This window comes from Oryctolagus cuniculus, chromosome 11 (assembly GCF_051225735.1).
Source record: "Oryctolagus cuniculus isolate XC-2025 breed Fujian yellow rabbit chromosome 11, ASM5122573v1, whole genome shotgun sequence".
Lineage (NCBI taxonomy): Eukaryota > Metazoa > Chordata > Mammalia > Lagomorpha > Leporidae > Oryctolagus > Oryctolagus cuniculus.
This window is the reverse complement of record NC_142877.1, coordinates 4,351,625-4,420,333: the sequence shown is the minus strand read 5'-3', so window position 1 is coordinate 4,420,333 and position 68,709 is coordinate 4,351,625. Positions and strand designations below refer to the sequence as shown.

Genomic DNA, 68,709 nt, shown 5'->3' with positions numbered 1-68,709 from the left:
GGCACCCACCCCATGCCTGGGACAGCGTCAGGAAAACTGTACCCCAGCCCACGACAGGGAAAGAAAAGCCGGCAAAGTAGGCTCCAGCCCGCGACGGGCAGTTGTCTGGGAGGTGCACCGCTGAGGGGCCAATGTGAAGGGCTAGCTTCTCTCCCTTGTAGGATTTCTCTAAATAATGAACGTAGCTGTCACCAAAGATTAACAAGCCCTGAGGAAGAGAAGGATGCGGAGATGGAAAGATGGGCCCAGCTGTCCAGGGGCCCAGGATCACAGCAGGGGTCCTTAAGAGGCTCAGGAGGGTCCGAGCCAGAGGGAGCTGTGACCGCGAAGCAGCGAGGCTGGCACTGGGGTGCACTGGGGTGCACTGGGGTGCAGGTGCCGCCGACTTTGCAGATGGAGGCCGGGGCTGCAGAGTTAGAATTCAGAAGCTCTCCGAGCGGGACCCCCCTCGTGGGGAGAGGGACGTGGTTTCTCGTTGGGTTCTCAAGCCCGATGCTAGCCGCTGACTGGCAGGGCCAACGCAAGCACTCCCCAGCAAGGTGAACAGGACAGGTAAGGTGGACCACACCACAAGCACCCGTGAGTTCTGTCGGAGCAGGAACCACTTTACTGAAGAAGTGTGCAGGCTTAGAAAGCTTACAAAAGGCGTGCGCCGTAGGGGAGCCAATCAGCGAAAAGATCATGCAGGCGTGGGTGGACCACACACAGGGGCACCTTAAGCAAAGTATAGGGATCACGCACTGTCCATGTGTCCGGAATTAGAGCGGACCTGTCCCTGCCGGTGGTCTGATCTTAGGTAGCTTACCCGCAGCAGCCACAGACACGCCCCTCGAACATCCGCCAGGCGCCATATTGCAATGGAGGTTTTAGGCAATGCCCAACAGTTTGTGGCACAGCCCCTGCATTTTCCCTGACAACAGTATTGTCCCGATGCAGACACCACCTGGGCAGGTGACCTGCTGGGGAGGGGGCCCAGCCCAGACGCCAAGGGCAAAGCTCAAGGGCAAAGCTCAAGGGCAAAGCTCAAGGGCAAAGCTCAAGGCTCTGCGCTCGAAGCGGAAAGCCCTCCTTTCAGCTTTTGCCTTCTGTGGTTCTTGTGCTTGTGTTTGGAGACACTGGACGTGGAAGGAGGAGAGCAGACGGGAATGGGAGAGGAGAGGAGCAGTAGCACCGCAAAATGGCTGGAACAGGGCTTCAAGACGTGCCTTGTTTCTTATTAAGGATTTATTCATTTGAAAGAGTTACACAGACAGAGGAGAGGCAGAGAGAGAGCAAGAGAGAGAGAGAGAGAGAGGTCTTCCGTCCGCTGGTTCACTCCCCAGTTGGCCGCAATGGCTGGAGCTGCACTGATTTGAAGCCAGGAGCCAGGAGCTTCTTCTGGGTCTCCCATGTGGGTGCAGGGGCCCAGGACTTGGGCCATCCTCCACTGCTTTCCCAGGCAGTAGAAGGCCATTAGCAGAGAGCTGGATTGGAAGCGAAGCAGCTGGGACTCGAACTGGCACCCCTATGAGAATTTGGCACTGTATGTGGCGGCTTTACATGCTACACCACAGCACCGGCCCCAGGACGTGCCTTATTAACATTGCATCCAAATTATCAGGGAGCTCTGCTCACGCAAAGGCTTAGGGCGTGGTGTGTGTGTGCATGCGTGTGCGCGTGTGTATGTGTGTGTGCGCGATTGTGTGCCTGCGCGTATGTATGGTGTGCAGAAGCCAAGCCAAGGGCCTGGCTTACACATCTGCAGGGTTGAGCTGCTGGGGGTCGGGAGGGATTATCCCAGAGTTGGGAGCTTGGACAGCGTCTACTGTAAGAGTTTTGTTCATTTTCATTTTAGACTTTTCTCTTGGAAACAATGGTAGGTGCACAGTGAATGGTGGGTACTCTTTACCCAATTTGCCCCTAATGGGTGCAGCTTGTGTATCTACAGCACAGCAAAATCAGGAACTTGACATTGGCACAATCCAGAGAGTCCAGATTGCCCCCAGTTTTGGTGCACGTGTGTGTGTGTGTGTGTGTGTGTGTGTCACACATGTAGACGCCTGTTAACGCACCTTCGACACCTCAGGATCCCTCAGGCCACTTCTTGGCCGCCTGCCCCTCCCCCTAGCCCATCCCTTCCCCCAGAGGAACTTAAACTTCTTGGGAACTGGGAGAACTTCTGAAGGACGTTGACTCTTCCCCTGATTCGCACGGAGAACCAAGCCTATCTTATCTGGCTCCTGGGCCGTCCAGGTTATTGTACCGTAGCCCCGGGACTATGCTGATGCCGCGAGAAATGGCAGTGATCTTGATTCAAAACAGCTCAGGCTCCAAAGTCCTCGCATTTCACCAAGTCAGCGGGGCCCAGCTGCCTCTGCGGAGCGGCCAGTCCCTGACGAGAGACAGGCCAGCGATCGGGAGCTGTGGCGGGTGGCGGGTCCTCGAGGCGGGGCCGTCCACGCGGACGGGGACACGGGGGGCTTCAGGAAGGGGTGAGCTGGGCCTTGGATCAGGCTCATTCTCCTCGGCAGCTCCAAATCCGACTCGGGACACAGCGATCGCTTCAGTGAGGGACGAAGGAGATATTTTAAATTCCAGACAGAGGTTGCAGGGACCAGACAGGCAATGCCTCTGGCAACAGGCCCGGCCCCCGCCCTGGGGAGGGGCCTCGCAATCTTCTTATTTTCCAAGACATGCAGATCGGGGAGTGCGAGTGCATTTTCCCACTTTTTAAGCCAAAAAGCCCAGATCTCCTTGTCAACCCCAGACGTCGCAGGAGTGACCAGGACACGGCCCAGGCCAGCGAGCGCCTCTGCCCGAGCACTGCCTCCCAGGTTCTCCCGCTCTCTCTCTCTCTCTTTTTTGGTCCCAGAACAAGGCAACACAAGGATGGCGCTTGTGAGCACTTGGTTAACTTATCAGGCTCTCGCAGGGGAGCTCACAGTTATAATAATTAACATTTGTTTGGTGCACTCAGGCTTCCCAAGCTGAGCTTGTTGTCCACTCCCTCGATTTACCTCTGGGCAAGATGGGGGTGTGGACGGCTTTGTCCAAGGTCACAGCCCCGGGTGGGGGTGGGAGCTTTGGCACCTGCGTTCTACTCTGATCAGGCGTCCTTGGTGTGCAAAACCCTCCGGTGCCCGGCTCTCCCTTCCCTGGGCTTGCCCTCCCCACACGGAACGGCCCAATTTTCTTTGCCAGGCATTTCTGACCCCTCCCCCATCAGCCTGACCTGGAGGCATCGGTCCTCCACCCACCGACTGCAGAGGAGTGGGCACTGGGGGCGGAGCCAGCAGCTCGCCCTCAGGCGCTCTCCAGCCCATTCTCCATGCCTCAGCCTGAGGGTTCGCGTATCCCCGTATGCCGGTGGCCATGGGTTCTGGCCCTTGTCTTAGTTTGGCTGACCTGGAAGCAGAGCTCATAGTGGAAGACGTAGGTGCGGGTAGTTTGGAGGAGGTTCCAGAAGGAGGTGAGGGAGGGGGAGAGGGGAAAGCCAGCGTGGGGAGGGCCACAGGGGCCGCTGCCACAGCCCACGTGAGCTCCACTCCCCCGGGACCCCGAGAAGCTTCCAGAACGCTCCGGTATTGTCCACCCGACGGACCGTGGCTGCGGGAGTCCCTTGATGCTTCGCAGGGCTGAATGCCCCAGGGGCACCCCCCACCGGAGTTTCCATCAGCGCTGGGATCTGGGAGTACAACAGACGGTCACCACTGGGGTGTGCCAAATTGGGGTGGGGTCCCCAGGGCTCCTGCCAGGGGCTTCAGGTGCATGGCGGCGGCTGCAGGGGTGCTCACCGAAGAGGCGTGGTCTCCTCCACCGGGGAAGGACAGCTGGCTATGCTGGCCCTGCTGTGCCGTGAGGGGTTAAAGGCAACTCCCCGAGAGGCTGTCGTGTGGAATTTAGACTAAAGGTAGTTTTTGCAAAAGATTTATTTTGTTTATTAGAAAGGTAGAGTGGTGGAGAGCAAGGGAGCGACACAGAGAGGTCTCCACCCACTGCTTCACTCCCCAGATGGCCGCAGCGGCATCGCCTGCGCCAGACCAGAGCCAGAAGCCTGGAACGCCGTTCAGTCCCCCACGTGGGTGACGGCCCAAGCACGTGGGCCGGGTCCTGCTCCCTTCCCGCAGGCATTAGCGGGGAGCTGGGTCAGAGCAGCCAGGCTCCAGCCTGGGATACCGGTGTCGCAGGCGGTGGCTTAGCCGGCTGCTCCACTACCCAGCCCCCACATGCGGTTTTACCTGTGTGCAGGGCGTGCCCCAGCCCTCGCCACGGGCCGTCTCTCCTCACCACCTTCCAGGACCCCTGGTCAGAGCCATCTGCCCCCAACACGCAGACACAGGAACGCACACTCAGGCACACACATTCACTGACCACATGACAGGGCAAAAAACGTGGCCCAGTCTCACGTTCCACGTTTCTGTGCCTTGAAGCACACACACTCACACACCCTCACACACCCTCACACACACCCTCAGACACACCCTCACACACACTCACACACACACACCCTCACACACACCCTCACACACCCTCACACACACACACCCTCACACACACACACACACCCTCACACACACACCCTCACACACACACACCCTCACACACACACACCCTCACACACACACCCTCACACACTCTCTCACACACACCCTCATACACACACACTCATACACCCTCACACACACTCTCTCACACACACCCTCACACACCCTCACAACACCCTCACACACACCCTCACACACCCTCACAACACCCTCACACACACCCTCTCATACACACTCTCATACACACCCTCACAACCCCACACACACACTGTCACACACCCTCACACATACTCACCCTCACACACACCCTCATACACCCTCACACACACCCTCAGACACACCCACACACCCTCACACACACACACCCTCACACACACTCACAGACTCACACACCCTCACACACTCACACACACCATCACACACACACTCTCATACACACTCTCACACACCCTCACACACACACACACCCTCACACACTCTCACACACACCCCCATACACACACACTCATACACCCTCACACACACTCTCTCACACACACCCTCACACACTCTCTCACACACTCACACCCTCACACACCCTCACAGACTCTCACACACCCTCACAGACTCTCACACACACCCTCACATACACACACCCCACACCCTCATACACACTCACACACCCTCACACACTCTCACACACACCCTCATACACACACACTCATACACCCTCACACACACTCTCTCACACACACCCTCACACACTCTCTCACACACACCCTCACACACACTCTCTCACACACACCCTCACACACACATTCACCCTCACACACACACACACCCTCACACACTCTCACACACACCCTCATACACACACACTCATACACCCTCACACACACTCTCTCACACACACCCTCACACACTCTCTCACACACACCCTCACACACACATTCACCCTCACAACACTCACACACACCCTCACATACTCTCACACACCATCACACACACCCTCTCATACACACTCTCATACACACCCTCACAACCCCACACACACACTGTCACACACACTCACACATACTCACCCTCACACACTCACACTCATACACACTCACACACACACTCACATACACGCTCTCACACACAGTCTCATACACACACATGCTCTCACACACTCACACACATATTCATTTATACACAAACACACTCTTACACACTTTCACACACACTCTCACACATACACTCACACACTCACACAGTCTCACACACACAGCCTGGGCTGCAGCGGGGGGACCTGAGTCTTCAGTCGGTTGACCTTGAGAATTCGGTCCAGAAGGAGGCCCAGGCGCGGGCTCCTGGTGCTTGTCTGCCCCTGGCCCAACACCTTTGCGGCTCAGCTCCCACGGGCAGGTTCAGGCCTCCCTCCCCCTCCCCTTCCCCACCTCTGCTGCCCACCCTGCGGCCTCCCAGGCCCTGGCCCTCACCCTCACCCTCCCACGCAGGCCCAGCATGGCCATCGTCCCTTAGGCGTCAACGTGGCCCCAGCTCCCCCTTGAAGCTGCTCAAACACTAACGTGCCCCACCCCTCCCCCGCACAGCCTCGGCCAGGTCTCTCTCTGCGTGGTGCCTTGTGCATTATTGCTGGTTCCCCGGCTGGGCGCAGGCTCCAGGAGCACAGGTCTTCACCTCCCACAGAGCCTTGCACACTCACACACACACTGACACACGCACCTGCTGCAAGGGCTTCCCAGGCCCACACGTCAAGTGCGCTTTAAGACTGAAGCTTGGCTGCTCACGGGAGCCAAGTTACCGCTGAGGCTCTGATCTTGACAATGACAGGCACGCGTCAATAACTCACCAAGCACGGGCTTCTTAGTCCTTGGCCCTGTGCATGCACGTGGCCCTTGCAAACGCTCTCTCTGACACTGAGTGTTCCGGAAGTCGGGGCGCAGAAGGGGGTGGAAGCTTCTCTCCCCTCTGAGGTTCCTGTGTTCGCCCCCTCTACCCCCACCCCCGATTTCCTTTGGCACCGCACCGCTTGCCTCCATGCCGGGACGTTTCTCTGGCCTCTTTCCAGGAGGCTGTCAGGAAGTTACAGCCTAAGGCACCCTTCAGCAATTACACTGGACTGTGTTTGTTTTTGAAAGATGAATTTAGAGGTAATTTTGTAATTACCAGCAGTTGTCAAAGGAACGGAGACAAAAGCCTGCCGAATCCTTGCCCGGGCACAGACGGCTCTCTCCAGCAGGAGCTGGTCGCTGGGCCTCCATGATACATGCAGAGTCCGCAGCTCCAAAACCGATCAGCTTTCTGCCTCTTTTGCTAGTGCGGGAACAGTGCCGGCAGAGTCTGGCTGTTGGGAGTGGAGTTCAGACAGGGCCAGCCGGGGAAGTTAAGCTAGCAGAGCCGATGGAGGGAGCCGGCTTCAAGGACGTCTGCGCGCTTAGCAGTATCCAAACGTTCATCTTCGTTTGACGGAAGGCTTCTCAGGCTGCGCTGCCGGTCCGACGTGATAGATGTGCTGGCTGCTGGTGCGTGTGCTGGGTATAATGCAGAAGAGACCTCTGGGAGGTTTTCCAGAGGCCCCTCAGTCTGCAAGTGGAAGTTTTTCTGAACGGCTGCTCTCTGCGCAGACCTCAAGCTTGTGCATGGTGCTATTGGCACGGTGGCTTTTGCATTTCCCTGCGGTTGCTTATGGGGTGTTTTGCTTTGTTCGTGGCTGCCTTTTGTCGTGGGTTGAGGTTACAGAGCCACCAATGTCACAGAAGGGCCTGGGCATCAGCCTTGGAGGTCAAGAGACATGATTCTGCCAGGACTCCAGGGCAGGACCAGCCTCACTTGCAAGGCACGGATGTATCAACTGGAGGGCCAGTTTCTCAGTTTAGGACAAAAGCGGCCGGCGCCGCGGCTCACTAGGCTAATCCTCTGTCTTGCGGCGCCGGCACACCGGGTTCTAGTCCTGGTCGGGGCGCCGGATTCTGTCCCGGTTGCCCCTCTTCCAGGCCAGCTCTCTGCTGTGGCCCGGGAGTGCAGTAGAGGATGGCCCAAGTGCTTGGGCCCTGCACCCCATGGGAGACCAGGAGAAGCACCTGGCTCCTGCCATCGGATCAGCCTGGCTCCTGCCATTGGATCAGCGCCGTGCGCTGGCCGCGGCGGCCATTGGAGGGTGAACCAACGGCAAAGGAAAACCTTTCTCTCTGTCTCCCTCTCTCACTGTCCACTCTGCCTGTCAAAAATAAAAAATAAAAAAAAAGTTTAGGACAAAAGCACCAGTTTCCTAGGGAGATAGACCTCCAATCTGCCCCCAGGCTGCTCCTGCTCCTCGCACCTCCTGTCAGAGAGGGTCTCGATAGTTTAGGGATAACCGTGACCTTGGTGGAAGGCCGGTCCCAGCTCCGCCAGCTCTCTGGACAAGTGCAGACCTTTCTGTGCCTCAGTTTCCTTGTGTGTAGGCTGGAGTCCATGACTCCTGTGATCCTGGTTGTTGGAAAGATTAAAGGAGACTGGTGAGCCCAAGAACAACCACTGGACATTTCAAAAAATTTTTGAGTTGCAGAGAGAGAGAGACTCCCACCTCCCAGGCACTGGTTCACTCCCCCAGATCCCCACACCGGCTAGGGCTGGGCCTGCGGAAGCTGGAGCTGGGCTCTCAATGCAGGGCTCCCATGCGGTGTCAGGGACCAAGAGCTTGAACCATCACTGCTGCCTCCCAGGGCCACGCCAGCAGGAGGCAGAGCCGGGCACTGAAGCAGGTGCTCCAGGCTGGCATCGGGGCGTCTCACCTGCTAGGCTGAATGGCCACGCCAGCTCTGCACGACTGAGTGGGACAGAGGGATGCATTGGTTTATTTTATTTTTTCTTTCTTTTTCTTAAAGATTTATTTCATTTATTTGAAAGAGTTACACACAGAGAGAAAAGCTTTAAAAAAAAAAAAGACTTACAGCCAGACGGGCAGCTACCAAGTAAATGATGTGGTACTGCCCAGAGGAAGAGCCGTAGTCAAACCACGGACACAGCCCAAGTGCCCACCAGTGGAGGATGGACAAGCAAAATGCGGCGTGGCCAGGTCACGGGAGGCCGTGCAGTCATCAAAGGAATGAAGTCCTGGCGGCTGCCGCAGGGTGGGTGAACGCTGGCAGCAGAGCTCGGTGGGAAAAGGCTGCACGGCGCGAGAGGCCCTGGCGGGAAGCTCAGGGAGGCAAACCCCAGGGCAGAGCGCAGGCTGGGGGCCGCGGGGGCCGGAGGGAAGGTCGGCTGGGCGGGGCCGCTCACGGGACCGGGCGACAGGCTCTGCACGTGACAGCCGGGGCTGCCCTCAGAACCCGGCACTGTGAGTTTTAGGGGGTGGATTTTAGGGTACGTGGGTCACAGGTCAACAAAACTGGGGGAGGAGACAAACCCATGGACGAGGGGATGGAAATAAAAGAAAGGAAGCAAGAGAGAGCATCAGCTTAGGGGCAAAGAGGGGAGAAAAGTTCTTTCTTAGAAGATTGATTGTATTCACTTGGAAGGAAAATTTGCAGAGAGGAGAAGAGGAGGGGGGAGGAAGAGGGGGAGGAAGAGGAGGAGGAAGAGGAGGAGGAAGAGGAGGAGGAGGAGGAGGAGGAGGAGGAGGAGGAAGAGGAAGAGAAGGAGGAAGAGGGGGAGGAGGAGGAGGAAGAGGGGGAGGAAGAGGGGGAGGAAGAGGAAGAGGAGGAGGAGGAGGAGAGGAGGAGGAAGAGGAGGAGGAGAGGAGGAGGAAGAGGAGGAAGAAGAGGAAGAGGAAGAAGAAGAAGAAGAAGAAAGAGAGAGAGAGAGAAATCTTCCATCTTCTGCTTTACTCCCCAGATGGTCACAATGGCCAGGGCTGGGCCAGGCCAAAGCCAGGAGCCTGAAATATTCCATGCAGGTCTCCCATGCGGGTGCAGGGCCCCAGCACTTGCGCCATCCTCCACTGCTTTCCCAGGTGCATTAGCAGAGAGCTGGATCAGGAGTGGAGCAGCTGGGACTCAAACTGGCACTCCTATGGGATGCCGGCGTCACAGTGACTTAGTCAACCCGCTGTGCCATAACACCAGCCCTGACAAAAGGGCTTTAAATCAGGATTTCTCTTTTTTTGTTGTTTTTTAAAGATTTATTTATTTATTTATTTGAAAGGCAGAGTTACAGAGAGAGAGATGGAGAGGCAGAGAGAGAGAGAGGTCTTCCATCCGCTGGTTCACTCCCCAGTTGGCCGCAATGGCTGGAGCTGTGCTGATCCAAAGCCAGGAGCCAGGAGCTTCTTCTGGGTCTCCCACGTGGGTGCAGGGCCCAAGCACTTGGGCCATCTTCCACTGCTTTCCCAGGCCACAGCAGAGAGCTGGATCAGAAGTGGAGCAGTCGAGACTTGAACCGGCGCCCATGCAGGATGCCGGTACTGTAGGCGGCGGCTTTACCTGCTACACCACAGCGCGGGCCCCAGGATTTCTCTTAATGCAGATTCTGCTTCCAGGTGCTAAGTGTTTGCCACCATCAGGCTCTGTGCTAGCAGTTTCATGTCAGCTCTGATCCCCGATGAAAGGGGCAGCCCATCACTGGGAGGCGAGAGGAGCCGGCAGGGAGTGTGGCCGCCTGGCCTGTACGTGGCCAGCGTCTCTCCAGACGCGAGTGTGTGTCCACATCCCCTTGGGGCCTGGAGTCCCAGGTGGACACACACTTGCAGGCCAGCATGGAGATCGGCTCGAGTCCAGGGCGAGGCTCCCAACCCCGGCCTCTGCCTCCTCCTCCAGGTAGCACAGACTTGGGGCCAGCGAGTCGGGGTCCCCTTCCGATGGCAGCTCCTTCAACCCTGAGATTCCCTTCCGTCTTTTCCCCCAGCGTCTCCCCAGAGGAGACACCTGCCTGCCAGTCCTGACACGGGGAGAGCGTCCATGTCCTGTTATGGAATTCCGGCTGCTCCTTAGATTGATGTCCCGTTGAATGCATCAGCCTTCCGACAACATGTTCCTGACGCTCCCTAAACTGACCCATATGATTTTGAAAATACCCAGAAGCCCCAGGCCCGGGTCGTCTGCATCGTGACCGTTAACCCACATTTATATAATCCTCGGGTTACACAACCAGGCAGCGAAGTTCAGGCTCAAACCAAGAGCGTCTCGGCTTTTGTCCTGGGTCCAGGATCTGCCCATGGGACCAATTGATCACCTCATTTCCCTTTTTTTTTATTTGACAGGCAGAGTTAGACAGTGAGAGAGAGAGAGAGAGAAAGGTCTTCCTCCTGTTGATTCACCCCCCAAATGGCTGCTACTGCCGGCGCTGTGCCGATCCGAAACCAGGAGCCAGGTGCTTCCTCCTGGTCTCCCATGCGAGTGCAGGGCCCAAGCACTTGGGCCATCCTCCACTGCCCTCCCGGGCCACAGCAGAGCTGGACTGGAAGAGGAGCAACCAGGACAGAACCAGCGCCCCAACCGGGAATAGAACCCGGGGTGCTGGCGCCATAGGCGGAGGATTAGCCCAGTGAGCCGTGGCACCAGCCTTCGTTTCCCTTCTTAATCCTGTGTCTCTCTCCTGCCCTTATTTGAAGGACTTGAACACACTAAGTACTGCACTGGACTTGATTAGTTGGCCCTGGAAGACCTGTGGATCTGGATCCGTCTGCCTCCTGGTGGTGGCGGGGGTGGGGGCACCAGGCTTTCACAGATCAGACATCTGGGGGTTCAGGGTTAGGAGGCAGCAGAGGAGGGCAGCACGGAGGACGAAGGGGTCCAGTTACAGCTGGCAAGGGGCAGCAGTGGATCACGGATCAGGGTAGAAACCAAGCAGAGAAGTGACTGCGTGCCCGTGGGTTGCCAGCCAGACAGCACCGGGGAGAGTGGGCGAGCTGGAGCGATACAGAACGGGAGAAGGAAGCCGACACAGAGGGGGCGAGCAGAGGTGTCTGTCACTTTGTCTTAGGAGGAATTAGGAAGTCAGACAAATTATAAGTGTACAGCTATTGGAAACCTGATCAGACAGTCTGGGAGCGGCGCTCCCGGCGGGGGCGGCTGGCGTGGCGGGGTCCTGGGCGTGACTTGCTGCCTGTCGCTGAGGGGACGGCAGTCAGAACTTGCTGGGGTTTGCAGGTGTCGGTGGAGTGCAGGACTGAGGAGGCGTCTGGGGCTTGGCCGGGTCCCCTGGAGGCTCGTGCTGGGGAAGAGAGGCGCAGAGGGAGACGCCGGCATCCCCAAGGACGCTGGGCGCAGTGCACGGGGCTGATCCTTGTCCCTTGTTTGCAAACCAGGAAACTGAGGCCCTGGGCAGGGCTTGGCGCCTGACCTCCCTCCCTGCCCCACTCCCCGGCCTCATTCTGAAGCCTCCCTGCTCCTGGCTAACAGGAGGGGCCCAGGGGAGGGGTCTTCACAGACCACCTGCGCTTGGGTGGCTTGGCTGGCATTTGTCCTGTCACTGAGAGGGGACATTTTGTCCTCATTGGCATTTGGCTTTTTTTCTTTCTTTCCATTGGCAATGACTCCTCCAGGCTCTCAGTCAAAATAATGCGTTGCCCAAGCAGAGAGTGTGCCCGATGGGCCGTGGGAACACACTACACAGACAGCTCCGCCACGCTCAATCCCTGGCCACGCCTCCCAGCCTTGTGGAGCTGGCAGAGGCCCGAGGTTCAGAAGCGATTCGGGTTCTGGGGTCACGGCGAGGGGAGGGTCTGCTGGCCCCGGGTGTGCCCTGCAGCCTACGCTGAGTCATGGAGCACGCTGGGCCTTCCAGAAGGTTCACTCCGGTCTCAGCGGCCAAGACCAAGTGAAGACCAGAATGCGGCCTTGGAAACCAAGGCAAGCCTGGGGCCAGCACATTCAGTGTGTGCGTCTCCGGGCTTCCTGGCGCAGAGGACCAGCTCAGAGTCTGGCCCAAGCTCCAGTCTCCCCCGATGTCGGACTTCAGAGAGCGCCTGGGGCTGTAGCTGCTAGAGGAGGCACAATGTGCTTTCAGGTGTAATTTCACGAGGGGCCGCCTCGTGTTCCTGTGCGCCAGGGGGCGTGAGGTGTCCAGGCCCAGGGGCGGGGTGCACCCTCAGAGGTGCAGAGGGCTCTGGGAGGGCTCCGTGGCGCTCGGGACCGGACTGCGCTGTGGTCCCGCCCAGCTCTCTGCAGGACGCGTGGCACCTCTGACTCACCAGGGCCCCCGCACCTCTGTGACAACCAAAGCCCCCGCCCCCATTTGCAAAGGCAGCTCCGGCAGGCGGTGGTGAGGGCTCGGCCAGGTGGAGCGTGTGCTCAGAAGCTCGGGTTCACGGGCAAGGGCAGCTGCAGGTCCGTTCCTCCCCCTTCCCTGCGGTTGTCCAACGTAGTGCTGTGGTCACACTGCTGAGACACCGTTGGGAGGCAGGGACCTTGTCTTCTAAGTGGAGAAACGGCGAGAAGCGGGCATCTCAGCGAAGGGGAGAAGTGCAGCAGCCCGTGCAAGTCAAACCAGCGCCTTGGTGGTGACCTGTGCAGGTACAGGAGCAGCCAGGGGCCGCCCGGGCAAGGCCCCCGGGGCCGTCTCCCTGTCGGCTTTTTCACATCCCCAGCTGTGTGCTGTGAGCAGCCTGGGAGGAGGTGGCTCTCTGGGGTGGGCTCATCTTACCCACCCCTGTCCAGAGCCGTGCTGGCACAGGGAGCGCCCCTTCGCCCGGCACTGCACGGACTTCACAGGCCCCCGGTGCTCAGGAGCAGAGACGCCAGCCGGGTGTTCGCTGGTCCCTCACTCATTCAGCAAGTGAGCGAGCCCTCTGGTTGAGGGACAGGGCTGGAGGCGGAGCTGTGAGCCAGACAGACAAAGCCTCTGTCCGGCGCAGAGCTCAGGCCCTAAGGAGGGATTCTGGAATTCCCCACGTGGGCCAGTGAAGGATCTGACACCAAAGAGTAGCAAGTGTCGGGGAGCAACCACAGCAGGAGGCCCTTTGCGGACGCTGCGGGGAGAAGCTGAGCCAGGATGGCAAGAAGGCCCAGCCATGCCTACACCAGGGAGAGTGCTCCAGCAGGTGCCAAAGCCCTGAGGTCAGGACCGGGGTAGCTCAGGGGTGTGGCCAGGCGTAGCTCACAGAGCGATACTGACTGTGAAGCTCAGGGGATCCTTGTAGCTGTAAGACCTAACACACGGGGCCAGCGCTGTGAAGTAGCCGGTAAAGCTGCCGCCCGCGGTGCTGGTGTCCCAGGTGGGCAACGGTTCCAGTCTCAGCTGCTCCAGTTCAGATCCAGCTATCTGCTGTGGCCTGAGAAAGCAGCAGAAGATGGCCCAGGTCCTTGGGCCCCTGCACCCGTGTGGGAGACCTGGAAGAAGCTCCTGGCTCCTGGCTTCAGATCGGTGCAGCTCCGGCCATTGCAGCCAGTTGGGGAGTGAACCAGCAGATGGAAGACCTCTCTCTCTCTCTCTCTCTCTCTCTCTCTCTCTCTGCCTCTCCTTCTATCTCTGTGTAACTCTGACTTTCAATTAAATAAATAAATCTTTAAAAAAAAAAAGACCTAATGTAATCCAATGCAGAGGCTGGGGTCATCACTCAGAAATTAAAACAAAACAAAACAGAACAGAACTGAATTTCCAGGATCCTCCTGGTCTCTGTGCTTGCACGGCCATCTCAGCCCCAGGGCAGTCAGCACGGGCCTGGCCTTGTGCCCGCACTTAGCTACAAGGGTCTTTAAAAAGTTCATGGAAAATGCATACTATGAAAAAAAAGTACTTGAATTTTGAACCCTTTTCTTGCACCGAAATTAGCTTAACTTTTAGCTCCATTCTCTTCCAGAAACTTTTTGAAGTAGCCTCCTATCTTTTTTTTTTAAAGATTTATTTGAAAAGCAGTTACAGAGGGAGAGACAGAGAGAGGTATTCCATCTGCTGCTTCACTCCCCAAATGCCTGCAATGGCCAGGGCTGGGCCAGGCTGAAGCCAGGAGCCAGGAGCTTCTTCCAGGTCTCCCACGCTGGTGCAGGGGCCCAAGGACCTGGGCCATCTCCTGCTGCTTTCCCAGGCCATAGCAGAGGGCTGGATCGGTAGTGGAGCAGCCGGGACTCGAACCAGCGCCCATATGGGATGCCGGTGTCACGGGCGGCGGCTTCTGCAATGCCAGTGCCCTCTTATATCCTAATAAATGGCCCCAGCACTGCAGGAAGTGAAAAGAGGCAGCGGTGGGCAAACCCACAGCAAATAAGCCTACTGTGTCAGCAGGCTTGCGTCTACCATGTGGGCTCCGTGTTCACCACGTGTGGGCCTCGGTGTCGCGTGGAGCGGTCGGGCTCAGCTCCGAGTTAGACTTTCTCATTTTCCAAGGGACGACACGTGTCACCTAAAACCTTCTTTTGCTGTGACAACATCTAGAACAAGGAGGAGCACTGATCAGCGGAGGGCGCCTTGAGCGGGTGTTACCCACCATCAGCCCCTGCCAGCTGTCACCAGGGGGCGCTCCTGTTGGCAGGGGCCAAGAAACGTGTCCTCCGCTCGTCCCCATGCTGGCTGAGCGTCCACAAGCTCTGTGTTGAGCCGTGGCCAGTCACTCCGACACCAAAGCCCGAACGTTGCCCATCGCCGGGGCAGAGAGCGCGGGGGCACGGCCCGGGCACACCCGTCTGCGAGTGTCTGACAGGCTCGCCTTTAGGTCCTTGACAGCTCGCAAGATGCCGTCTGATGAATATCACATTCGATTGTTAAAAGCACCACAAAAGAAATCCAAGAAGTTTTTTTTTTCCCAAAGAATTCGTTATTAATAATTCACATGAGCTGCTTTTATGTGGTTGCCTACGGAGTGCAATTATTTAATATCTTTTTCTCCCTCCAAATGGGGGCTGTGAAGACACATTTTAATATAAAGGACTCCTGGGACTTTCAGCCCAAAGGGAAAAAACAAAGCCACAAATATATCTATAATTATCAGGTGTCAATCAAAAACGAAACGAGAAATTAAAACAATAATGGCTCTCAGAAGTACAAGAGCATTCTAAAAGGAATTATAAACCCAAACGATGTAAACTTAAGGTAAAAAGATCTTTCTTAAGGACTGCTAAAAGAAGCTTCGCACATTCAGTCTGTCTGCAGAAATGTCTAATAGAAGCACTTGGTGTGCGAGGTCCCTGGAAAAGTTCATGGAGAGATGGAATTAAGAGATAAGGTTGTTTTGACACAAAAAAGAATTGGAACTTCTTGAAAACCCCTTGGATGCATGGATTTCAAAAAATTTTTCTGCCAAAGCTTATCTTTTAATCTCATTTTCATGAATTTTTTGAAGAATATATTTTTTAAAAAGATTTATTTATTCATTTGAGAGGCAGAGTTAGAGATAGAGAGGGAGAGATAGAGATAGAGAGATGGTGATATATATATATATATAGAGAGAGAGAGAGACAGACAGACAGACAGAGAGAGAGACAGAGAGAGAGAGAGAGAGGTCTTCCGTCGCTGGTTCACTCCCCAAATGCCCCCAATGGCCAGAGTAAGACAAATCCGAAGTCAGGAGCCAGGAGCTTTCTTCTGGGTCTCCCACATGGGTGCAGGGGCCCAAGGACTTGGCCATCTTCTACTGCTTTCTCGGGCCACTGCAGAAAGCTGGACTGGAAGTGGAGCAGCCAGGACTCGAACCGGGACCCACGTGGAATGCTGGTACTGCAGGTGCTGGCTTCGCCCCCTACACCAGAGCGCTGGCTCCAAGGTATACATTTTTAAAACACGTTTGACCCAAAGCCCCTTTCTCTCTCTCTCTGCCTCTGCTTCTCTGTAACTCTGCCTTTCAAATAAATAAATCTTTAAAAAATAGAAAGTCTGTGCCTTTAATGCACCCATCAGCTGTGGTGCAGGCCCAGCCCCCCAGCTCCATGCCCTTTGCCTTCCAACCTTCGCCCCAGCCCTGGGACTTGGAGCGAGAAGCCGCACCTGTAACCCGAAGCCAGCCAGAGACCGGCTTTAACGCCTTGGACCCCACGGGGCATCTTCATCGTGGCTTCCTTGTGCCAGCCTTGGCTAGCTTTTGGCAAAAAACCATAGGACACAAATCAACCCAATTGAAGATTAAAGAATTGAAGATTAAAAAATTAAAGGATTGAAGATTAAAGAATCACCGAGTCCACTGTGTGCGTGAACGTGCAGGTGCCCCAGGGTCATGTCTGAAACAGCAGCTGTTTGGAAGGCAAATCCTCCCTGTGTCAGGCACTTGCTTTGGGAGTCTGTGTCCCGGCTCACCCTGCCTGGCTGCCTCTTCAAGGCCATGTGGGCTGGCTCGGGGAAGGGTGGTTCACTCCCCAGATGGCCACAACAACCAGGGCTGGGCCAGGCTGAAGCCAGGAGCCAGGCATTTCATGTATGGATGCATGGGTCAAGCGTTTGTGCCATCCTCCACAACGACCCCCAGCCAGGCACTTTAGCTGGGAGCTGGATTGGAAGTGGAGCAGCCGGGACTCGAACTGGCGCCCACGTGGGATGCCGGCTCTGCAGGCTGTGGGTTAACCCTCTGAGCCACAGTGCCAGCTCTGGTGTCTTTTCTGTGTGAAGACGGCACTAGCTTCCTTCTAGGGCAGGAGGACAGCAGTGCCAAGGGGCGGCTTGGAAAAGTCTCTGATTTCTACACTGGGTGGATGCCCCAGCCCCCGATGAGTGGAGCTGGCTGCAACCCAGCCTGGGTGATGTGTCCCCAAGCCTGAGCGGTGTGCCTCGGAGCCCCCTTGGTGGAGGAGCTGATGGGTGCGTTAGAGGCACGGACTTTCTAGTTTTTTAAAGATTTATTTATTTACTTATTTGAAAGGCAGAGTTACAGAGAAGCAGAGGCAGAGAGAGAGAGAGAGAGAGAGAGAGAGAGAGAGAAATCCTCCATCTGCTGGTTCACTCCCCAGATGGCTGCAACGGCCGGAGCTGCTCCAATCCGAAGCCAGGAGCCAGGAGCTTCTTCCGGGTCTCCCACACGGGTGCAGGGGCCCAAGGACTTGGGTCATCTTCCACTGCTTTCCCAGGCCATAGCAGAGAGCTGGATTGGAAGTGGAGCAGCTGGGGCTCGAACTGGCGCCCACATGGGATGCCAGCACTGCAGATGGCGGCTTTACCCGCTACGCCACAGCACCAGCCCGAGGCAGGGACTTTCAAGGATCACCCCCAGTGCAGAGCGGGAGGAACGCTTTAGATCCGAGCTGCTGCACTGTGGGCAGGTGGTGCCTCTGCCTCTGGCCAGCAGCTCCGGGAAGGGTCTTGTTCGGTTCCCAGGCAATTGCCGTCGTCTCCGGCAGCGTTGACGACGCGGCACCGTGGATCCATTCTCTCTCTGCAGACTGAGTGTGCTGGGTGGGTTGGGGGTGGCTATGCGATCCGTTCCTTCCCCCTGCCTCACCTGCAGCTGCTCTGCGCCCTGGGCGTGGTGTCCAGTGGCGAGTCCGTGCTCACTCTCCTTGCTGCCACGGACTTGCTCGCTCCGTGGCACCTGAAACCAAGGCCCCTGAGTCCCGAGGGCCGTCTGGGTGAGAGGGGAGGGAACCAAGACAGATGGGCGCTGCCTGGGGACTCTCAGTGCCCGGCGCCGTCTGTCTGCCCGTCATTCGGGAGTCACCTGCAGGTGGCACAAATACATGTCAACTCCGCACAGAGCCACGTGCATGGAGCCACGTGCACACCGAGAGGTGGGATAAAGGGGAGTGATGGGAAGTGTAGGTGAGGGTTGGCATGGGGGGTGCCCTCTAACACACACACACAGGGCAGCAGCGTGGACGCAAGCAAGGCGAGTCTGAGCTCCGAGTTTGGTTTTGTCTTCTAGTGACCTGTCTCTCTTCACCTAAGGCAGTGTGCGCCCGACTCGGCTGCTTAACTCTCACCCGCAGCATCGCAGCCAGGACCCCCTGCGCCTCCAACAGGGAGATGCTTGGCCGACTCCCTGACGCCTGTCGCTTGTCTCCCAAAACAGGTGGGAGGGGAGGAGGACCAAGCCCAGTGCGGCTTTAGGATCCTGGCAGGGAATGGGTCCAGGGACAAAGGGCGGGGTTTTACAGGTGGAAATGGCCTTGGAGGGCGTCTCAGCCACCTCTGCTCCACCAGGGGAGGAGAAGGAGGCCCGGACTGGGTCTGGGGGACCCGGAGGAAGAACCCAGGGCCTTGGGCAGGGTACTCTTAGCTGTAGACAAGATCCCCCACTTCAAAATGGCTTAAATGACGGGAGAGCTGCTATGTGGGCAATGCCAGAGCGGGGAAGACTCTGGGGAGACCCTGCCATCGCCCTGACCCCGGCCCCCTCCGAGCTCACTGTCAGCCCCATGCAGAGGTGAGGGGTGAGGCGGTTCAGGGGTCACAGGTGCCGTGTGGCCCCGTGCTCTGGCACGTGCACGGAACTCCTTGGGGTCTCTGTAGGCCCCCCAGAGAAGTCTCCAAGGAAAAGCAGCACACAGGCACGGGGGTGGCAGGGCGTCCAGAGGAAGCCGGTGGGGCTTCCTCCAGCCTCTCACCTGCTGGCAGCTTTATTCTCTGTCCCCAGAGCCCAGCTTTGCAGCAAACAAGTGGCTTCACCCGGGATCCGGCTTCGTTTCTTCATTACAGAAGGAAATGCAAGCTGGACAAGGCCACAGGCTCCTCAGGCCAGGGTTCCCGGCCTGACAGCAGGAGGCCCCGGGGCGGGTGGGGGGGGGCGTAGGTGGGTGTTGGAGCCCCACCTGCACCCCGGAGGGGCTTCAGCTACCACCCCATCACATGCGCCCCAACACCTGTTCCCCAATCTTCAAAATAAAAGACTGAACTAAACAAAGTTTTATTTAGAAACAGGAGTGAAATTCACCCAACATAAAATGAAGCATTTATACCATTTAGTGGCATTTGGTGCATTTGCAACATAGTGCGACCCCCTCATCCAGTCCCAAAGCATTTTTGTCACCCCCAAAGGAGACCTGGACCCCTTAAGCGGGAGGAATGCCATCTTTTAAGGATCCTTCGGGTTAGGATTCCAGGGCACCAAAATATGTGCTTGACTCATTCAACCCTGTGAGAACGCACTCCAACTTCAAAGTCATTGAGATGACCCCGTTACGTAGAACATCTAAATATTTGTCTCTAACAAACACGGCTGGGGTGGATGACCCGGCCCCCACGGCCGGCTCTGGGCGCAGCCGTACAGGGCCGGGCCGTGTTTTCCTGCGTGGAAGCTTCCACGTCAGAGCCAGCGAGTGCCCCTCCGCGGCAGCCCTGGCACTGGGGGCCCAGGGTTGATTTGCGCAAGTGCTGTTGGCTCCGCGACACGGGATGTGCACGGTGTGTTTGTTGCCGCTTTCTGGGAAACCACTGTGCCTTTTGTCTTTGCCAGGGCAGAGTCTTGCTTTCCCGCAAATTCCGAGTCCCGGGCGGAGGGGGGTCCCTGGGTCACCCCTGAGTGGGAGGGGCGCCCCCTGTCATCGGAGCTGGCGTCTGCCGTCACCGTGGAGCCCCGACCCACGCACTGGCCACATGGTGACTGGCCACGTACGGCCGCTTCCCCGCGGGACCACCGTGTGCCTCTGAGGATAATCCGAGCACTCCAGCCTTAGGGGGTGTCGCCAGCCCCATATGAGGTCCTTGAGGGCGCACTTCTCAACGTACATCCTCCTGGGACGAGTGGGATTTCTGGGGCCAAGAGCAGGGGGACAGTGCAGGGCCCTTGTCCAGAAAGAACGGGAGCGCCTCCCTTCCCCCACGGCCCCTCTGCCTGTCACGGCGTGGTCGGCATTAGCTATTTGTGCGGCACTCCTGTGGGCGTGGGGCCGCTCTGGGAGCCAGGGCAGACCCTCCCGGGCACGAGCCCCTGGCCCCACTTTCCAGCACTGGGCCCGCGTCTGGGCAGGGGTGGAGGGTGGCAGTGGTCACGGGCCAGGAGGGACCAAGGACCCCTCTCAGGGAGGCAGAGATGCGGCACCTGTAACCAAGACACCTGCCGTGCTGTCCCGTCTACTCCACTGCCCAGACGCCGAGATAACAGCGACCACAGCGCGTGGAACCCCAAGACAGTGGTCTCTCCCCAAGAGGGGCTCGTGGAGCCTGCCCTGCAAGTGAGTATACAGCAGGCGCCTGATGTGTGCTTGATGGCTAGATACTGGGTGTACACAGAGGAAAAGGAGCTCACGGGCGCATGGTTTGGTGACAAAGCTAGAGAAATGGGAAACATCCACAATAGCCGCTCACTCGGTGTTTGTTGAATGAATGAGTGTGATTCCTTTCTTTATTACAAAACTAGGAAAAATTAAAAAAAGGGCTGGCGCTGTGGTGTAGTGGGTAAAGCCGCCATCTGCAGTGCCAGCATCCCATATGGGTGCCAGTTCAAGTCCTGGCTGCTCCATTTCCGATCCAGCTCTCTGCTGTGGCCTGGGAAAGCAGTGGAAGATGGCCCATGTCCTTGGGCTCCTGCACCTATGTGGGAGACCTGGCAGAAGCTCCTGGCTCCTGGCTTCGGATCGGCTCAGCTCCAGCCATTGCGGCCACCAGGGGAGTGAAGCAGCAGATGGAACACCTTTCTCTCTCTCTCTTTCTCTCTCTCTGTGTGTGTGTGTGTAACTCAGCCTTTCAAATAAATAAATAAATAAATAAATATTTAAAATAAAAAAAAGAAAGATAATAAAAATACACGGGAGGAAACCATGAGATGCATTCGATTCCATCTCCACGAGGTGCAGGCAGAGAAAGCCCAATGTGAATATCACCCCCAGTGCCAGGGACACAGCTGGTGTGGCCACAGAAGGGGTGAAGGACCACCGCGGGGCTGAGCAACAGGGCGAGAGGCAGCCTCGGGGAAGAGAGGGAGGAAGTCACTTCCAGGGCCCGGCTCTCCTCTGGTCTTTCTCTCCCCCAGAGCATTCTGGAGTCCGGCTCAGCTCTGAGCCTGGGCAGCCGGGGAAAAGCCAGGTGTTCCCACGGGGCTTGCGGAGTGGAGCCACATCGCTCACCCACCGGGGTCCTGGCCACGCCGGCTCCAAGGGCAGGGGGAGGCTCGGGGGCAAGGGAGCCATGCCTGGCTTCGGATTCGCAGCTCGCGTTTCTGCCGCTGGCTTCTTACAGAGAACTCTGCACCTTGGGGCAAGTCTGGCCCGTGTTTGCCGGTTAACGTTTTGACGGGACGGTGCCCGCCTGCCACACCAAATGCGGGTGATTAAACAGCGGGATGAAGGTCGTGGTGGTGACTCACCGCTCCCATATCTCAGCCGAGCCGGCTGTTTCTCTCCCAGGAGCCTTGGCACAAGTAAACACCTTGCGTTTATGGGCAGAAGGTTCTGGTTCCTTCCGTTCGTTTTCAATCTACCTGCCCTTCCGGAGAATCAAACCTGTTACAGTTTTATCATCAGAGCGGGAGGCTCCACCGATGCGGCGAGCTAAGCTGCAGCGACACCAGCGAGTGTACCGATGTGTGCCAGTGCGTTCGGGGACTGCTGATTCCGTCAGTGTCGGGTGCTAAGAACCCCCCCCACACACACACCAGATGAGCACTGTGCCACTGCTGAGTGTAGCCACGACGAGTCTGCCTGTGGCTGCAGAGCCACAGACCATGAATTCCAGTGACCTGGAGAGAAAATAACTTGAAACCCAATGAAAGCACCCATATTATATTGCAAGAGCCAATAGTGGGATGGCCGGCGCCGCGGCTCACTAGGCTAATCCTCCGCCTACGGCACCAGCACTCTGGGTTCTCGTCCCAGTCAGGGCGCTGGATTCTGTCCTGGTTTCCCCTCTTCCAGTCCAGCTCTCTGCTGTGGCCAGGGAGTGCAGTGGAGGATGGCCCAAGTGCTTGGGCCCTGCACCCCATGGGAGACCAGGAGAAGTACCTGGCTCCTGGCTTTGGATCCACGCTGTGCGCTGGCCATGGCTGCCATTTGGGGGGTGAACCAAGGGAAGGAAGACCTTTATCTCTGTCTCTCTCTCTCTCTCTCTCTCTCTTTTTTTTTTTTTTTTTTGACAGGCAGAGTGGACAGTGAGAGAGAGAGACAGAGAGAAAGGTCTTCCTTTGCCGTTGGTTCACCCTCCAATGGCTGCCGCGGCCGGCGCACTGCGCTGATCTGAAGCCAGGAGCCAGGTGCTTCTCCTGGTCTCCCATGGGGTGCAGAGCCCAAGCACTTGGGCCATCCTCCACTGCACTCCCGGGCCACAGCAGAGAGCTGGCCTGGAAGAGGGGCAACCGGGACAGAATCCGGCGCCCCGACCGGGACTAGAACCCGGTGTGCCGGCGCCGCAAGGTGGAGGATTAGCCTAGTGAGTCGCGGCACTGGCCTCTCTCACTTTCTAACTCTGCCTGTCAAAAAATAAAAATAAAAAAGACCCAATAGTGGGGGCGGGTGCTGTGGCATAGTGGGTAAAGCTGCTGCCTGCAGTGCTGGCATCCCATATGGGCGCCGGCTCAAGTCCCCGCTGCTCCACTTCCTATCCAGCTCTCTGCTGTAGCCTGGGGAAGCAGTGGAGGATGGCCTAACTCCTTGGGGCCCTGCACCCACGTGGGAGACGTGGAAGGAGCTCCTGGCTCCTGGCTTCAGATCGGTGCAGCTCTAGTCGTTGCGGCCACTTAGGAAGTGAACTAGCGGATAGAAGACCTCTCTCTCTCATCTCTCCCTCTCTCTGTCTGTAACTCTATCTCCCAAATAAATAAAAATAAAATCTTAAAAAAAAAAGAAAAAAAAAAGGCCCAATGGTGGACTGAAAGCCTGGTTAAATGGAGCGGAGCAATGGTGTTTGTTTTGGAGGGAGATGCAGACCTAGTGTCCCAGTGCAGCCCTAGCACTCCGGGCCAGGCCACCGAAGGCCCTGGGTGGGCCATGGCATTCACAGTGCCTGGCATTTGCCCAGCGCCTCGCAGCTCGGCAGGGTGGCACTCAGCTCAGCAGGGAGGTAGGCCGAGTCCCCGCCAGGCCCCTTCTGGGGTTGCAGGGCTCTCGCGGCTGTGGGGAGCCGAGGCCTGGCCAGTCCTCCTAGCTTCTCACCCAGTGCCCTCCGACCTCTGGCCAGCAGCACGGATGATCTCTCAGACTGGGCCAAAGGGCTGAAGGCTGGCCGAGCGAATTCTTTACAACTATTATAAAGGTCTTATTGCTTAAGAGCGATCTAGAAAAACAGCCAAGCCCCCTCTACTCCCCAAGCTCTCAGACTTGCAAAGAAAGACGGAAGTGTCCCGGCAGCTCTGGGAATAACTGTGCTAAGCCCAGGCCTAGGCAGGGAAGCCATGGAAGCTTCTAGAACTGGCAATGGTCCCTCACAAGGGATGGCATGGTGTCCGGAGCCCAGGTCGCTCATGCTCAGATCGACACTCTGCCGCCCACCAGCCAGCTGGGAGTAGCGACGCCGTCTCTCTGCCTGTTGCCCTGTGGGTGCGTGGGGTTCTACGGAGCCTCTGCCTCAGGAGAGACTTGACACTGGGCAGTGATCTGTGTGTGCAGCCACTGTTGCCATGTGCCACTCCCTGTAGGCACAGGCACGAGCCAGCCAGGCGGGAAGCCCTGACCCGCACAGGGGCTGACTCTGGGGCGGCGGGGGGTGGGGGGCACACAGCAGACTCTCAGCTAGTTCTCCACTGGGGGGTTGCAGGTCCCTGCCGACGAGCCATGCGTTCGCCCCAGGGAGGGCCCATCCTCACCCGAGCTTTGAGCGGCGGTGTTTCGCCAGCCAGCAGCGTTTGGCACACCAAGTGCGCTGCCAACAGCCCTTGAGGCCAGAAGGCATTTGGCCAACCCTGTTCTCCGCTCCACCTGCCTGTCAAGGAAAGGGTGTGTGTTTTGCATCAGCAGGAAACTGGATCAAAGTTTAATCAATGGACAGTTGTGTAAGGATCCGCTGTGGTTGGTCTGAGGGCCCGAGACGGCCCAGCACTCATTAACAGCTGTCCGTTCGATGGTTATCTCCCTGAAGTTTATGGCGGGGCCTCGGTCCAAAGCATAACTGACTGTGGCCGCGCGCCAGAGGCCTGCCCCTGACGTCACAGGCGAGCCTCCTGGGTACAGGCAAGGGGCAAGGCCATCCCTCACCGTATTTAAGGCCGGAGACTCTGCCCAAGGCATGGCCTTCCCACTGGGAGCCCGCACTCTCCGGCGGGAAGAACCCGGAAGGACACCCTTGGCCCTTGGCTCCAGACCTTCTTAAGAGAGCACAGGTGAGCTGTTTGATGCACGTCTCCGGAAATGGCAGCGTGAACGCGAGCTTCCTTTCTTTAGGGCGATCGCTCTCCCAGGACTGGAACCCGAAAGGCGTGCGTGCAATGGGCTTGCGGGTGTCGCTCAGGAAGCCTGCGTTTTCTCTTCCAGGTGCCCTCGGCAGCTTAGCCCTCAGCACCGCCTGCAGAGATGCCTCCCCAGCTGCAAAACGGCCTGACCCTCACAGCCAAGGTCGTCCAGGGCGCCCTGGACAGCCTGCCCCGGGCCGTGAGGGAGTTTGTGGAGAGCAGCGCCAAGCTCTGCCAGCCCGAGAGCCTGCACATCTGCGATGGCTCCGAGGAGGAGAACAGGCGCCTGCTGGCCTCCATGGAGGAGCAGGGCCTGATCCGGAAGCTGAGCAAGTACGACAACTGGTAAGCTCCGCCCGGCCCCTGCGCCCGCTCGGCGTCAGCGGGGGGAGCTGACCCAAGCCCTCCCGGGAGGTGCAGGCTCTTGAACAACTTGGTTGCATGGTCAGAGCCACAAGTCTTTCATTTGAGTGGCATGAGGGGAGCCAATAGAGTCCCGGATGCGAGGGCACACACGCAAGCTCTTTGCATACGAGGCCGAGAGGCAGTCCATAGCAGAGAGCTGGATCGGAAGTGGAGCAGCCGGGACTCGAACCGGCGTCCATATGGGATGCTGGCACTGTCCTAAGGACCTGCTCACAGCCCAGCAGGTGCCACCCTGCCCCTCCCCAGTGGGTGAGCCATGCAGGTTTCCGGGATGGCATCTGTGCTGGCCCTTGGTGTCTCGTGCAAGGCAGGGCAAGGTGTGATCGTAAGACCGGTCCTTTCCCCATCTCGCCTGGCTGAAGGCCGCCCCTGACTTTTGCAGCTGGTTGGCTCTCACGGACCCCAGGGATGTGGCCAGGATCGAAAGCAAGACAGTGATCGTCACCCAGGAGCAGAGAGACACGGTGCCCACCCCCAAAACTGGCCTCAGCCAGCTGGGTCGCTGGATGTCGGAGGAAGACTTTGAGAAGGCGTTCAACGCCAGGTTCCCAGGGTGCATGAAAGGTGAGTGGGGCATTTATTCCAGGGGGCAGAGGAGCAGCAAAGCTGGTGGTACTGCTGCCTGTCCCCCAGGGGCGGGTAAAGCAGTGGTGGGGTCTCCCACGGCCTCAGACAGCTCCCGGCTCTGCGTGTGACGATGCACACGTCCGGGTCGGTTCTGGCCTCACAGACTCCGATTGCATTGAAACCGGCTGGGTGGGCCCTGAGGGCACCTTCCAGGGGACTCCACCGGGGGGCTGGCGACCAACGGGAGGGGTGACATCACTGGGAGACCTTGAGAGCAGGTGCCCCTGGAAACCGAGACCCCCGGGGCTTGCGGGTCTGAGGTCACCTCTCGCCGGTTCTCGCCCACCTGCAGGCCGCACCATGTACGTCATCCCCTTCAGCATGGGGCCGCTGGGCTCGCCTCTGTCGAAGACAGGCGTCGAGCTGACCGACTCGCCCTACGTGGTGGCCAGCATGCGGATCATGACACGCATGGGGACGGCCGTCCTGGAGGCCCTGGGGGACGGGGAGTTTGTCAAATGCCTGCATTCCGTGGGGTGCCCGCTGCCTCTGAGCAGTAAGTACATGCCTTCAAGACCCCAAAGGCTACAATCAAACATTCTGCGCCACCATACACCCTGGGGCCTGTGCCGCAGAGGGCGCCCCGGGCAGGGCTGGGGCACGCTCACAGGGCCACGTCCTTGTCCACAGAGCCCCTGGTCAACAACTGGGCCTGTAACCCGGAGCTGACGCTCATCGCCCACCTGCCCGACCGCAGGGAGATCATCTCCTTCGGAAGTGGGTACGGCGGGAACTCACTGCTCGGAAAGAAGTGCTTCGCTCTCAGGATGGCCAGCCGGCTGGCCAAGGAGGAAGGGTGGCTGGCCGAGCACATGCTGGTGAGCAGGGCGGGGGCCCGCGGGCGGCCGGGGACAGGGTGCTGGCACATTCGGAGGGTCCTGGACAGGCTGGGACGTCCCATCGGCACCCTTGGAGCTCGGACAGGACAGGGCCCCCAGAGACCCCGTGCCCTGCAGGTGTGTGCAGATGCCGGGTCGCACCGAGACGGAGAAGCGGATGTCAAGAGCCCACCTGTTGGGGGCTCCCAGGCACATTCCCCCAAGACTCAAGCCGAGGGACAAAGGAACAACGATTTTTTTTTAAATATTTTTTTCTTGATTTGTGGCAGAGAGACAGACACAGATGAGAAAGAGGTATAAGTGATACATATATAGGCAGATCAAAGAGATAAATGATAGATTTAGATTAGAGATATATCAATGATAGATATGGGTATAGACAGATTACACACACACACACACACACACAGAGAGAGAGAGAGAGAGAGCTCCAGCCACTGGCTCATGCCTCAAATGCCCACAATGGCCAGGGCAGGGCAGGGGCTGAGTCTGAGTGGTGGGAACTCCCTCCAGGTCTCTCTTGCTTGGAGAGCAGAGACCCCGTCACTGGAACCATCACTGCTGGCCCCCTGGGTGTACACTAGCCAGAGCTGGGTGGGACTCGAACCCAGGCACTATGATGTAAGATGTGGCCATCTTAACCACGAGGCCACACACCTGCCCCCAGGAGCCAAGATGGTAACGAAGACTCTCGTATCAACAGATTCTTGGTATCACCAACCCCGCTGGGGAGAAGAAGTACCTGGCCGCTGCCTTTCCCAGTGCCTGTGGGAAGACCAACCTGGCCATGATGAACCCCACCCTGCCAGGGTGGAAGATCGAGTGTGTGGGGGATGACATCGCCTGGATGAAATTTGATGACCAAGGTGACTCTTCGGGGTCCCACTGTGGAGGATCACTGGGCGTCCACACACGCCCGGGCTCCTAAAGCCACAGACTGGGCATGTTTTGGTTCTGCTACTGCAGAGTTTGCAAAGCCTTACGAGTGTGTAAGCAGTGAGCATTCTTCAATTCTGTGTTCAGTCTGGCTTGGAACGGAGCCATGTGCTGTTGTGTGCGTGCAGACAGGAATCTGCTAAGACAGGACGGATGGAAAACTGAAGGGGGAGAAAGACTTGTAAAGTCTCCAAGTAGAATACAGTACTTGGATGGAAAAGGCTGGATGCATGTTCAAGGCAGGGGAAAGCAGTTGTGAGAATTTGGTGCAAAAAATGAATGTGAGGAGACACAAGAATACGTGCTATGCTGTTTGGCATTCATGGTTCTTTCTCTGGTTTCAAATCGTCCAGGAAACTTAAGGGCCATCAACCCAGAAAACGGATTCTTCGGTGTCGCTCCGGGAACCTCTGTGAAGACAAACCCCAACGCCATCAAAACCATCCAGAAGAATACCATCTTCACCAACGTGGCCGAGACCAGCGACGGCGGCGTCTACTGGGAGGGCATCGACGAGCCGCTGGCCCCCGGCGTGAAGATCACTTCCTGGAAGAACGAGCCGTGGCGCCCCGAGGACGGTGAGCCCCCCCCCCCCCCGAGGCCACAGTGCTCGGGCCGCGGGCGCCAGGTGCTTGGGGCCGATGCTGAGCGGGTTCTCATTCTGGTTGCAGGGGAACCGTGTGCCCACCCCAACTCGCGGTTCTGCACCCCTGCCAGCCAGTGCCCCATCATCGATGCCGCCTGGGAGTCCCCGGAAGGCGTGCCCATCGAGGGCATCATCTTCGGGGGCCGCAGACCTACCGGTGAGGCTTGCCTTCGTGGGTGCGGTGGGGGGGTCCCGGTGTTGGCCCGGAAGCGCGTCCCTGCAGCCTCTTCTTTTCCACGACCTCGTCAGACGGTGCCCAAACCCCTGCGCTTCCTTTCCATGCCCCAGGGTAGCAGGCCAGTCAGAGGCAGAGCCGGCCTCCTGCTCCCTGAGCCTCTCTGGACACTTGCCTTTTGGCTTCACGGGTCGGCAGCGTGGCTGGGACTTGGCTTCCATCCGGCCTTGCACGGCGGCTGCACAGTGTGAGCGCCAAGGCCTTGAAGGCGTCCTTTCTTCCGGCCACAGGTGTCCCTCTCGTCTACGAGGCTCTCAGCTGGCAGCACGGGGTGTTCGTGGGGGCAGCCATGCGATCGGAGGCCACTGCGGCTGCAGAACACAAAGGTAAGTCAAGGGCAAAGCTGGAAACCAGAGAAGAGTGAGCGATGTGCTCTCAGAGGGGCGGGAGCAGGCCGGGGACGCCACGCACGCGTATGTCAATGGTAACCGGTGGCCAGCGCTGCCTCGGGGCTGTTTCCACGTCGGGCCCCCTCTGCTTCGCAGGCAAAGTCATCATGCACGACCCCTTTGCCATGCGGCCCTTCTTTGGCTACAACTTCGGCAAATACCTGGCCCACTGGCTGAGCATGGCCCACCGCCCGGCAGCCAAGCTGCCCAAGATCTTCCACGTGAACTGGTTCCGGAAGGACAAGGAAGGCAAGTTCCTGTGGCCGGGCTTCGGCGAGAACTCCAGGGTCCTGGAGTGGATGTTCAACCGGATCAATGGCGAGGACAGCGCCCGGCTCACGCCCGTCGGCTACGTCCCTAAGGAGGACGCCCTGAACCTGAAAGGCTTGGGGAACGTCAATGTGAAGGAGCTCTTCGACCTCTCCAAGGAGTTCTGGGAGAAGGAGGTGGCCGACATCGAGCAGTACCTGGAGGATCAGGTCAACGCGGACCTGCCCTACGAGATCGAGAGGGAGGTGCTGGCGCTGAAGCAGAGAGTCAGCCAGATGTGAGCCAGCGCGGGCCGCCCCGGAGCCGCCCGCTCCCACCCGCGAGATGGGAAGGCAGGGGAGTGCGGCGAGCGTGGCCACGCCCACGCCCACGTCCACGCGAGGGTCTGACAGACACAAAGACACACTTCCGTGTTTCAGACAGGAACCCCAGAGAACAGGCTGGTAGCCAAGGAGAACGGGGAGTGAAATGTTAGCACGTCTCTAAACCTCGCTTCTGCTGTGTTTGGTTCAACTGTAAGGTCACGCAGGCGTTTAGATTTCTAGTTGTTCACTGAAGCGATGTTGGTTAGCTAGGACGCAGAGAATACACTTGAGCTGTATATACTTGAGCTGTGTGCGTGTGCGCATGTGGGGGGGGAGGGGGTACTGGCGCGTGTGGATCTGTGTATGTACTGTTATCCAAAATATATTTAAACCCTTTGGGAAAACTCTTGGGCAAGATTAGCTGCTAGCTGTTTCTAGAAAGCAATGTGGCTTTGTTATGACTACGTGTGTTAAATTATTTTTATATACCACCATTCCTCACCTCTACATAACTGGATCTGTCCCCTGACCACTAGGGGGGAAAATCATGAAATAAACTTTTATAGAAAAGGTGGATTTGTTTTGCTTTGCCTTTTCTTCCCCGAACCACTGAGAAGAGAGGACTGATGAAGCAATGTTAGCCCAAGGAGGTGGGGGCTCTCAGAGACCCCTGGGGGAGGGGTGGGTCTGCTGGGTGGGCGCCTGGACAGAGCAGAGGGTGGGAGCGCCCAGAAACAGCTCTGAGCTTTGGGGCTGCTGAACCAACCAAAGCCACTAGTTGGCGCCCTCGTGCAGCGTCCCAGGCCCCCTGGAGCGCGCTTTCCCGGAGCCTTGGTGGGCGCTTTTTAACAAAACTGAGGTCTGGGGGCTCAGCCTCCCACGGGAAGTGCATTGTGGAAGTCTCATGGGCTTTTTGCTTTTTAACTCTTTTCCCAGCTGCTATCCACACGGGGGGAGGGGGCGTGGAGGGAAGCGTCCCTCAGGTGGAAAAGCCAAAAGGGGCTGCGTTGTGCGTGCACTGACCAGGCCCCTCTCCCCCTGAGCCTCGTGCCCGCCCCCGGCTGCCCCACGAAGGGAAGGCGTGGCCTGGCCCCAGCTCTCCCCACGTCCTCATCCGGCTCCCTCTGCCCGCTCTGCTCCAGAACAATCCAAGCAAACCATAAACTTTATATGGCACATTCGTTGTGTCCATAAGTTGATTCTTCCTTTCTGGACACTGACAGTGAACTTGGCTTCACCCTCGGCCACGCCCCGGTGAGCAGGCCCCGTTCTCCAGCAGTCACAGGCCCTCGGCTTTCTCCTTTCCAGAACTGGGAGCCTGGGGAAACTGAGGCCGGGAGGGTCCACGGGGCCGGGAAGTTGTCAGCATTCCCAACCCCCTGGAGGCGCAGAGGACTTGGCCCAGCTCTGCACAACTTGGCACATTCTGGTAGCAAAGGCATAGAGGGAGAAAGCCACATCACGGACCCCAGTGCTGCCAGCTGCTTGGTTAAGTCAGTGACAGGGCTGGCGCTGTGGCACAGCAGGTAAAGCCCCAGCCTTTGTGGCCAGCATCCCATATGGGTGCCAGTTCGAGTCCTGGCTGCTCCACTTTCGATCCAGCTCTCTGCTGTGGCCTGGGAAAGCAGTAGAAGATGGCCCATGTCCTTGGGCCCCTGCACCCACATGGGAGACCCGGAAGAAGCTCCTGGTTCCTGACTTTGGATCTACCCAGCTCTGGCCAGTTCAGCCATTTGGGGAGTGAAGCAGTGGATGGAAGACCTCTCTCTCTCTCTCTCTCTCTCTCTCTCTCTCTCTCAGATTTATTTATTTGAAAGTCAGTTATACAGAGGGAGAAGGAGAAGCAGAGAGAGACAGAGACAGAGACAGAGACAGAGACAGAGAGAGGTGTCTTCCATCTGCTGGTTCACTCCCCAATTGGCCACAAGGGCCAGAGCTGTGTTGATCCAGGAGCCAGGAGTTTCTTCTGGGTCTCCCACATGGGTGCAGGGGCTCAAGGACTTGGGCCACCTTCCATGGCTTTCCCAGGCCATAGCAGAGAGCTGGATCAGAAGTGGAGCAGCCAGGACTCGAACCGGTACTCATATGGGATGCTGGCACTGGAGGCGGTGGCTTTACCAGCTATGCCACAGTATTGTCCTCTCTCTCTCTCTCTCTCTCTCTCTCTCTCTCTCTCTCTCTCTCGTTGTAACTACCTCTCAAATAAATAAATAAGTCTTTAAAAAATGTGCATCTGGTGTCCTGGGCCTTGGTTCTCTCCACTGCCTGGGCACATGAGGCAGCCGTCTCGGGATTGCTGAAACTGCTGCACGGTGTCACCCCTAACAGGCAACCTGTGCGTGACCAGGGAGCCACCAGGCCCTGGAGGCTGGGGCCAGCCCAGAGGAGGTGCCTTCCACGGAGTCACAGCTTTCAGGGGGCACAGAGGACTCCACACTTGTCACCGGCTCAGCCCAGTTTCTCCCAACCGTGCCTCTGCGCACACCACCTGTCGCCGAGGGCTGGTCCGAGCCCGCAGTAACCCGGGCACTGTGACCTTACCCACCCATTGACCTTGCTGTGCCTTTAGATAGGAAGACAAACATGGCTAAGCCTGTGTGTGTGTGTGTGTGTGTGTGTGCTGGGGGTGGGGCTCCCAAGGGGTGAGCAGTCCATCACCCGGGGTGGGGTTGGGCTGGGGGTGAAAGTGCAGACTCCTGATTCAACCACGTGACCCCTAAGCCGACACCAGGACTGCCGTCTTCTATGGGAGCCACGTCCTGACCTGGAGTGCACAGACACGTTGCATTCTGGGTGGAAGACCAGGCTGCACTGAGCTCACACAAACCCTGACCCGGGCCTCCCAGCAAGGCACTGTCACCTCGGGCCCTCCCAGGCCCAGAGCCCCCAGACGGCTCCGTCACCCTCTGGGGCCGCGCAGCAGGTGCCTTCCCAAGGGCAGCTCTTGGCAGTCACAGTGACGGACCCAAGCGAGCACACCCACGTCGGAAAGAGCTGCCGCTGGTTTCCGTGGAAAAGGGGGCCGCCTGGGCCACGCCACACCCTGCCTGGGCTCATCCCAGACCTGCCCCCCTGTCTGCGCTGTGCCACCGCCCCTGCAGGGGCCACGCGAGGATGGAGCGAGGTCGCCCGGCTCCGCGCAGACCCTGGCTTCTGTCCCCAGGGCCCGGGTGCGGCTCAGGGCTTCACTCACAAACCCTGAGCCTCGGTTCCCTTCGCCACAATTTCTCGGGGGATTGTGGGAAAGATCAAATGAGAAGCCAAAAGCAAGGGGCTTGGTGCCCAGTGACTGCTGGGGCCACGTCAGGGTCAGAGCGCATTGCTTCCCGTGGCCGCCGTCCCACCGGGGACCTGCTCCCTCTCAGGAGCGGGAACCCACACAGCCGCCACCTCTGCAGGTTCAGGAGACGGCGCCTGGGAGCACAGCCAATCCGGCCTTTTCCTCCCCGTGCAGCAAGCCCCACCCCCAGGGTCCCCTCTGCCCCGGGACCCTGTCCCTATCACAGCAAAGTCTCGGTTTGTGTCAACCGTCCATGCTCGGGCAGTGTGTCCCCGTGAGACGTCACGGGTTTAGCTGCAAGGATGCTCACATTTGTTTGTCACAGCTGCAAACCAGGACCCGGTCTCACTCCCCAACCCCCGGGGTCAGGTGTCGTGGTCCCCCAGGCAGCCGGTTAGAATGGCTCTGCTGGCCGGTGCTGCGGCTCACTAGGCTAATCCTCCGCCTAGCGGCACCGGCACACCAGGTTCTAGTCCCGGTCGGGGCGCCGGGTTCTGTCCCGGTTGCCCCTCTTCCAGGCCAGCTCTCTGCTGTGGCCAGGGAGTGCAGTGGAGGATGGCCCAAGTCCTTGGGCCCTGCACCCCATGGGAGACCAGGAGAGGTACCTGGCTCCTGCCATTGGATCAGCACGGTGCGCTGGCTGCAGTGCGCCAGCCGCGGCGGCCATTGGAGGGTGAACCAACGGCAAAGGAAGACCTTTCTCTCTGTCTCTCTCTCACTGTCCACTCTGCCTGTTAAAAAAAAAAAAAAAAAAGAATGGCTCTGCAGACGACCACTTACGGACAGGTGATGTTTGCCACCTGGTGTCCACGTGAAGGTGCATGATGCAAGTGTGTTGAGTGTTCATGCGTCCATGCCTAGGGAAAAAAACTGAAAAAGTACACCAGCAAATGGAACCCAGGCGATTTAGCAATTCCCCTTTGGCTCCGCACACTTCTGAGTAGGCTGGGCTGGGGGAGTGTGTCAGCATCACCCATATTGTCACCGTGCAGATCCATACACGCCCTCCTGAGGGGCCCATTCAGTGCCCGGTGTGACGGAGGGAGGCAGGGGACCGAGCCAGGAAGGGGGGTGGTGACAGCAAAGGGGCAGAGGTAAGGACCTGAACAGACCTCAGGTGAGGACAAGCATAAGCAGCCGCCAAGTTCAAGGTGAGAGGTGACCAGGCCTCCCAGCCCCGCGTGGACCCAGCACTCCGAGGGGCAGGGCTGGAGGCCACGGGGTGGAAGTGCCCCACCTCGGCAGGGGAGGCGCTGCTGGCCCAGCCCCCAGCTGACCTCCTCGTCACCCATCCCACGTCCTCGCTGGGGGCCCAGGCTTCCACACAGCAGAGGGGCTCCCGACCTTGACTGGGGGCTCTGAGCCGTCGCCACCTCCACCGGCTGCTGGAGCATTCGCACGTGACCCCCCTCCGCCCCCACCCGCGTGCCTCAGTGCTTTGCAAGCTCCCCCTCACAGTTCTGCTGCAAACCAGGGGGGCTGGCAGGGCGGGGGCTGCGCCCTTGATTGAGAAGACGCTGAGCCAATGAGGTGAACCTGAGGGTTGCTTTGGGGAATGAAAGGGGGGCTCGGGACAGACGACCTGCAAGTGGGATGAAATCCTGCAGATGGCTGTCTCCTGCTTCCCTGAGGTCCTGCCTTGAGTTCTGGGGTCCCTGTTCACATGGGAAGCTCAGCCCAGCGAGGCCCTCGGGGCAGGGGCAAGCCGCAGCCTCGTGGTCCAAAGGCCTCCCAGGACCCCGGCCCAGGTTGCAGGAAGCGCGACCGGCCACGATCATTGCGGCTCTGACTGGCAGAACCGTCGTGTCTCTGCCACCTGTGCCCTCGGGGCACCAGCCCAGAGCTGAGGTTTTCTCGGATGCCGCCTGCTGGGGGCTCGGGCTGCCGCCGAGGCGCCAAGGACGTCATTCTGGCCACAGGAGCGCCAGAGGGGGGCCAGGAGCACACTCGCCTTGCTGACACCTGCCAGCCTCTTCGCACCGCCGCTTCCTCCCACGGCTGCCGGGCCCACGCGCCCGCCCGCTGGGAGCCCGTGGTGATGGATATGTAAACGTGTGCGTGTTTGTCAGCCTGGATGGGGCACTTCTCCAGGCAAAGCAATTTGTAGCAAAACACGCTGTAAATATTTGTTCAGCCAGGAAAATGACTTTAATTGCATAATTAAGCTAGCTGTAGACGCTGCTTCCGGACAAAATGACTGGGGAGAAGGGCTGAGCCCACAGCTGGCCCTCGGAGCTGTTGCTGGAGGGAGGGACTGCAGGTTGTTTGCAAAGACTTTGCTCTGGCCTTGTCGTCGCAGGTGCGAAGGCTCCGCTGAGAGGGGCCACGGAGGGCGGAGGAGGCGGCCGGGTGGAGCACTGCGAAGCCCCGGAACCGGAGCTGCCGGGCGGCTCCTCCGGCTGATTTCCCAACGCCTTGCGCACGGTGCACCTGCCCCCCGCCCCCCACCCCGACAAGTGGTAACTTAACCGGAAAAAATGTTAGTGAACTGAAGGCACCGGCTGCTAATTGAACAAAACACCCAGCACATCCCGGCTAGAAATCGAAACTCAGCCTTCTTTGCTAAGGCAACGGTGTAAACACACACCTAAGAGAGTGCAGACCACGATGTTGTGTGATTCGTGGGTTTGCTAGGAAAGGCCGGAATCAGCAGCCTCGGAGCTGGAAAGTGGATTCCGGCTGCCCGGGGCCCAGGGATGAGGCCGGGGGAGCAACTGCTAACGGGTGCCGGGTTCCTCTCGGGATGAGACGAAGTTCCCGTGTTAGATGTGGGGGAGAGGCCACGACGCTGTGGATACGAGGAAGCCACCGGCTGTGCGTTGTACACGGGTGAGGCTTCCAGCAGGCGCGTTACAGCTCCACAGGCGACTTAGGGAAGAGACCGCAGCAGAAACTACAGCATCCCCTGCTCCCGGCAGGCGCCATCACCTGCCACAGGCTTGAGAGAGGGACCAGGAAGGACGGGGTCCGTGCACCCCCCAGGTCCTTTCCTGGGGTGACCAAGCGGACTCGGAGACCAGGGGAGACACACGGACAGGCGCTGTCTCGGTGCTGGCTGTGTCATTCAGCGCTGGGCCGGGAACATCCTAAGATCGACAATGTGCGGGGAGACAGGCCCCAGAGGACGGAGCCCTGGGACAGCCAGGCCAGCAGGTGGCACAGCTGAGTACCAGGAGCCCCAGAGCCCACGCTGGTCACATTGGCCTTGTGCCCTTGTCCGTGACCCCGAGCCTGTTCCCATTCAGCGGAAGGAGAACTCCAGAATCAGGAGACCAGGAACCTCAGCCCGCCAGGAAACCCACACAAAGCGGCTTAAACGGCTGTGGGGGGCGTGCCTGGTGTCTGCATAGAGCAGGTGTCCACAGAGGGCTGGGCCCTGGGCCCAGGGCCCCCAGCAAAGGCAGGGAGGGAGGGGCTTTTCCTTCTCCCTCCTCCCCAGACACGGAAGCACTCACGCCAGTCACTCAAACCCCCTGTGGCTCTCCGAGCCTGTCTCCCCAGCCTGCAAGACCTCCGCCTTGTGCCCTGGATCTTTTCCTGCCAAGAGGCTGCACACATGGCTGTTTGGTGGGACCCTTGGAACTGGGATTTCATGAGCTGGGGTCCAGGCGCGGGAGTGAACAGGCAGAGACTGGGCCGACGGGAAGCCCAACCCCTCCCCCCACAGGGTCCCCCAGCAGGCCAGCGTGCCTGAAATTGCACCCCTGGGGCTGCCTCCCACCGCCCGATCACCAGCTCCAGGACACCCTCGGCCCCTCCTACAGCGCTCTGCAGTCCCAGAACCCAGGAAAGGCAGGTGGGGAGCACCTGCACCCCAGCCCCCAACCTGCTGTGGGTTGCACCGTCCTCAGGGGCGTGGGGGCGCTGTAGAGCTCCGGCCGTGGACAGCTGTGTGGAAGCTGGCTTTAACATCTCTTGGGGAGGCAGCAGGGGCCCTGCTCAGGGATCCCAGAGGGCAGCACGGGGGCCATGCCAACCAGCGTCCAGAAGACCTTGGCTGCTCTGCCAGTTGCCAGACTCCGAGGGTTCAAGGCTACTTTTCAGGGCTGGATGGAGACAGCTCCCTGCACCCAGCAGAGGCCAAGCCTGGATCGTTGGGAAACTCTGTCAAGGCCAAGACTCCCCAGTCTGGGTGAACGGATGCACGAGCCTGGGCTGCCCAGGGCTGGGGCACAGCTGGAACCTCCTGGGCTGAGCTTGGCCCTTGGGGTTGGCATTGACCCTGCCCCACGTGCCCCGGGTCGACAGCGCATCCTGCCCTCGGAGGCGAACTCAGGTCTGGCCTCCTAGAGGGTGGGGGCTGCCGGCGGCTGCAGCGAAGCCTTCATGGCCACTGGGGAGCCGGAGCCCCGGTGACTCCCACGGCAGCTGCTGCCCGGTTATGCAGAGCGAGCTCAGAGCCGTCAGCCATAGGAGATGAAATTTACATTTTGAATTAAGTCGGATCATCAGAATGCGTCTTCTCCACCCAAGGAAATTAAACGTGAAGTCGGAGGGGGCTGCAGGCAGCAGGGCGGCACAGCCAGGCCCGCCCGATCGGCTGCTGCTGTTCACCCTCTTCAGCAGACCGCGGCAAAGGGGACCAGGGCACACGGCTGCAGCAGCCGGGGGGTGCCAGGGGGCGGCCGAGACGCTCTGTCCCCAATTCTCCACGGGCAGAGCACAGTCAGTCTGCGTGGCGGAAGTGAATCCTGATCTGTCCGGCTGCCTGCATCTCGCCCGCCCCTAATGATTGTTATTTATTGAGCACTTATTATGTGAAACACTTCACGGACAGGGCAGGAGTGAATCAGTCTTTCCCCCCTCTCCTTCCTCCCCCCCCCGCTGGGGAGGGAGTCGGCTGGGAGAAGCAGAGACGGTTTTATAAACAGCACAATGCTCTGAGTCACGGTAGAGCTTCATCGGTCTTTTCCCTGCAGCCCTCGGAAAACTGAGGCCCCAGAGCCACCCTGACTGTGGCACGCAGTGATCCCGGGGTCCTGTCCACCAACCCTGGCCACGGTCCACGCAGCTGTCTGGGTCGGGGTGGCCTGGCAGGAAAGGTGTAGGCGTTTGCATGCCTGCTTGTAATGGACTCCTAGGGAGTCACTCTCCCGGGAGGGGACAGGTCTGGGCACCCCAGCTTTGTGTAGCCCCTCCTCTCCACTGCAGTGACCCCCAGGGCCCTCCTGGCCGAGTGGACAGACTCTCAGTGGTGAGGTTAGAGCTCGGGTGGTGTCGCGTTGACTTTGGTGCAACCTCACGCCTGCACCGCCTGCACAGATGGTCAGTGGTGCCTCAGCCCCCTTGCTCTGTGGCTGTGGGATCTGCAAGAGAGGCGCGGTCCCTGGGACCCCGCCAATGTGGGGCGACAGTGCGGCAGCCTGGGGGCCGTGCTGGAAACAGCTCTGCGGAGGGAGACGTCCGCTGTCCCCAGCTGCCCGGCGCGTCCTTACGATGGCAGGTCTCCAAGAGCCATCCATCACTTTCCAATGAATAGTTATGGAGCGTCCTCCGACTGCCTGGCACTGAGAGGCAGCCCTAGTGCTCCGCTGAGCTGATCTGGGCTGCCTTTCTTAATGAATCGGTCCTGTAGGAGGCCCCGTCCTTCTCGCGGGGTCACTGAAAACCTTCAAGTCTGGAGAAACCAGGAGCAGCATTTCCTGAGAATAGGAAGAAACAGGTTCACTTTCCTGCTTCATGTAGCACTGCCTGGTGCCCCGCCTCCGGGTTTCACCCCTGTCTGGGCAGCTTGGAGAAGCCCTCCCTCCCCCGCTCCCTCCCACCATGCGTCCCTTTGATCATCCATCCTTTATCCACTGGTCCAGTCCTGTACGCTCCCAGGTAAATCCACTCTTACATCTTCCAATCATCTCTACATCCGTTCAACGGGCCGGCACCCTCCGTTCATCTGCTCTCCGCGCGGTTGACCAACCGAAACCTGCGCCCAGCTTCAGCCCCTGTGTCTATCTCATCAGCAAGGCCACACAGAGACAAAGCGGAGAGCTGGAGTTTGAATGAGCTCCACCTGACTTTTTGCTTTGCTCTCCGGCCACGGATAATCGCTAACTCAGAGGGGCTAACTCCAGTGTCCTCGGAGGTGCAGACGGACGGAGAGAGACTCGGAAGAAGGGAAGGGCCGTGAGGGGCGGCTCCCGGGTGAAGTCGCATTTGAACGGTGCCCGTCACAAGCTGGCACGTGCGGGCGGGCGACAGGCGGGCGGCGGGGTGCGGGTGAGGCTCAGGGCAGACCTCGGTGGGGTGAGAGCGATGGAGAGCGGGGAGGCGGATGCTGTGCAGGCAGTCGGAGGTGGAAGGTGGAAGGCTTGGTCGGGTGTGGGCAGAGGGAGAGCCTGTGCCAATTCTGAGAGGCCAGGCCGTGGGCCAGGGCTGGGGTCTGTTCTGTTAGACGGGCGGGGCGAAGCTCGCTGACACTGGGAACATCCAACAAGAGACGCCTCGCCTCAGATCGCGTGCCCCGGGTTTGTGAGCAGTGGTCAGGGCCCTCCTGGTCAGCGCGGGGACCCCGAGCCGGCACGGCCACTGAATGCGGCTTGGACCGCTGAGGGCCCCTGGTCTGCCACGGTCAGGTCCTCCCAGAACCGCAGCCCATCGGGACCTGGAACGACCCGAGGCCAGAAGACAAGCTGTCGCCGGAAGTTTGACCACAGCTAGAAAGAGCCCTCCAGGGCCACTTCCTCATGGCCACTCGGGAGCACATCCCAGGGTCCTGGCCCTGGCAGAGGGACACAGGATCTCTGCCGGCGTCGGGGGCGGGCGGGGGGGCAGCTCCCATTTCCGGCCTCTGAAAGATCCAAGCTAATTTCCAGGGAAAATTAGATGAGAAGTGGCTTTTAAAGCACGTAGAACCTTGTGTTTAAAAACTCGGTTGCCAGGGAAACCTGTTCCTCAATACCTCCTTGCCACCGCATTGTACATTAAGCCCGAACTGAAGGGTGATTTAGGTAATTGGTGGCTCTGCGGCAGAGAGAAGGCACGTGGCAAGGCAGGTGGGGGGAGGGGCCCCACTCTTCAGAGCACCCCCCCCTTAGCCTTGGAACTGCTGGGGGTGGGGGCTTGAAGACACCTTCGGAGAGCAAGCGAGGCAGCAGGCAGCTGCAACCGTGCTCCGCGAGGGGCCGAGGCACTGTCCGAAGGAATCCTACAAGTCACGTGGCTGCCTGTCGCCAGGGCACGGGTGACGCCCGCGTGTCCATCAGCGAGCGCGTTGGGCAGGCTGCAGCGCTGTGGCCCCCGTGGCCAGGCTCCCGTCCGCGGTACCAGGCAGGGGTGGAAGCTGCTGTGGGCCGCCTTCTGGAAGGAAGCAATCCAGCGCCATTGTCCCGGCCCCACTGTCCCCCTGCCTGTCCGTCTCTCCGTCTGCCTCCACCCGGCTCCCATCACAGAGCTACCCCCAGGCCAGCCATCTGTCTGTCCATTTGTTCATTCACCCGCCTGTGTGCGCATCTGTTCATCTCCCTGACCCCCACTCCCTCAACACACGCGGTTGGACGGATGGGCCTGGGGATGGATGTGTGCATAGTGGAAAACTGGACGAACAGATAACGGAGGAATGAAAGTCTAGTGTCTTCCCACCCGCCCACCTCCATTCACCTGTCTAGGCATCCACTTACATACCCATCCACCACGCACCACCCACCACCCACCCATCCATCCATCATCCACCCGTCCGTCCATCCATCCATCCACCTACCTACTGATCCCTCCACACATCACCCATACATCCATCCACCTACACATCAGTCCACCAGTCCATCCACCCTCCTGTCCGTCCACCCACCCACCCACCCACCCGTCCACCCGTCCACCCGTCCTGCCTGTCCTCTATCCCCCGTCTGTCCCGTCGCAGGTGTTCCTTGAGCACGCATGATGACAACCACAGCTCCTCTCACAGGGCACTTCCTTCACGCAAGGACGTCCCTGACGTCACCCCTTCCGCTCCCCCCTCAGTCCGGGGCGCGGGGGTCCCACGCTACAGACGCAGCACACAGTCCCACGCTACAGACGCAGCACACAGGAGTTCTCCCGCTGCCAAGGCAGAGGGCGTGGTCGTCACCTCTGTCTGCACCTGACAGGGAAACCCCTAGGAAGTCAGGGGTGGCTGCTCCGTCTGTCGGAGTTTCAGCCCTGAGCGCCTGACTTGGAGGAGGCCGGCGGCAGGGAGCAGGGGGGACCGCCCAGAGACCACTGCCCACGGCCGCAGGAGTCTGACTGCCCCGGTCCGACCTGCTGCCCCAGTGCCCGCGGTGCCTGCCGGTACCCAGCCCCTCCTGTTCCTGCAGTGTGGACACTGCCAGCGTGCTCGGGAGGCTGGTGCCAGGGTCAGAGTCCGGGGGGGTCAGAAACCTTACGCTGTTCCCAGGGGCTGTGACCTTTGCCCCGGTGAACCTTGGCCTCTTTCCTCCACCCCTTTTCAGGAAGTGCTCAGTTGGCAAACAGGTGCACCCCAGCTTCACACCCGTCACTCCCTCCGGCTCCCCCAACCCAGACTGGTGGTGGGCGGACTCCCCGGTGCCCCAGCCCCGCCTGCGGTCCCCATCAGAGCCGGGAGGGGGAGCTAGTCTGCTTGCTGAGCACTGTGCTGGGGCTCTCCGCACCGGACGGTCCGCATCCCAGCCCGGGCCGGGCCGCACTGTGCTGGTATCACACAGGACACCGAGGTTCAGAGTGGCGGGGTGGCTCCCCCCTCCACCCCCGGTCACGGCTGGCTCCAAGCAGCCGAGTCTCATCCTGAACCCTGACTCCAGCGAGCTGTGACTGAGGCCAGGCTACTGCGGGTGTGCGGCTGAGTGTGAGAGCTCCGTCTTCTGGGCTGTGTGACCTTGTGCCAGTCACTCACCCTCTCTGAGCCTCAGCTCCCTCTTGAACCAAGGGCAATGATGATAGACCCTTTTTATTAAAAAAAAAAATCACGTCCAGTGCTCTGATTTCTCTGGGTGCAAGGCAGGTGCTCCGTGAAGTGGGCCGAGCGTGACGAGGGCCCTGTGTGCCGGATTCCTGCAGAACAGTCCCCGCGGCAGGCGGCCGAGGAGGGAGAGAGGCGAGGGCCGCCAGCCTGCTGACGCGGAGATCCGGGTGGACGCTGAGGGCCGGCAGCTCCCAGGGGAGGAGCTGCCACGTGGCAGAGGGGCTGGTGAGAGGCGGGAACCTGGGGAGGGGGCTCCCTGGGCACGCCCTTCACAGCACCTCTGGGATTGGGTGCTGGGCTTCTGGGAGCTGATTCCCCCCACCCAGAGCCCAACGTGGTGCCAGGACCCAGAGGACACTCAAGGGGCTGGCCCGCCCCACCCAGGGGGCTCCCGGGTGCTGGAGGAGAAGCCCCAGCCCCCGGTCTGAGGCAGCCAGGGCCCCGGGGTCCTGCTTACAGGGCCCGGGGCATCTGAGCGACTGGACAAGGTCACGGGGACAAGAGGGGGCAGAGTGGGCTTTGACGGCAGTGCGTGGGAGCCCGGCGGCGCCGCCCCCAGCACCCGCCTCTGAACCGCCTCTGAACACGCAGGCCGCGTGCAGCGCCCGGCGTTGTGCAGCCGACTTGGTCCGCAGCGACGCGGCGGCTGCTGGCTGAGCCCTGAGCCGGCGCGGTGACCCTGCCCCATCCCGGGAGGAGCCACAGCGCCTCCTCCCGGCCTAGGGCAGCCCCTCCCCCATCTCCCCGGAAAGGCTCGCGTCTTGCATCCCGGTCTGTGCCTGGGGAAGCCCGGGGGAGTGGGCCGTGAGCACCCAGCCTTTCTCCCCTCCAGCACCTGCAGGTCGAATGACACCAGCACCCTGAGTTCACGCAGGCGCCCGCAGCCCCACCCGGGGAAGCAGGGGGAGGCGGTGCCGCGTCTCCTCTTACAGCTGGGGAAACTGAGGCTCGGGGCTGGGGAGGGGCAGGGCGGAGGCAGCCCCGTTTCCGCTGTGCGGACCGTCCGGTGGGGTCGTCCAAGGTCGCCGGCGCTCTGCCTCCTGCTGTGGTCTTCTTCCAGCACGACGCGCCGAGCAGGGGAGGGGGCGCGCGTGGGGGCCGCCGGGCGCCTCCTTAATGCGAGAGTTACTGGCAGAGGCACGAGCCCGGGGCAGGTGGATGGCCGGCTGCGGGGAGTGGTGGGCGGACTCAGAAAGCTGTAAATCGCATGAATATTCAAGGCTCCGCCTCGGGAGCCGTCCCCGCTCCGCGATAACAAGATGGATGCGGGCGGGAAGGCGGCGCGGCGGCCTCAGACGCCCTCGCGCTCAGGCTCCCGCGTCCGCCTGCAGCCCCGGGTGGCCGAGAGCGGGCGGTGGGCCCAGGCCCCGTCCCGGGGTGGCCTAGAGTGGGCGTGGCCGAGAGCGGGCGGTGGGCTCCAGGCCCCGCCCCGGGGTGGCCGAGAGTGGGTGGTGGGCTCCAGGCCCCGCCCCGGGGTGGCCGAGAGCGGGCGGTGGGCTCCAGGCCCCGCCCCGGCGTGGCCGACCGAGGCACCAGGAACGTGCAGGCAGAGCAGGGATTTTAAAGAGAACAGGGGAGGAGTTTGGGGACCCGTGTGCAAGATCTGGAATGTTCCACCAGCACCCTAGAGTCCCCCTCTGGATCCCCATGCTGCTCCCCCCGGAGCTCTGTGGCCTTCCGTGGTAGACGTGGACGTGTGGCTTTGTGCTCTGTGGGGTCCTGTTCTCGGGAAGACCCCCGGTCACCCCCGCCACCACGGCAGGAGTCGCCCCTCTGCCTGGCACCCGGGCTCCTTCCAGTCTTGGCTGGAGAATTCGCACGGGGGTCTTTCTGGGCACTGTGTCCTGGGCGGACACCTGCGGGGACCTGCTGGGTCAGAGCGCAGGCGGACAGCCTCACAGGGGCAGGTTTCCCTCGCACCCCATCTTGTCTCCTGGGACCCCCGGCTGACTCGGGAGGTCCCCGGCCCCCGAGGGCGGCGGCCTTTCCCTCTTCCCAGCCTTTGGGTTGAGTTCAGGGGCTGGGTCCCCAGGGTCTGTTTTTGAAACGAGGCTTCGGAGGCTGAGACACGAGCCCTCCTACCCTCTCCTAGCCCCCTGCCCTGTTGGGGCGCGATCCACACTCCTCCCTCTGGCCCCAGGGCCCCGTGCAATCCAGCGCGGGCCGCCTCTCTGCCCTCACCTGGGTCTGTGGTTCCCCCTCCCCAAGCTGTGCCCTGCTTTCCTAGCCTGGAGTCAGGTTCTACCTCAGGACCTTTGCACTGGCTGTTGATGCTGCCTGCATCCCGCCTCCCATCCTACTTGCTGGCAGGTGCCTGTCCTTCACAGTGACCATGGTGGTCGCGCCTCGAACCTCACCTTGCAGACCGGGGAACTGGGGGGAACAGCAAAGTCGGGGCCGGAAAGGAGACCTGCTCCAGTGTCCTGGCGTGGAAACCGTGGGTGGTCTGGCTTTGCCTCTGGGAAGGGGCACAGACTCCACTTTTCGGTCTCCGCCTTGGCCTCGCCTCCTCCCAGGGGCGCAGGGGGGAGGCTGCCGACAGCTTCCCTTCCAGAAGCTTCTCCCCTGTGCGCAGCTCAGAAATGGAGCCTCTTGCCCGATGCTGGGGCCTGCTGCTTCCCGGGCACCGCCGGCCCTGGGGAGTGGACATTCCAGGGGACTGGAGCCTTGAGAAGTCGAGGAGAGGCGTCTCCCCCCACACCCCCCCACCCGTGCAGGTGCAAGGCCCCAGGACTCGGCAACCGTCCAGCGGTCAAGGCCGCCAGGTGGGAGGACACAAAGCAGGCACTGCCCGGAGGAGCTGCGCCCCTGTTCGCACGGCAGCCCCGTCTTCCCTTCCGGAGCCAGGGGCACTGGCCGCCCCCAGCCCCGGGCCACCTCTCGGGGGTCCTGCCAGCACCCCTGGTCGCTGTCACAACACTGGTGCCTTCCCAGCCCCTCAGATCAACTCCCCCCACAGCAGCCCCCTCCGATTCTCCCCTTGGGGGGAAAAGTTTCTCCTTCTCAACTTCTCAAAGCCCAGAGCAGACCCTTAGCAACCCAGGCACGTCCGGTGGCAGACGCGTGCGTCACAGCCGCCGAGCGGGCCCGTGGTTGGGCCGCGTCTGCCGTGGAGCCAAGTCCCGGGGCGGCTGACAAACGGCATAATGTATTCCTGTCTGCAGCCCGAGCGCGCGCTCATTCTGTGTCCTGTGTTTCTATTTCCTGAGGATTAATAAGTGTGGAGGGACTTGGGCTTCGTGCCGAATATTTATTTAGTCAATAGGCACATCAATTTAGCAAATTAGAGATTGCAAGCCATTTCTAAGCAATGCTGTAAAAGTAATCGCAGTACTTTAAACTGGGGATGGATTTGGGCGTGCGGGGGGCGGGTGGACGGCTGCTTCGTGCCTGGCACTTTCTGAGCCCGGAGAAGTTTAGTTCTCCCTAAACCTCAGTGAAAATCCTGCTCCCTTGCGGGTGTTTGTCAGGGAAGCTGACGTCCGGCTGCTCTCGCCCACCTGCGGGGCCGGCGGCCGCGGGGGGAGGGGCTGCGGGGGCAGTGACCTTGGCCCTGCAGGGCGGACGCGTGGGCCGGGCGCCTCTGGGCTGCGGGGCCGCTCTGGGCACAGCAAGCCGATGAGCGGTTCCCGGGGCTCCGCCCACTGGACCCCAGGCGCAGCAGCCGCGAGGGGCACAGTGTTGGGGTGAGCCCTCCTCCACCAGGTTCCTGGGAGCGGGGGTTCACGTCCGCTCTGGCGGAACGGGCGCAGGGAGGGGCCGTGGCCCGCAGGGGTGCACCCCGGGCCTGGGCGCGCTCTCCCCATCGCTGCCGGGCTGCCCTAAGGACTGGGCCGGCCGGGGCGCAGCCATGTGGGCGAGTGCGTGCGCGGGCGTGCGCGGGCGTGCGCGGGCTCTGGCTGCGCCCCCTCCCAAGGGGGCTGTTCCGACCTTGCCCCGGTGGTCTCCCTGCTCCCTGGGACACATCCAGGGGCTCATTCGCAGGGCTCCCGAGAACTGCTGCTGGAATACAGAGCGCCCCCGGCCGCATGGACGTGTGACTGAGCGCTGGCCGACGGTATGAGCGTGTGTAGGCTTCCAGGAGGTGTCTCCTACGGGGAGGAGAAGGCCACTCCTACCCCTCTCTCTTTTCCGATGCCTGGGGTGCGGACACGATGCAGGGAGCGCTAGCAGCAACCTTGGGCCATTGAGGAGGCCAATAAAGCGCAAGGGACCCGGTCCTCGGTGACGTTTGGGAGACGCCGGGTGCACCTGGGCTTCCTGCTTCCGCCACGCAAGGTGAAGCACCTTCTGCTGCTTCCGCCGTCTCTGTTCCACGCGCCACACGGAATCCGTCACTGTCCGAGGCGTCTGGGAGTGGCCAGCGTGGAGGAGGGGCCGGATGCCAGCTCCGCCTCGGCCGTTTTCAGATCAGGGGTCCCAGGGGGCTGCTGCGGTCTACACAGCCAGGCCACTCAGCCCAGCTCCCGAGTCGGGGCATTGTCTGCGGTCCCGCGTGACGGCGCGGGTGGGGCACGGGCTGGGCCTCTCGCCCCAGGCGTCCGTTCCTCCGCCAGTGTCCACTCTAGGCCTGCTGAGAGGCTGGGCGCGCTGCGTTTGGGTTTCCAGCTGAGGACTCCCGGGGGGGGGGCAGGCCGCGAGCCAGCCAGTGGGGACACGGCACGGGGACCATGGAGTGGGGGCGGGGGCGGGGTCATGCCACCGAGCAGGTGGCCCTGGGTGGACACAGGAAGTGGAGCGAGGGTGGGTCCGGATCCGGGGAGGAGGGGCCGGGAACCGGGCTGCGGGCGGAGGGGTCAGGTGGCGCGAGGCCCTCACGGGGACCAGGCCACGCGGGCCTTGTCGGGGACCAGAAGGGCTGGGTCCACGCCGGCTCCGCCCGGCCCTCTGCGGGCGGCAGGGGTGCGTGTGGTGTCCGCGGCCTCCCGTGGCGACCGCCATGGGCATCTGGGACCCCCCCCCCCCCGTCAGGGCGCCCTGGGCCCCTGTGCGCTCTTCCCGCACACCTGCAGGGGGCAGGGGGCATGCCCGGCTTCCAGCAGCCTTCAGCCCCTGAATGGCCCCTCCTCCCTCACCCCTCCTCCCTCACCTCCTCCTCCCTCCCTCCTTCTCCTCACCTCCTCCTCCCTCCCTCCTTCTCCTCACCTCCTCCTCCCTCACCCCTCCTCCCTCCCTCCTCCTCACCCCCTCCTCCCTCACCCCTCCTCCCTCCCTCCTTCTCCTCACCTCCTCCTCCCTCCCTCCTTCTCCTCACCTCCTCCTCCCTCCCTCCTTCTCCTCACCCCCTCCTCCCTCACCTCCTCCACCCTCCCTCCTTCTCCTCACCTCCTCCTCCCTCCCTCCTCCTCCCTCCCTCCTTCTCCTCACCTCCTCCTCCCTCATCTCCTTCTCCTCACCTCCTCCTCCCTCCCTCCTCCTCCCTCACCCCTCCTCCCTCACCCCTCCTCCCTCACCTCCAGCTGGAACTGCCTTGACCTCGAAGTCTCTGGTTTCCAGGGCTCCCCCTGGGGGATGGAGACACGGGACAGCCTGGGTCAGCCCCTCCCCCCCCGTCTCGCGTCCCCTGCAGAGGAGGTGCTGTCCTCGCTCCCAGGAGAAAACCTGATTGGGGACGGAGACGCCGAGGCATCTGCCCTGGGTGCCGGGCCTGGCAGAGCCCGACTCGCCGCAAGCAGCCTGGCCCCCGAGCCGTGCGCCCGGTGCCTGGCTCTGATCTTGGCTGAAGTCGGTGCAGGGCTCGGTGCAGGCTCGTGGGCCTCACGGGGGCAGCACCTGGGCACCTCCAGGGAGAGCGAGGCGGCACCTCCCTCGCCTGCCAGGCCCACCTGTGGGGCAGGTCCCGGGAGAGGCTGGGTGCCTGCTGGAGCCTGAGAACCACGTGTGTGGGGGCGAGATGTCCACACCACTCGGCCCGCCTTGAGAGGAGCCCGCGTGTGGAGTGGAGGCCACAGAGGCCTTGGGAGAGCCGGGGCAGTGGCGTCAGATTTGGTCACACCGCAGGGCCGAGCCCGCAGTCCTGGAGTTGGCCAGGACATCCGGGCAAGGGGCCCAGGTGAGCCCACCCCGGTGAGCTCAGGGTGGAGGGCCCTGGGTGGAGCTGGCTGGGCGTGGAGCCACCTCTCACAGGGCCTCACCGCCAACCCTGCGTCTTCCGGAACCAAGGCTCTGTCCGGGGACCTGCCCCCTGGCTGAGCGACCTTGGGAGGCGGCGGAGAGGCAGGGCCCGAGGTTGCTGGGGTGGGGGTCGGTGCACAGGCCCCACGGCCCAGCCTGGGGTGTGGGAAGGGGCAGAGGCTGCAGTGCCCCCGGGGGGAGGGGTCAGCAGGGGCTCCCCTCCCCATGACACCCTAACCACAGACGCTGTTCCCCAGCTGCGTCTCAGAGCTCAGACAAGAGCTGCCACCCAAGGCCTGCCTCCCAGGCCGGCCACCAGAGGACTCCCTGTGCATGTCCACGCGGGAGGCCAGAGCTGCCCCGCACCTGGGACTGGTGTGCAGGCAGTGGACTGTGTTCAGGTGCCCGGGGAAGCACCTCCAAGGTGACAGGAGGGTGCACCTGCACGGGTGGCCTGGTGGGGAGAGTGGGGGCCGTGGAACGAACGAGAACATCAGAGACGGCGTGGAGGGGAGCGGCCACCTGTGGTCGTCAGCTGGCCAGGTGACCCGCGCAGCTCCACGGCAGAGGTCTGGGGAGTGGCCGGGCAGAGTGGAACACCCGGGTTTCCGGAGCCGGGAGCGCGAGTCCCTGGGACTGAGAGCTGGGGGCCGAAAGCCGACTCCTGGCTCCGGGAGGGCTTGGATTTTATTCACTCTGCACCCCCCACCCACGAAGTGAGCGCCACGTCAGGCTCACACGTGCACACACCGCGGCTGCAGAACACACACGCCGGGGGGCGTGGCTCAGGGGCCAACCCCTGGAATGTGGAGGTCCGGAGAGGGGAGGGCACCTGCCCAGCTCAGACGGGGCAGAACGAGGCCCTGGCCTGGGGTTTCCTGCCCAGTCCCTGAGCCAGGCCTCCCTGGGCACAGGCTGCACGCACACCAGGTGGCTCTTGGTGTGCACCAGGGCAGCCGGGGTGCGTCTCCAGCGAGAGGGAGTGAACTGTCCACACTGCGGATTCTTCTGGAAGGAGGAGTGGCATGTCCTGCTGGGGTTCAGCCCTAAGAATCCTGCTGGCCTCCCGTCTGGGGACAGAATCTGAGACAGAGAGAGGACAGAGGGTCCCAGGCAGACTCCCCCCAGGGAGTCCCTAAGCGGGGCTCCTGGAAGCAGGACGAGAGTGGAGAGGGCAGCTGGCAGGATTCGGCTTCTGGTCCGGGCCAGAATCGCTCAGCCAAACCGAAGCCCCAGGGCTCGCTGCACCTGCTCGGGTGGCGTCTCAGGGACGTCGGCCTGGACCAAGTTCATCTCCAGCGCTGGTCGCTTATTCTGGGGTTTCCTGCAACCCGAGGCCTGGCCCTTGGAGGGCCTCTGCTGGGCGTCGGCCTCGCCTCCTCCTCCGGCCCGGGGCCTATTTGCTGTCCGAGCAGCTGGGCTGCACGGCGGTGCCGACTCAGCTCTTGCCGGAGTCTAACTGAAGCCTAAGTCCCTGGCCCTGTCTCTCCTGGGAGTCCCTTCTCCACGCCGTGCACTCGTGAGCATTCGCAAAGCCACAGATCCTGCACTTGAGGGCCGGAAGGGACCTATGTGAACCAGGCGCTGCGCGAGGGCTCCACCCACACTGAGCCAGTGGTCAGTGAGCGTGCTGCCAGCCTGCTGCCTCAGGGAGCTGTCCCACTGGACCCCCGGCCCGGGGCCGTGCACGAGACGGAGGCCTGGGGAGCTCAGCCGAGCTTGGTCCTCGCTGCTTCAGGGCAGGGCCAAGCACCCCACTCAGAGCTGCGTGTCCGGGTGTCCGGGGCCCCTTGCAAGTCCCAACCATGAATGGTGGACCCCAGCAGCCCAGGAGGCCAGGGCCAGCCTTCCCACGCCTGCAGCCAGCCTGTGGGGTGGGGGCAAGAGCAAATCAGGGATGGGGCCGGCGCTGTGGCGTAGCAGGTAAAGCCACCGCCTGCCGTGCCGGCATCCCATATGGGTGCAGGTTCGAGTCCCGACTGCTCCACTTCCAATCCAGCTCTCTGCTGTGGCCTGGGAAAGCAGTGGACGATGGCCCAAGTGCTTAGGCTTCTGCACCCTGTGAGTGATGCAGAGGAAGCTCCTGGCTCCCGGCTTCGGAGTGAACCAGCAGAGGGAAGACCTCTCTCTGCCTCTGTGTAACTCGGGTTTCAAATCAATAAATCAATAAATCTTAAAAAAAAAAAAAAAGAGTAAATGAGGGCCCGGCACTGTGGCACAGCAGGTTCAGCCTTGGCTTGTGATGCCAGCATCCCATGTGGGCGCTGGTTCGAGTCCCGGCTGCTCCACTTCCAATCCAGCTCCTTGCTAATGGCCTGGGAAAAAAGGAAGATAGTCCAAGTGCCTGGGCCCCTGCACCCATGTGGGAGACCTGGAAGAAGCTCTTGGCTCCTGGCTTTGGCCTGGCCCAGCCTTGGCTGTTGTGGCCCTTTGGGGAGTGAACCAGTAGATGAAAGATTCTCTCTCTCTCTCTTTCTCACTCTCTCTCTCTCTCTCTGTAACTCTTTCAATTAAAACAAATAAATCTTAAAATAAAAAAAAAAAAAAACAGAACGTTTTTTGAGACAGGATGTGAGAGGGTAGCAGGGCCCTGGCGCCTGGGGGGGGGGGGGTCTTGCCAGGGGTGGCCCTTGTTCAGGTCTTTACAGACATGGAAACTGAGGCGAGAGACGATAAAGGGCTGAGCCAGGCTCCATGATGCAGGCTCTGAGCCCTGCCCCGGGGCTCCCTGGGCGTGGAACCCTGGGCGTAACCCAGACCCTGAGTGTGTGTGCCAGGGAGCAGATCCACAGCAAGGAGGACAAACTGGGGGCTGGCCCCACACGCACGCCCCACTAGGGAGGGGCTGCCGGTCCTCGCCGTGCGGACGGGGACACAGGGCTCAGGGAGACCGCACCCCGCCTGAGGCCACGGAGGCGGCAGGATCCGAATTCAGGTCTCAGCCGCCAGAAGTGAGTGCCCAGCCGCCACACAGAGCTGTCCCCCTGCTTCCTCCCCCTGGGCAGGAAGGCCGCCCCCTTTCTGGGGGCCACGGGAGAGGCCTCAGACTGGGAGGGGTGGGGGAGGCCGCCGGGTGTCACGGGAGCCTCGGGAGTGCGCGCCGGCAGCCACGATGCAGCTCCCAGGTGTGGACGGGGCAGCCGCCTGCCTGCTCCCAGCCCGGCTCCCCGGCAGAGAAGCTGCGGCGTCGCTGGTCCGAGCCCAGCTGTGTGGCTCCCTTCTGCCCAGGCCTGGGGTCGCCTGCCTGCCTGGGGTGTGGGGAGCAGGAAATGGGGCCCAGTGTGTCCAGCATGGCACAGGGCAGGCCCCCCCACTGCACGTGGGCCGCCTTCTAACCTCCAGGCAACAGCGGCCACCCCGGGGCAGAGGGCTGCAGTGGGGGGGGGGGGGGAATGGCGGGGTGGGGGGAGCTGCCCCCTGTGGCCTCCGCCCCAGGAAGGCCCCCAGGCTTGAGAAAAAACCACCAACCCCGGCCTTGGGGCCGAGCACCCTTTGGGGCCTCACTGGCCTGGCAGCCGGGGCGGCTTCACCCGGGGACACCTTTCCCCTGCACCGCCCTCCTACACAGTGCACGCGGCCCCAGGGCCGGAGCAGCAGGCGAGAGCCAGGCCCAGGGGAGGCTGCAAAGCCAGGGGCTATGAGAGCTCGGCCAGGAGGGGTCCAGCCTGATCCGCTCTGTCAATCATTCCCGGGGTGACGTTTCCAGGCCACGGGAGCAGCCCGGGTCCAGCCGATGGCCGCCCGCGGACACTGCCACGGGGGTGCTTGGGGAACAAGTCCAAGGCAGGGCGGTCAGCGATGCTGGAGGGGTGTCCCCCGGGCCTGGGCCACACCACCGCCCTAGTTCCAGGGCCACAGGGGCCCGCGTGAGATCAGTCGAGAGCTGAGGCCCAAGCCCCAGGCAGCCCTGACAGCCCGAGAGAGCAGCTCGGGAGGGCTCCAGGGTGGGAGGCACCGTGGCTGGCCCTGACGGTCGGAGGCCACCGAGGTGAGGTTGCTGCTGGGCCCGGGCAGGAGGCTGGGGGGTGGGGGGTGGGGGGACTGTCCTGGCCTGGAGCAGATGGGGAGCAAATGAAAGACAAGAGTGGGGAGAACATGGTGGGGCAAGGCTGCTCAGGGTCCTGGCCCCCACCCCCCGGCGTCCAAGCCACCTGCACAGGATCCTTGGTCTCCCTCCCTCCCTCCTTCTGTGCACGGAGGCCCCGGGGGTGGGCCAGGTGTTGTTGCCACAGACGGCAGGCAAGCTCCTTGCCCAGGTGGTGTGCAGGGTGTGGCTGGGGAGAGACGATGGGGAGACAGGCGAGCAGCTACCGTGACGGCCGTTGGCTCCCTCCACCTGCTCCCCAGGACATGCAGGGGGCGGGCAGGACAGTGCCTGGGGCAATGGCAGGCCCCCCTGAGGAGGGGACGTGTGAGCCGAGACCCCAGAGATGAGCCAGAAGAGAGGGAGAAAACAAGGCAGATGGAGCACCTGCCAAGGTCCTGGGGCAGGAAGGCTCTGGAGAGGCTGGGGAGGCAGGGGTGAGGAGGGAGGCAGAAAGAATTGGAGACCTGGGGCCGGCCCTGTGGTACAGGAAGTAAAGCTGCCGCTTGCGGCGCCAGCAGCCCATTTGGGCGCGGATGTGAGTCTCGGCTGCTCCACTTCTGATCCAGCTTCCTGCTGATGCACCTGCGGTTGATGGCCCAATTGCTGGGGCCCCTGCCACCTACGTGGGAGACCCGGATGAAGCTCCTGGCTCCTGGGTTTGGATGGGCCCAGCTCCGGCCATTGTGGCCATCAGCAGATAGATCTCTCTTGTTCCCCCCCCCCCCAAATAAATAAACAAATCTTTAAAAAAGGAAAGAACGAGGCCTGAGGATGGGGCAGTGGCGCCAGGTGAGCCCCCGAGCCGCGAGTCAACCATGGAGGATTCGGGCGGCAGAGTCTGATGTGATTTATGTGAAATGCAGGTGCGTGGGCCCCACCCGGACCCACTGGGCTGAAATCTGCAGGGGCAGGGCCTGGAACCCGCCCCCTGGACAGTGCAGGCAGGGCCTGGGACCCTGCCCATGGGACAGTGCAGGGGCAGGGCCTGGGACCCCACCCATGGACAGTGCAGGCAGGGCCTGGGACCCCGCCCCCTGAATAGTGCAGGCAGGGCCTGGGATCCCGCCCCCTGGACAGTGCAGGCAGGGCCTGGGAACTCACCCCCCAGACAGTGCAGGGCAGGGCCTGGGAACTCACCCATGGGACAGTGCAGGGGCAGGGCCTGGGACCCCGCCCACGGGACAGTGCAGTCAGGGCCTGGGACCCCGCCCATGGGACAGTGCAGGCTGGGCCTGGGACCCCGCCCACGGGACAGTGCAGGACAAGGCCTGGGACCCCGCCCCCTGGACAGTGCCACGTCATCTTCAGGAGGGAACGGGCAGGGGAGGCAGAGACGCAGACAGAGGGACGGAGACAGGAGAGGAAAAGCCGACAGAACAGCCGTGAGAGACCCAGGAGTTTCAGCGCAGCAGGTGCAGCCCCTGCCCCGGCCGGTGGGAGGGGGCTAGGGCAGGGCCCCCCAGGGAACGGCGTCTCAGAGAGCTGGATGCGCGATGCTGCAGGTCTCAGTGAGGCCGCACTCCTGGGCGGAGGGGGCACACGTGCAGTGGAGCTGCCGAACCTGGGGGCCGGGGCTACCGGGAAGCGCAGAACCTCAGCGACAGCCCCTGCGGGGGTCTCGGCTGAGCGGAGCCCGACCCCCTCGCTCTTCAGCCCGAGAGCCCGGCTCAGTTTCCAAAAACAGATCGGGGGCGCCGCCTGGTGGTCAGAGCCCGGCCGCAGCCACCTGGGCCCTGGTCTGCGTCCACAGGCCCAGGCTCCGCAGGTCCCCGCGGCCCTGGTGGACGTCTGTGGCCGCCAGCTAATGCAGGCCTCTTGAGAAAAGGCGGGAAACCCAGGGGCGCCTAGCGCATCCCGGGGGTCTGGGGTCTCCCCCAGAGCCAGCGTTTCCTCGGGCTCACCGGGCTGTTTCCAGACTTGTCTCCAGGCCTCCAGATGCTTTCTCCCTCAAAGTCAATCACACACCCACCACGCACACACGCACGCACACGCACATGCACACGCACACACACGCACACGCACACACGCACACACATGCACACACGCACACGTACACACGTACACACGCACACGTACACACATACACACACACACAAGTCTGCAAGCTGCCGGGTGGCTCCCACGCACCACTGGCTGGCGGCTGGCTGGCGGTGGCGACGAGACAGAGGTGGGTGCTCTTGGGGGGCTGGGGAGGGGTCCGGCCACTGCCCCCTGGAGGGGAAGCTGGGGAGCAAAGTGAATCTTCCGAGTCTTGTGCTTGGTTTGGGCTGGTTTTTGCTCCCTTGGGAAGACTGAGCCGGCACCGTGCTGGAAGGCCACAGGGACAAAGCCACTTTGGAGACCCGAGCCCTCCCGGGTCTGGGGTATTGCGGCAGGCTCCTCTCAGCGAGGGAGGGTCCCGGCTGCGGGTGGACACACGGCTGTCTCGGGGCGGGCAGCAGCGTGTCCCGGGCAGTGGGGAGCCTGCTCTCGCTCCCTCGTCTGAGACTGGGGAAAACCCACCCTCCCGGGCTTGCCGTGGGAGCTCATCCGGTGACCCCCGCAGAGTGTCGGCGCAGGGTGGGCGTGCGGTCAGCCCAGGGCAGGATCAGTCTCTGCGGTCATTCAGGGCCCGGCCCGGCACCGGTGACCCCCGCAGAGTGTCGGCGCAGGGTGGGCGTGCGGTCAGCCCAGGGCAGGATCAGTCTCTGCGGTCATTCAGGGCCCGGCCCGGCACCGGTGACCCCCGCAGAGTGTCGGCGCAGGGTGGGCGTGCAGTCAGCCCAGGGCAGGATCAGTCTCTGCGGTCATTCAGGGCCCGGCCCGGCACCGGTGACCCCCGCAGAGTGTCGGCGCAGGGTGGGCGTGCGGTCAGCCCAGGGCAGGATCAGTCTCTGCGGTCATTCAGGGCCCGGCCCGGCACCGGTGACCCCCGCAGAGTGTCGGCGCAGGGTGGGCGTGCGGTCAGCCCAGGGCAGGATCAGTCTCTGCGGTCATTCAGGGCCCGGCCCGGCACCGGGACCAGAGCGTGCCGCACGCCCAGGCTTGCTGCCCCCGCAGGAGGAAGGGGTCTGCACACGTCTGCTGGGGGCTGTGGAGGGGCCGACGGAGCCAATGCCAAAGACATCAGCTGCCTGCTGTCCACGCGGCCACGGCTGTGCCAGGAGCCAGCACACCCACCAACGTCCAGCGAGTCCACTGCACGCCAGGCCCCGCCCTGGCCATCTCCGTAAGCTCCCGCGGGAAAGTGGGGGCTGGGGAAGTGGCTGAGCACCGGGGAGCCAGGCCTGGTTGTTGAGCTGTGGGGGCTGCCCAAGACAGTGTGGTTGAGGGGGCTGTCACTACCCAGAGGACGAAGCTGCTGCCCACCGGGCTGGCCTGGGCCACCTAGGGCTGACGAGTCCACGGCGTCTTCCCTAAAGGAGCAGAGAGAGGCCTGGCTGGAAGATGGGGGTGTCTGAGATGAAGCCAGCTGGGGGGCATCCACAGCCCCGTGCAGCCGCCTCACCACGCCCCAACCTCTCCCAGCCAGCCAGTGTGGGTGGGTGAGCCCATCCTACACCAAGAAGACTGAGGCGCAGAGAACGGCAGGTACCAGGTGGTGGGTGTGGTGGTTCCTGGCACGGCCATGGCCGCGTGGGCCGCAGGCAGCGGATGTCTTTGTCCAAGTGTGTCCCAGGGTGCAGCCCAGCAGGCGAGTGGCTGGCGGTGTGCTCTCGGGCACGCAGCTTGCACCTGTCCATGCTCCCCTTTTCTGCACGTGACACGGAGCTCCGCAGAGCGGGTGGGGTCCGGTGAGGGAGGGGCTGAAGACAGGGGCAGGTCAGCTCGCAGTTGAGGCCTGGGGCTCTTAGCAACAGCAGGCAGGGCGGCCCCGCGGCGGGGCAGTGCAAGAGCTTAGCCCGAGCTCTGTGCACGGGTTTCAGGCCTGTTCAGCGCCCAGAGCCGCGCTGGGAAGGAACAGGAAGGGTCCCCAGGCCCGCCAGCCCTCTGAGCCCCGAACCCACCCGCCCTTGAGCCCCGAACCCCGATCTGCGAGCAGCGTCTTGGCGGCGGGCGGCCAGCAGGTGGCGCTCGGCCCAAGGCTGTGCGGGAGCGGGCGCACCGGGCAGTGCAGGACGCCTGCAGCCGCAGACCGGCCGCGGGGCGGCGCAGGCTCCGTGCGAGGCCTCCCGGACCCGAGCAGCGGGGCTGGGATCACAGCTGTGGCTCGGGTCCCTCGATGCGCCCAGCCTGGGCTCCTGGCGTCGCCCGTCTCGATAGCCCTGCCCAGGCCGCCGCCCAGCGACTGTGGTCAGCGGTCAGTCTCGGGGCGCGGCGTGGACAGGACTGGGGACGTCTGGGCGATTTCCCATGACCCTTGCCGGGTGCCACCAGGAACGTGCCGCCCTGATTTCTGCCCCATTGTACGGAGGGAGTACACTGAGGGTCAGAGCTCGGGCCAGGCTCCGGCCACCCTCGGGGCCCAGTGGCCTCGCCGCCGCCTGCGGGGGAAGAATTCCCGTCCCAGGGGGCTCAGCAGCGTGGCCGGCTGCGGAACGCCCCCTGCCTCTCACGAGGATCGAGGCCCGAGCGCAGAGTCAGGAGCTTGGAGGTCGGGGCTTGTCCAGGGGACGGCCACTTTGTCACCAGCAAGGCCGCAGGCTCCAGGTAGAGCGGAGCTCAGGAGGTCGCGGGCCGCGCTGTTTCAGCAGCCGGGTGGCCGAAAATCAGGCTGGAAAAAAGGACTGATTTATTATTATTATTTTTTTTTTTTTTTTAGTTTGCAAGTGCTGCTATCTGAGATGTTCCAGCTACTCCTACAAACACACTCCTGAACGTAGCTTTACAGCCTCCATCCACACTCTTCCGGCCTGGAGCCGGTCCGCGGGCCGGGGGAGGGGACAGCAGGGCTGGGGAAGGGCCCTGGGGAGAGCCCCCGCGGGCCGGGGGAGGGGCCCGGGGGGAGCCCCGCGCTACAGCGTCCAGGGGGGAAGGGCCCTGGGGAGAGCCCCCGCGGGCCGGGGGAGGGGCCCGGGGGGAGCCCCGCGCTACAGCGTCCAGGGGGGAAGGGCCCGGGGAGAGCCCCCGCGGGCCGGGGGAGGGGCCCGGGGGGAGCCCCGCGCTACAGCGTCCCGGGGGGAGGGGCCCGGGGAGAGCCCCGCCCTGCAGCGTCCCGGGGGGAGGGGCCCGGGGGGAGCCCCGCGCTGCAGCGTCCCGCGCTGAGGTCCTCTTCTCTCCTGCGTGACCCTTCTCAGTCTCCGCAAGCGCTCAGAGCCTCCTGGCAGGGTCCGGCAGGGGCTGTGGGTGGAGCCTGTGTCCCCACCGAGCCCAGCAGGTGTGCAGCCCTGCCCGTCCCTCTCGGGGGTGGTGGCTGGTTGGCGGTTGATGGTTTGTGCTTGGTATACTTTCTCCTCTGCTCTGCGGACACGCCTGTCCGGTGAGCGTTCCGGGTCCGTCTCGTCTGGGACTGGGGCGCCTTCCCCCACCGAGAGCCGTGAGGATCCTGTAACCATCCGCCGGCTGCACAAGAGGATCGGCGCAAGAATCAGCCTGCCAGCGAATCTTCTGACCCCCCCGGGCCGGGCAGGGCAGCGCCTGGCCCCGTGGTCCTCGGGCCGGGCGCTCCCCACCCCCGCGCACCAGATCTTCAGCACCTGGAACGCTTTTCTTCCAATCCTCCTACGCATTGCTTTTTAAAATTTTTAGCTTTCATTTTTTTATGTTTTTAGACTATTTGTTTACTTATTTAGTCCGAAGGCAGAGAGGGAATGGAGAGAGAGGGAGGTTTACTCTCTGGTCTCCTCCCCAAATGCCCACAACAGCTGGGGCTGGCCCAGCCTGCAGCCGGAAGCCAGGATCTCCATCTGGGCCTCCCGTGTTGGCACAGGGACCCAAGCGCTTGAGCCGTCACCCACCCTCGCCTGGGCGCATGAGCAGGAAGCAGGGTGGGAAGGGAGGTGGGCCTTGGCCCCAGGCGCTGGCGGGCACCCACGTGGCCTCTCAACCGTGGCCCAAGGTTCATTCCCCGGCACCGAGGCGCCCGTCCTCCTCCTCCTCCACTTCCCTCGCTGAGCGAGCCCTGGTGTTGCCCCCCCTCGGAGGGCGCTGATGCTGTGCGCTCAAGGGCTCCCCCCACCCGCTTCCCCCAGCTCTGCTGTGTCAGTTTGCTTTTGGTCCAACCTTAACACTGTGTGCAAATACCTTTTTTTTTTTTTTTTTGACAGGCAGAGTGGACAGTGAGAGAGAGAGACAGGGAGAAAGGTCTTCCTTTGCCGTTGGTTCACCCTCCAATGGCCGCCGTGGCTGACGCGCTGCAGCCGGCACACGGCGCTGATCCGATGGCAGGAGCCAGGTGCTTCTCCTGGTCTCCCATGGGGTGCAGGGCCCAAGCACTTGGTCCATCCTCCACTGCACTCCCTGGCCACAGCAGAGAGCTGGCCTGGAAGAGGGGCAACCGGGACAGAATCCGGCGCCCCAACCGGGACTAGAACCTGGTGTGCCGGCGCCGCAGGCGGAGGATTAGCCCAGTGCGCCGCAGCACCGGCCGCAGATACTTTTCCAAATAACTGAGTCTTGCTGAGCAGCACTGTGTGATTGACAGGCTCTCATGATGCCCCACGCCCCTCCCCCAGCCACCTGTGCACTGCCCTGCCCCCACCCCAGCACAGGAACTCCGGTGCTGCACAGCAGGGAGGCCCCTGTGGCCAGGGAGGAGTCCACCCTCCCTGCTGACGGCCACTGGCCCTCCTGTGCATCCGGCCGGGGCCTGGGACGGGGGTGGGAGTGTGACACACACTCCCTTAGGAACCGGGGGCACACGTGACCACGCATCCTCAGAGTTCAACCACACCATCATCCTCAAACGAAGGGTTTTCTTCCCTAAAGAAGGTCCCACGTTTTAGGAAATTATAGGCAGAAACACCGCACCCCTCCCGGGAAGGACCCGGCCTTGTGAGGACAGCAGCGCCCCCTCCTGGCCACAGAACCGTTCTTTCCTGGGGCCACGTCGCACCAGCATGACCTCACCGCCCCCTTCCAGGGGACAACATGTGACCCACAGTGACCAATCACAGCACTCCATTTCCCTGATGGGCTCAAGGTCTGGCATGCACAACCAATCAGGATCTTCCCTGGGGCAGTCTTCTGGGATGTTTGCTTCAAAAAAGCTTCTTCCTGCTGGGGTGCAAAGCTGACAAGCCGTCATCCGGGGGTGGCAGGGGCGATGTGGAGAGGGCCTCGCCCAGAGAGGGAGGGAAACGGCCTGAGCGCGACGCTGAGCGCTGGGTGGAGCCATTTCTGAAACTGGCCCCTGCGGGACCAAATTGGTTCTTCTAGTTTAACCCGGGACGAGCCGGGCTGCTGCCAGCCGAGGCCAGAATGCTCCTGAGTTCCTCACTCAACTCCTTCCTGCTCCAAGCCTCAAATCCGGGCTGTCTGCGAAGACCCCAGGCACAGGGCCCCGCGTGGCTGACCCCCCGGCCGACGAGAACAGCTGGGATGAGGAGACGGAATGTGCTGTGAGCCGGCCGTGGGGGCTTGGGAACCGTTCCCACCCCAAGGAGCAAATTCCTCCTCCCCACGCAGCGCAGGGCTGCAAGCCGCAGGTGCACCCGTCAGCCTGCAGGGGCAGGGAGCCGGCTGTCCTCCTAAGCTCCCAGGACAGGACGGGGAAGGAGCTGGACTGGGATGGCCTCCAAGGGCAGCCGGATGGCTCCCCTGTGCGACAGAGGCTGGGCCCTGGGCAGGTGGGAGCCCTGTGCCTGGGCTCTTGGCCGCAGCAGGTTCGTGCGTTCCCTGAACGAGAGCCCCATTCAGCGCACCCCCAGCCCCGCCCTCGCGGCCTAAACCCTCAGCAGTGACCGGGATGGTGATGAGAGCCGCTGCCTGTGTGGGGGCCGGCCGAGCTCCCCCTGCGGGACAGCTGCAGGAGCAGACGAGGCTCAGCTCGGAGCTAATGACGCGGGTTAGGTCCCCGGGCGTTCTCCCACACAGCTCCTGCTCCCTGCGTAGCCCCGGACTGCCCTGCAGGCTCCAGGAGACAGGCAGATGGGCGAGAGGGAGAGGGCGGGGACACCCGGGGGCTCCATCCTCCCCCAGCCCCCCAGCGTCAGGGGTCCCACCTGCAACCCCACCTGGACATTCTGGGCTGTGGCTGGGGCATTTCCATTGCACATGAAGCCTCTGGGCCAGCGGCAGTGGCCGAGGCTGTGGGTCCACCACAGGGACGCTGGAGTGGGGGGCGGGGTAGCAGCTGGCCCCAGGCCCTGAAGCCGGACCCCCAGCCTGGCTTCCAAGTCCTCCCCAAGCCTCCCACGCAGCCTTGACCTGGCACCAGTCTCCGAGCCTGAGCAAGGGCCGTTCCCGGCCTGGGGCCCAGTGCGGCTGACCCAGCCCCCAGTGTCTTCCTCTGGGACCCAGTGCCACTGCCTCCTCCTGCCCCCCTCCCTCAGCCCCAGCCTGGCCCCGCCCCTGCTCCCCCCTCCCCACTTCCAGGAGCCGCCCACATGCTGCCTCAGCTCCTCCCACTGCCCAGAGCCTTGAGCCCCCCATGACCGACCCCTTGTGGCTGAACCCACAGCTGCTGCCCCGCCTCACTGGCCCTGCCCTCCCTGAGACGCCTCCCTGGGCTCCCTGCTTCTCCCGCTCAGCCCAGCGCCCCAAGCCCGACTCTGGTTACCCGAGGCAGGGGGAGTCAGGGCCACCTGACCGGGCACAGCCACGGCGCTAGTACAGCCCCAGGTCCCTGGGTGGCCCCTGTCCTCCTGCCAGGCTCCGGCCACCCCTCTGCCCCTGCTTCCACTGGCCCAGCCTCTGCTTCTCCCACCTGTGGCTCGCGAGGCCTGGCCGGCCCGTAAATCACCCTCAGTTCTGACTTCGGTCAAAGGTCGGACACCTGCGCTTCCTCCTGCGCGAGGCGGCTGACGCCATTTGCTGTCCTCACTCCCTCGGCCAGTGGGTTCCAGGCACCTCTAGGTTTCCTTCCCTGGGAGGCAGGATGGTGGCCGGGTGGTCAAGGAGGACCCTGGGTTTAAAGCTGTCCCTCAGCTTCCTAACTGGATGTGACCTTGCATAGTTATCCAGCCCTCTGGGCTCAGTCTCCTCCTCTGTAAAATGGGTGCATTAATGATGCACCTCAGGCCGGCGCTGCGGCTCACTAGGCTAATCCTCTGCCTGCGGCGCCGACACCTCAAGTTCTAGTCCCGGTTGGGGCACCGGTTCTGCCCCGGTTGCTCCTCCTCCAGTCCAGCTCTCCGTTGTGGCACGGGAAGGCAATGGAGGATGGCCCAAGTGCTTGGGCCCTGCACCCACATGGGAGACCAGGAGGAAGCACCTGGCTCCTGGCTTCGGATCGGCGCAGCGCCGGCCGTAGCGGCCATTTAGGGGGTGAACCAACGGAAGGAAGACCTTTCTCTCTGTCTCTGTCTCTCTCTCTCTCTAACTCTGCCTGTCCAAAAAAAAAAAAAAATGATGCACATGGAGGAGGAGCTGAGGACCAGGTGTGGGCGTGAATGCTGCTGACTGCGCCGGCACGTGGCAGGTGGCCCAGGTGGACACAACTGACGGGCTGGGGTGTGGACAGGCCCTGCTGACACCGTGCGTTCCCCGGGGCTCCCCTGCACCCCCAGCCCGACAGCCCTGACCCGCGCTGGGATGACGGCGACCCAGGGCCCTGACCGTGGGCTTGGCTGCCCCTCTGTGTGTGCCGACTGCTGAAGATCAAGCCCAGATCCAACCCCAGGACTCAGAAACTGCCTGCTCACTCGATGCAGTGGATGCTTCTAAAGAAAAATTTAATTGTTTCAAGCTCAACGAAAGCCTTTTCATACGTTGAACATCGTGATTCCTACTCTGGGCTCAGGGTGTCAGCGTGGCAGGGGGGGAGGGGAAGTGGGGCAGGGGAAGCTGCAGAGGGGAAGGGAGGCAAAGCTGAAACACACATGTGAACACACGTGTGAACACATGTACACACATGCATACACATGCAGTTCCCATGCACACACGCGTGCACATGCACTCACACGCATACACCCTCACGTGTATATATGTGCATACATGGATTGTTCACACATATGTACATGCATACAGTTTGTTGCATGCATGCACACGTGCACATAGTACACATGCAACATCCATGGATGTGCACATGCATGCACACACATGGACATATTCACACTTGTGTACATGCACACATAGATTGCGTGTGCACACACGTGAACACTTTCACACACATGAACACGCACACACGTGCATAGGCATGCACACACGAACATGCATGTGTACATGCAGGCATAGACTGCACTTGCACACGTGTACACACATGCATAGATGCGCATATGCGTGTACATGCACACGGGCTCGCGAATCTATGCTTATCTCTAGAATCTTCGCACATCTAAACCGAGCACTGGTTGCTTCTATAATATTTTGCTTTATTTTTAGACGCAGTTCCCCCACTCAGAACAACTGCACCAAGCGCTCAGGGAAACGCGGCGCGAGCTGGCACGGCCGCGCGTGCTGCGCCTCCCTGGCTCCCGCCTCCCTGCGCTCCCGAACGTTCTGTCTAGACCCGCGGCGGAGACGGGAAGCGAGACACGCGCTGGCGGAAACCCGCGGGAAGCCGGCAGAGGGCGACCCGGCCGGGGAGGCTGCCGGCCCGGGGCGGGGGTGCAGAAATCCCTCGTGCACGGTTAACCGCCTCGCACGTAGGCCCTGGCCGCCTCGCTCCCCACGCCCGCGCAGGGAGACGGCGGCCGCCTCGGGCCAGGGCCTCCCCCGCGGCGGCTGCAGTGATTGGTTCCGGGAGGGGCACGTGACCAGAGCCGGGCCAATGAGAGGCAACCCTGAGACTGTTGCCGGAAGGGTCGCTGGCGTGGTGGGGAGGGGTCTGCAGGGCAGCCCGGGACCGGGTGTCCGGGCGGGGCGGGCCACGCTGCGGACGCCTCCCACGCGGGTGCGCGCCTGGGCCCCACTCGAGCCGGCTCCGCTCCGGTCCGCAGAGTCCGCAGGCCCCTCTCCTGCTAACGCGGTCTCAGCCGGCTTGGGTCGCTTCCCAGGGAATGAACCGTGGGGCGGGCGCAGTGGCACAGAGGCACAGAGGGTGAAGCCGCCGCCTGCAGTGTCCGCGTCCCACGTGCACACTGGTTCGAGTCCCGGCTGCTCCACTTCCGATCCAGCTCTCTGCTGTGGCCTGGGAAAGCAGTGGAGGATGGACCAAGTCCTTGGGCCCCTGCACCCACGTGGGAGACCCGGAAGAAGCTCCTGGCTCCTGGCACTGGCTCAGCTCTGGGCATTTTGGCCACCTGGGGAGTGAACCAGCCGTGGAAGACCTTTCTCTCTGTCTTTCACTCTCTCTGTAACTCTACCACTCAAATAAATATATAAAAATCTAAAATAAAATAAATAATAAGTACATCTTAAAGAATGCATAAACTCTATCAGTCAGAAAAGAAACAAATTATTAGATTATTCTTTTTTTAAGGTTTATTTATTTATTTGAAAGAGTTACACACAGAGAGAAGGAAAGGCAGAGAGAGAGAGAGAGGTCTTCCATCCTCTGGTTCACTCTCCAGGTGGCCAAAATGCCCAGAGCTGAGCCAGTCCAAAGCCAGGAGCCAGGAGCTTCTTCCAGGTCCCCATGTGGGTGCAGGGGCCCAAGGACTTGGGCCATCTTCTACTGCTTTCTCAGGCCATGGCAGAGAGCTGGATCAGAAGTGGAGCAGCTGGGACTCGAACCCGTGCCCATTGGGATGCTGGCACTACAGGCAGTGGCTTTACCTGCTATGCCACAGTGCCGGCCCCCAATTTATTGGATTAGCTGGTCCAGGTTCACTGGGGGCACAGCCAGGAATGAAAGCTAATTTTTTTTATTTATTTGACAGAGAGAGAGACAGAGAGAAAGGTCTTCCTTCCGTTGGTTCACCCCCCAAATGGCCACTATGGCCAGAGCTACACTGATCCGAATCCAGGAGCCAGGTGCTTCTTCCTGGTCTCCCATGCAGGTGCAGGGACCCAAACACTTGGGCCATCCTCCATTGCCCTCCCGGGCTACAGCAGAGAGCTGGACTGGAAGAGGAGCAACCGGGACTAGAACCGGGTGCCCATATGAGATGCTGGTGCCTCAGGCAGAGGATTAACCAAGTGAGCCACGGCGCCTGCCCCTGGAAAGCAATTTTTAAAAAGATTTTAATTTTAACTTTTATTTATTTGAAGGCAGAGCGACAGAGGGGAGGAGAGTGATCGTCCATCCATTGGTCACTCCACAAATGGCCTCAACAGCTGGGGCTGGGCCAGGACAACACCAGGAGCTCAGAGCCCCATCAGGGTCTCCCACGTGGGTGCAGGGCCCGAGCACTGGGGTCGTCTTCTGCTGCTCTCCCCGGCCACAGCAGGGAGCTGGGTGGACAGCAGGGCTCCAACTGGCGCTGCGACCTGAGATGCTGGCATCGCAGGCTGGCCCTGCTTTGCCACAACTCCGGACGCGGGAAGTGAGTTTGAGAGAGCGCTGTCCAGAGTCCCCTTGGCGTGTGTGTGTGTGTGTGTGTGTGTGTGACACAGGCTCTCCTTCGCCCCAGGGGTAATCCCACGCGTGAACCGAGACGTGCGACGAGCTGCACCGGTCACAGAAGTGGAGGGAGCGCGGGCAGCCTAGTGTGCAAGCACAGGGCAGCGGTTGGCGGGTCTGTACGCTGGGACGCCCCGAGCAGCGAGGAGACGGGACGTGGAGCCGGTTCAGGTGTATGAAACGGGAAGCCCCAGCGTGGCTCCTTTTTAAAATCCAGGTGCTTGTCTTGGCCAGCTCGGGCCATCTAGCGAAATGCGGCAGCCTGGTGCTTCGACCACAGAAGTGCGCTTCCCGCAGTGTGGAGGCTACCGTGCAAGAGCAGGGAGCCGGGGCAGCAGGGTGCTGGTGAGGGCGCCTCCTCCCCGCGGCCTCGCGGGGTGCACGAGAGAGCTGAGTCCTTGCTGTCCTCTGACTGACAGAGCCGTGGGAGCCCCACCACCCTCGGCAGCTCCCAGAGGCCCCGCCCCCCATCGCAAGGGATCCACGGATGGGACCAGGTCTGTCCGCAGCCCTGGGGATGAGATACTGCCCCCCCACGCCGGCCGTGGATGGACAGGGAGAGGACCAAGGCGGGGGTGGGGTGCAGGAGGCAGGGAGGAGGCGCACAGGGCCAGCGGGCGAGCACAGCCATGGAGGAAGCCCAAGGACGAATCCCGTCCTGGGAAGGGGTGGGGAGGCGGGGTGGCGACCAGGAAGGCCTTGGCCTGGGAGCAGAAGTCCGCGCCAGCCAGGGCCCGGGTGAGGCACAGACGACGTGGCCAGTGGCCAGCTGCGTCCTGGCTCTCAGGAGAGTGTGTGGGGTGGGGGCTGTCCACTTGGATGGAAACCAGCCCCCCTCCAGTGTCCCCTCATCCCAGATCACCTGTGTGAAGCTCCCAGAATGCACCTGGGCAGCTCTCACTCCCCTCCCAGGCCTAATTCTCAGGGAAGAGCCGGGGCCCCCAGCTGGCCAGGGCAGGGTGAGGTCAGGCCCACGTGCGAGTGTCAATTGCAGGCTCCGCCCTAACCCTGTGCCTCACTCCACCACCTGCCGGCCGCACCTCATCACCGAGCCTGGCTCCCTCATCCTTGGAACGGAGGCATGCAGGGGTGAGGATTCCCCACCCTCACAAGAGGCCGGGCAGGGGTGAGGATTCCCCACAGGAGGCCGTGCAGGGGTGAGGATTCCACACCCTCACAGGAGGCCGTGCAGGGGTGAGGATTCCACACCCTCACAGGAGGCTGTGCAGGGGTGAGGATTCCCGTGCTTACAGGAGGCCGTGCAGGGGTGAGGATTCCCCACCCTCACAGGAGGCTGTGCAGGGGTGAGGATTCCCCGTGCTCACAGGAGGCCGTGCAGGGGTGAGGATTCCCCGTGCTCACAGGAGGCCGTGCAGGGGTGAGGATTCCCCGTGCTCACAGGAGGCCGTGCAGGGGTGAGGATTCCCCGTGCTCACAGGAGGCCGTGCAGGGGTGAGGATTCCCCGTGCTCACAGGAGGCCGTGCAGGGGTGAGGATTCCCCGTGCTCACAGGAGGCCGTGCAGGGGTGAGGATTCCCCCTGCTCACAGGAGGCTGTGCAGGGGTGAGGATTCCCCACCCTCACAGGAGGCTGTGCAGGGGTGAGGATTCCCCGTGCTCACAGGAGGCCGTGCAGGGGTGAGGATTCCCCCTGCTCACAGGAGGTGGTGCAGGGGTGAGGATTCCCCGCACTCCCAGGCAAGGCCCTCAGCTGGACGCCTCGTCTTGCGTGCAGCACCAAGGGCCTGGCGCTGTGGAGTGGCCCAGAGCGGAGTCTCCGCCAGGGTCTGCCCTGCACCCGCCCCCGGCACTCGGGCAGGAGTCGAATCCCCAGCGTCTCTGCTCACGGCCAGAGTGGGCGGAGAAGGGGTCTTCAGGGAGTGGTTGGATTAAACTGGGTGGTCGGGCGTAGCCCCCACTGTGGATCCTGGTGGCTTTGCAGGGACAGGGACAGAGGCCACTTGGCGCTGCCCTCGGGCCCTCGCGGGGAGCGGGCAGCCCGGGGCCTGTGCGGGGGGTGTGGACCCTGTATCTGCAGGGCTGGGAGCCAAAGCGCCTCTTCTTTAGAGCAGAGAACTTTGGGCATTTCGCCAACCAATCCCCTCCCCTGCTGGGTCAGGGCACAGCTCTGCTGGTGCCCCCGCATCTGCAACCGTCCCCGCCTGGCGCAGTGAATGGGAGGGTCTGTGGGCGGCTGTGCGTCTCACGGTGCCGGGACAGCACAGGCTGGGGCGGGCAGAGGACAGCAGCTCTGGCTCCCCCCCCCCCCCCCCCCCGCGCCCTCTGCCGCAGACCCTGCAGCCTCTGCACTGAGAGGCAGAGCCTGTGCCCCGGGCTTCGAAGCTGAGCTGGCCGGGGACTTGCTTTGGTCAATAGGTCCCAGCCAAGACGTCAAGAGGCCGGCACGGCACGACTACTGTGTGAATAGCCCACTGGAGACCCTGTGGAGCAGAGACAGGCCGTTCCAGCCCAGGCCAGCTTGGACTGGCCAGCGCCCAGCCACCCTGGAGGCTGGACACAGACGCAGGAGGGAGCCCCGCTGAGCAGGTGCACCCGGCCTGAGATGCCACGAGCGTTGGCCGCACAGCCCCTGAGTGAGGAGCTGGCCGTGCAGTGCACCTGCTCTTGTCCAAGCCCTGCTCAGGACACGGCTGTCCTTGCTGGGCAGCACCGGCCGACTTGAGTGCCTTCTCTTGTTCACTTATGGTTACTGTCCCACACGCAGCGTGCAAGCTGACTTTGCCGGTCCTTTCCCGGGTGCCAGGGGCCACCAAAGTCCCAGCTGGACCAGTCATACCCCCGACCTCACCTCACTGAGGCTGCCTCTCCAGAGACAAAGGTAGAAGGAGCCAGTCACCACCAGTATTTGGAGAATCCAATGCCCCACTTTCAGTAAGACAGCCTCACGAGATATCAACAAGAAATAGAAGACTTGAAGAACCTTCTAGACAGCACCTGAGACATCTATGGAACCCTCAAGCCAACAACATTGTCTGAGGGCTGGTGTTGGGGCACAGCAGGTTCTCCGCCACCTGACGCCGGCATCCTGTACGGGCGCTGGTTCAAGTCCCGGCTGCACCATTTCCAGTACAGCTGCCTGCTGATGGACTTGGGAGAGTAGTGGGTGATGGCCCAAGTACTTGGACCCCCCACCCATGGGAGACCCAGATGGAGCTCCAGGCTCCTGGCTTCAGCTTGGCCCAGCCTTGGCTGCCGTGGTCATTTGGAGAATGACCCAGAGGATGGAAGATGTCTCTCTCTCTCTCTCTCTCCTCCCTCTCTCCTTCTCTCTCTCTAACTGTGCCTTTCAAATAAATACATCAGCTGTTTCAATAAACTAAAAAGGGTGAAAATCACGCCGTGTGTGCTGAGATCATTCTAGAATGATTTTCTAAAAAACTATTAGAGCTAATACACAAGCACAAAAATCAATTACATTCTTATAAAGCAGCAATGAAGAATCCAGGAGTGAAACTGACAGAGCAATACATAAAAAATTTAAATGCAATATAAATTGCTTAGGTATAAATTTAGCAAAGGAAGTGCAAGACTTGTACACTGACGAGGATAAAACATCACTGGGAGAGATTAAATAAGACTAATGAGCGGAGCGGCATCCTGTTTCCCAGTGCTGAGAGGGTGGCACTTCTCCAACCGGCCCACAGACTCAGCGCGAGCCTCGTCAAAACCCCAGCCACCTTGATGCACAAAACAGGAAACTGATCCTAGACGTCATACGAAACACGAGGGCCTCAGAAGACGCCCCAAAGCCTTGAATACAAGAACAAAACTGGATGATACATATTTCTCTTTTTTAAGGATTTCACTAAGTTTTTTAAAAATTTATTTTACTTATTTGGAATGGAGAGAGAGAGAGAGAGAGAGAGAGAGAGAGAATCTTCCACCCGCTGGTTCACTCCCCAGATGGCCACCATGGCCAGGGCTGGGCCAGGCTGGATCTAGGAGCCTGGAATCCCACCCAGGCCTCCCACAGAGGTGGGAGGAGCCCAAGCACTGGGGCCGTCATCAGCTGTCATCATTAGCAAAGAACTGGGTAGGAGGCAGAGCAGTGGCGACTCCACCGGCTGATGTCCCAGGCCACAACCTAACCGGCTATGCCACAGCACCAGCCCGTCTCCTGAATTAACAGCTTGTTACAGAACTACAGCCTCCTGGGCTAGAGAGGCGGTCAGGGGCGAGAATTCAGAGTCCAGACTAATGCCTGGTGGACGCCATGAGAATTCAAACTGGGGCGGAGTCGGCTTGCAGCAGATTCGGGGACACGTGGACATCCACGCTCCGAGCATGAACTTGGACTCCTAGCTCATGCCAAGTGCAGATGCCAGCTCTTAAGTGGTCCAGAGTCCTACATGTAGGAGCTAAGACTAGAAACCTCTGCCTGCAGTGCCGGCATCCCGTATGGGCACCGGTTCATGTCCTGGCTGCCCTACTTCTGATCCAGATCCCTGCTGATGGCCTGAGATAGCAGTAGAGGACGGCCCACATGCTGGGGTCCCTGTGCCCACGT

The 68,709-nt window shown here is 61.5% G+C and overlaps 2 protein-coding genes across 2 annotated transcripts; both read left to right on the top strand.

Annotated features, from left to right (window-relative positions):
- Positions 1 to 24,434: 24,434 nt before the first annotated feature.
- Positions 24,435 to 29,844, top strand: PCK1 (phosphoenolpyruvate carboxykinase 1). The gene is made up of 10 exons (XM_070051396.2): positions 24,435 to 24,528; positions 24,680 to 24,942; positions 25,406 to 25,587; positions 25,943 to 26,146; positions 26,281 to 26,468; positions 27,193 to 27,355; positions 27,779 to 28,003; positions 28,097 to 28,228; positions 28,537 to 28,632; positions 28,792 to 29,844. Exons 2-10 carry the CDS (start codon positions 24,719 to 24,721, stop codon positions 29,244 to 29,246), a joined length of 1,869 nt encoding a protein of 622 aa, XP_069907497.2. The 5' UTR covers positions 24,435 to 24,528; positions 24,680 to 24,718; the 3' UTR covers positions 29,247 to 29,844.
- A 12,873-nt stretch (positions 29,845 to 42,717) lies between these two features.
- On the top strand, positions 42,718 to 57,764 carry LOC149123302 (uncharacterized). The gene is made up of 4 exons (XM_089308894.1): positions 42,718 to 42,812; positions 43,823 to 43,895; positions 55,493 to 56,288; positions 56,401 to 57,764. The coding sequence occupies exons 1-4, from the start codon at positions 42,718 to 42,720 to the stop codon at positions 56,841 to 56,843; spliced, it is 1,407 nt and encodes a 468-aa protein (XP_089165020.1). The 3' UTR covers positions 56,844 to 57,764.
- Positions 57,765 to 68,709: the final 10,945 nt, after the last annotated feature.

Coding starts and splice junctions, on each gene's coding strand:
- PCK1 (XM_070051396.2), top strand. CDS start 24,719: ATGCCTCCCCAGCTGCAAAACGGCCTGACCCTCACAGCCAAGGTCGTC. Junction 25,588..25,942: donor GTTCCCAGGGTGCATGAAAG/GTGAGTGGGGCA, acceptor GCCCACCTGCAG/GCCGCACCATGTACGTCATC. Junction 26,147..26,280: donor GTGCCCGCTGCCTCTGAGCA/GTAAGTACATGC, acceptor CCTTGTCCACAG/AGCCCCTGGTCAACAACTGG.
- LOC149123302 (XM_089308894.1), top strand. CDS start 42,718: ATGGATGCGGGCGGGAAGGCGGCGCGGCGGCCTCAGACGCCCTCGCGC. Junction 42,813..43,822: donor CGGGTGGCCGAGAGCGGGCG/GTGGGCCCAGGC, acceptor CTCACCTTGCAG/ACCGGGGAACTGGGGGGAAC. Junction 43,896..55,492: donor AGTGTCCTGGCGTGGAAACC/GTGGGTGGTCTG, acceptor TGGGGCTCTTAG/CAACAGCAGGCAGGGCGGCC.